The sequence below is a fragment of the Condylostylus longicornis genome, unplaced genomic scaffold, assembly GCF_029603195.1.
Source record: "Condylostylus longicornis isolate FDR11 unplaced genomic scaffold, ASM2960319v2 ptg000028l, whole genome shotgun sequence".
Taxonomy (NCBI): Eukaryota; Metazoa; Arthropoda; class Insecta; order Diptera; family Dolichopodidae; genus Condylostylus; species Condylostylus longicornis.
This window is the reverse complement of record NW_026577997.1, coordinates 1,428,992-1,501,080: the sequence shown is the minus strand read 5'-3', so window position 1 is coordinate 1,501,080 and position 72,089 is coordinate 1,428,992. Positions and strand designations below refer to the sequence as shown.

The following is a 72,089-nucleotide window of genomic DNA, read 5'->3' as shown; positions in this document are numbered from 1 at the left end:
AATTTTTGCCTTATAAAGCAATATCGAGCATGTCAACTACATAGTACAAAAAAAATTAATTTAAGAATTTTTAAGTTTACACGAATTGAACTCAAGTTCATTTTTGAAATAAAAGATCTAATAAATGCGAAAACCAAAATGTGGATTGATTTGAAATAATTTTAAGCATATTTTTGACCATGTTGGTAGACCACTTTTTATCGCCACTTCTAAGTGATTCTATTTCCTCAAATAGAGTAGTTTTCTTCTCAATTTGAAGCTCAAACTAAGAGTTATATTCATCAATGAAATCAACAGTACGTTGGGACTTCTTGCTAAATTTAAATTAAACAATCAAATCAAAAATTTCGTCCTCGAATACCCTTTATCATGAATAAACCAATAACTTTTGCTTTACTACTATTATAATTAATGCATTATTGGAAACCTGTAAAAGATCCAATAAGTGATTGCAATTATAATAACTTAAACTCCGTTTATTTACTCTTTAAAAATGATACAAATTTAAAAATAAACAATATTTGAAGTATAACAAAAAAAAAATTTTTTTTTTTAAGTTTTCTTTAATATTTACAGTAATCAAAAGAAGAAAAATTTTCTTTTTTATACTTCATACATACAATTATGAGAACCAAAACATCTGGTTTAAAATTATATACATATAGAATAATAATAACATGCACACACCCCACTTAGTATTCATTGACATAATTCTGGAAAATCTACTTATACGTACATATTTAAAACGAGAAGTACATTCAACATACTCTCACATAATTTTTATATTATATATTGTACAGGTTCTCTCATAACTTGTCATTTTTTTCAGTACTTAATTTTTAGTTGGAATATTCCGCATATAATGATTTGTATCATCTTTCATACTTTACTATATATTATTATTATCATATATTAATATATGTATTAATATTTTATATATATTACCTATTTATATACTCGTTTCATACATTGAGCTTAGCAAAAATGCATATTATGTGATAGAGGAACGTGTATTATATTATAGCAAATATTAAGTAAAACATACAGAAATTAAAAGAGAATATAAAAAAAGAAAAAAATTAAAATTTAAAAAATTTTTCTCATGTTATAAGTGGAACGTGATATATTTTTTAACTACATAATATACTGTTGAACAAATAAAAACAAAAATCCCTTCAAGAGAATATTGACATGAAAGCATTATTAGTATAAGTGCATATTAAAAATTTTCAGTTCCGAAACAATTATGTACATATATGTATTTGAGGAATTTAAGAAGTTGTTATCAAATTCTTATTACAAGTATACTGTTAAAAATTACAAATAAAACTTTGAAAGTAGTGTGAAAATAAATACAGTTTATAGTTCTTCCGTCAAAAGCAACTCCGTAAATTCTTTAAATCACAAATTTTATACTATGATCTCTGTAGGATTTGCTATAACGAAGAGGAGGAGACAACGGTGGTCATTTGCTTCGCTCATGTCCGGTTTTGGTAAAGAAGAGGCGCAGACGCCTTGAGTCATTTTCCTTTTTGTGGGCTACGGACTACGAACCTGATAAATGCAAATTCTTAGCCGGCTTTTGAAAAGCTCGAGCTGGTTCTTGTGAGGCGGGGGATTTTGTGCATCTAGTGGTATCACAGCACTAGATTTTGTGCATCTAGTGGACTATCTGACCTATGTGCAAAAATAAATTAAACTCTATTTTTTATATTATATTATAAAGAAATTTAAATGCAAATCTTATGAAAAATATTTTTAAGACAAAGGAAAAAAATATAAAACAAAAATAAACATTTTTCGGCCAAATCAAAAATTTTTGCCACACGTGTGAACAATTAATAAGTCAATGACGTTAATCAGTTAAAATTGTTCTTTCTTGTATTACAAAAAAACAAAAAAACAATCTTTTAGAAGTTATAATAAACTAAAGTACAAAAGAAGAGTTTGGAAGAGTTTTGAACGACTTTTGATACAGAATTATATTTCTATGTTAACCGAAAGATGCACTAAATTATAAAAATTTCACAGTGAAATTTTAAACCAAGAACATTAGTACCCCTTTTTTTTAGCTTGCAGTTTTGAAAATTTTTTTAGAAGTGCCTAGTTTAACTAAAAACGAAAACATTTTAAAAATGTTACCCCTTATAAACTGCACCATTATTTCGAATTGCATGTGGTCTATCAATTAAGGCAAGATTGCTTTTTTAAGCATCTTAAATCTAGAAATTCAATTTTGTTATCAGAATGTAAAACATTATACTCGTACTTAATAGTACATAAGCTTTGTGAAATTGACAAATAATAAACCATAAATTTATTACAAAATTATACAATTTATAAATTTAGTTAAAATATAATTTTTACCTCCCCTATATTTGATAAAGAATGCTAAATTTTATATTTATTGAAATATTTCTTATATTTTCTACAATTTCTACATAATAAATCAAATGTATAAAAGTCACGAAATATACTTAAAATAGTACACATATATGTACATATATTTCCATTAAAATAAGTGTCCTTTCCACATTATTTTATCAAAAATTCCCATTTGATCTAATCTTACAATATTTTTTAATATTATATCCAACTTGAATGATTTGAACTCGACCTCAAAAAGCATTTAAAAACTACTCTGTATACATTTATGCACCATATATAAAATATTTATAACAATAAGTTTTTCTTTTAATTTTCTTTACCCTTATAAATGCTAATATACACTCACATACATAAAATTTCTATATTTAATAAAAAGCAATTTATAATAGCATGCAAACAGGAAAATATTATTTTATAAGAAAATCTCCCAAAGCTGTCGTTCTAAATTCACAAACATTTAACATAAAAATTTTAAAGCAGTTAAAATTTATAAGTTATGCAAAAATGTTCATTTTACATCATTTTTAATTGAAAATTGCAGTAGTTATATATGTAAAATGTTAAAATTTAAAATCTTTTGTTGAAATATTATAAATGATGAGTTGATCTTGTTAATTATAAGACAAAATTTACTTTCACTTTTTAAATAAAAAATTATTTATTATTGTACCATAGACTTAAAAGTATTAAAACATGAAAAATGTGTGCCATTCAGAAAAGATTTGACGGCGGTCTCTCTAAAAGCATACAACCATCAAATTACAGTGCAGGTAAGAATATTAAAAAACTAATCAGACGACTTGAGTATTGCTGAAAATGAAATTCTTAAATATAGAACATTGCTGTTCTGTGACCTTTAAAAGCTCTAGATTTAATTTCTACATAAAGCTTTTCTAATCATAAGAACAGCATTTTCAGAAATGCCAATTGTTACACATATTTATTTCGGTAGACGGTTTCATATTTATTCATTTACATATTAAATTTTAATTAAAACTAATTTTTTAATCAGTTTTTACTACCCCATACAAAAAAATGTCCGCACAAGGACGCAAAATAAAGTTCGGCGTACGAACCCCTCCAAGGTACTTAATGAGTGGTTCAGAATGAAAAGAGAACGCTCACTTAAACAGATTTCTTAAAATATATATTGATAATGTTATTCGCGATATTAAACGAAATTGTGCAATATCATGATCCTACTTAAATGAAATAATAAAAATAGTTATAATAAATAAAAAAACAAAAAATCTCTAAAATAACCTAATATGTATAGTGCAATAACCACGGACTTTAATCACGTTCATTTCTAATGTATTCAGTCATTTTTCTTTTATCAATGACACAATCACCCGAAGGAAAATCATTTTAAAAGGGAATAATAATATTGTGTACATCAAAATCAGTAAAAAGATTACCTGCACGTACACGAACTATTATACAATATTTTATAATATACAATCTTATATCTGATAATTCATGGTTAATATAGCAATTCTGCTTTTGGAAATGGAACAAAAAATTTCCTTAAATCCTTTTTAACTCGAAACGTACATACACATTACAATGTACAACTGCTCTTATTATTAGTTTTTATCTTACATGTACATATATAAACTAAATAGTATACTTAAATATGGTTCAAAAATATATTTAATCTAAAATATTTTGCGATATTCTTGTAAAATCTTGAATAGAAAATTAGTAATATGTTTTCTACATTTAAAAAGAAATACACAAAATGAAAATGTAAAGTCTTATGTCTATACAATCATAACAAATTGTAAAAATAACATGTTTTATAGAGTTTTATAGACGGTACTATAAAGGCTCAGGCAGACATGCAATTTTTAATTTTGGAACTGTTTAATGGCTTATTTGTATGGTCGCATGCATTTAATCATCAAAACAGTTTGTAATTTTTTACAAACTGATTGCAATGTTTAATTAACCCAATCGATTTGAATTTATGGAATAGTTTAGTTGCTTAGATGTGTGCGTAACTATTAAACAATCAAGCAGAAATTGCAAAACTAAAATTGCACATCTGTCTGAGCTCTCATATAACAGTTGTGTTATAAAAAGATGTTATTTGGAGGTATGACTTGTAGTGAGGGGAAACGAAAGCATCTTCTAGTTCCAATTAAATAATTGTTTCGCATCAATGCTTACTCTTCCGCATAAATTATTGGATCAAGATAAACTTATTTGGAATTCTAACTCTTCAAATCCTCGAACGATAACTAAAATAAATTTGAAAATTAGTAAAAATGTAACAGAGAAACAAACTAAAAGATAACAGTGAAATTTGAATACAAAATTTATAGAATTTTTAATAATGTACTCATGTTTCAAATGGACAACTTTAAAAATTTTATGTCTCCTATACCATTAATTCTACTGAACGACCTTATACTTTTATTCTATGTTGTTTATTAAGAAGAAAATTGAAGAAGAAAATGATCTTAAATTTAAATCCTTGTATTTCTTTTACAAACATAATATAAATATACGTCTCTGTTTGTACACATTTATACCACCAATATCCTTTTCAAATGTAAAAGAGAATAAAAAAAAAATGAAGAGATTGCGTTGATAAATCTCGCATGAATAAAGAATAAGAAAACAAAAATCAAAAAAAGTATAATGGATATTTAATATTACATTTTCTTGCACATTAAGAACTCTTTAACAATCACATAATGGCGTGTATGTATTTATTTTTCTACATATTATATAACATACATATATAAAATGTGCATTGTGCTTAAATTTACAATGAACATAAAAATAAATATTGTAAATATAATGCACATTTCGTATTCTTGTTTATTTACAATATAAATATTTTATGAAAAAATACAGGTTGTTCCAATACATACACATATATCACTATATTTAAGGAGTAAATAATGTATAATGAAAAAATGAAAAAGAAAATAAAAATTCGAAAGGATTTTATTACATGCCCTTTAATTATGAAATGGGACAAATGTAAAAAGGATAAAAAAAAAAGAAAGAAAGTGGAAATCACATCACAGAATTCAAAGTTCTTTTTGCGTATATTCGAGTATTGCAATAATTCTGTTTTCAATAGAATTGTTAATTTTATTAAAAATTTCTCGTAACAACCACACGTGTTGTTACGAGAAAAATAATGAATATCTCAATAATAAGTGAAAACAAAAAAACACAAAATGTTCCATAACCTTGTTTTCTTGTTTTAAAGGCAGACGATGTGAATTACAAAAAAGAAAAAATACGTTTAATTTATATCAGGCTATGAGAGTAATTTAAATTTTAAAGCATATTTAATTCTACATTTCTTACCAATAGGTTTACTTCATATAAGTTTAAAAATTCTTTCAAAAAAATTTTCAGCACAGTTCTGCTCATACATCAACTTCAACTGCAAATATTCTCGGTAAAATAATTTACTTTCCTCTATCTTACATTAAACGCTAAAAATCAAGTTGTATTTCTGTTTCTCTCCAAGATTGCTAAACATAGAATTAAATTTCGTATGCTGAGTTCTGGATTATTGTTGGTAGAAGATTTGCGATAAATACTGTTTTAGTGATTCAATTTCTGGTTCCCAAGGTATACGGTTTCGTACATGCCATCTCTATGTAACAACCAATAAGACATTAAAATGGAACACTCAGTTAATTTTGTCGTCAGCGATCTCTTTTAATAGGAAGAACCACAAAAAATTAACTTGATTTGTCGAATTGATCTGTTATTTCTGACATCATTTTATACATTTATCCACATATGCCACTTAACTTCTTTGGATGTTTATAAATTTATCTAAAAAAAAATAAGATTGATGCTAATTATAAATGGTATACAAATTTTTCTTTTACAGATAAATGAATAAAAAATCAAACTAATTTCAAGAATTATTGCCATTCTCACTTGAGATCAGTCACTTGCCATTATTAAAATTATACGACACAATATAAATTCAAATAAATTATGTTTTAAATCAACTTTGCCCAATATTATTAGAATTACTTCTTCAAATAATAAATTGATAAACTTCGGTAGTTATAATTTTTTACAGTCATAAATTTTATAGCTCCTAGTAAACTAAACGAATAACAAAGCTTTGCAAATTCGTAATTACAATTTGCTTATATTTTTGCAATATCTTTTACAAAAATTTAACTCATTTCTTCAGATTGTGGTACATGTATATAAAATATTTCCGTGTACTTTGAATAAATCTGAAAAGAAAAGAAAATTGGATTATAAAATTTTATTTTGTAAACATTTCAAATTTTACACTTATAACGTTTTAGCTTCAATATATACAATAACATTACGATATAATGAAAGGAGCATACATTCATGTATTGTTTTTAACGACACTAGTTTTTAACACTCATGGAAAAATACAGGTATAATTAACACATAATTTTTATATTTTTTTTTTTTTAATTTTTGTAGAAATGGTAATAATAAACCTTGTTCTAATAATATGATTTACATAATATGTACATATAACATATACCTACACATTTCTTTTAGTTTTATTGTGTTGTTAACACTCTTGACCTAAAGCATATTCACATTTTCTGTTACATATATGAACCTACATATTTTAGTATATATTATAAAACTTTACCATCTCAGTACAATTATATTCCCAACATATTTATAAAATTTTCACCTATCGTTATTCTGTTATAGTTTTAATTATGGCATAAATTTTGTAAGTACCTCTGTCCTACCTAAATATAATTGTAGCTGTGTTATTGTTGTTGTTCTTATAATATGTTCATATATATAATGTTCATCCCAGTGGCTGACCTATGTTTTTTAATAACAATTATTATAGTAATATAGTGTTGTAAGTAATAATTGTTATTATAGAACCAAAATAAAGTTGAATACATTTTTTTCTTTTTTTTTTCATTATATTACGTGATATCCTTTTAAACACAGCATAAAATATTCATATAATATTTGTACATAAGTAATTAATTTTCGTTATAGTTCAGTCACACGTCACAGTTACCATTATATGAAGAGCATGATCAAAAGATATGAGCCCGAAAAAAATAGTAACAATATTTTGCTCTCTTGTAAGTTTTTTTTAATCAAGTTGGAATATTGAAATATGGTGATATTTTTGTGATAAATTAAGTGGTGAGAAAATGTAATTGTTTGCATGGCGTCATCACCAAAGTGTGTCTCGCTACCAGTTCCGCTTTCAGTAGATCTAAGAACTGCGCTGGAATACTGCTTCAGCCCTAAAATTGTTCTAATCATAACATATTTTTCATTAAGAGTTCACACAATTAAATGTTCTATAACTCCCTCATCAAAATTAAAATAACGCACGTATATCAACACAATTTTTAATCGGCCCTTTTAAACTAATTTTTATAAATTTTTCAATATACTTCTACTTTGACGAAATTTTTCAACGTACCACATGAAATTTTAAATCTTTTAAAATCTAGGGAGTATGTAAAATAATAAAAAAAAAAAAAAACAAAAAATCAGAAACTCTTAAACCCTCTTGTAACATTGAGGTGGTACTAAAATGTAAAATAATTATAAAATTTGTTCATCATAATTTTTTAATGACTTAATTGCTCACATAATGTCCTTGGAATGACTGTATAATCCTTACACATAAAATCTGTTCATAACTAAGCGTATTATGATTAAGTATATAAGTAAATATACAACCATAAAGTTAAAAGTGCAATGTTATTGCAATCTAATTCATTAAAATAAAAATAAAATTGTATAAGGTGAATCTGGAATGAATGGTTGTAGAGGTGCAGTTCTAAACATATAACTGATTAACTTTCTTTTTTGTTGCTTATTGTTTTGATTATTTTGGGAATATTAAAAAAACTTTAAAGACTTGTTATATAAAACTTAAAGTTTCACTTAATTTTAATCTCCTGAATTAATAAGTAACTGCTATAGATTATTTTAATTAAAGGATACTAATTTATTTTATAAAATATGAATTATGCAAATTAAAATATTTTTATATTTATTAAATGTATTTAGTATTTTGTACTATATAGTATAATATAAGCAAAAGCAAGTTGAAATCAGTTTGCAAGAACTGCAGCACCGTCCCTCACAATAGTGGGTAATGCATATTGTTTCATTAGATATGATAATGAAAACAACTGGCTGCTAATTTTAGAAAAAATTTTCTGCTTTGCTTAAGTTACAGAACCACTAAAGTACAAAAATCGGTTTAAATTTTTCCTGTACGTTCTGTTTAATTTAGTTAAAATCAGTAAACTTATTCCAAACTTCGAAAAAACCAATTTCATTTCAACATAAACGCCGCGAAGAAAGTCACAGAAAATGACTCGGGCTTATTTTTACAATTAATTATGTAGCCAATAAAGTCCTCTGAAAAAAATTCACAACTTTTGCCGAAAGATATTTTTGGAAATCCCTCCATGGTAATCTGATTTGAATTCAAAATTTTTTCCCACATATGACACACTTGGAAACCCTAAAATTGAATAAAATTTTAATGTATAAAATATAGTGTTATAGCCAAGGCTATGTATACAATATCAACTTAGTTTTAGAGTTCTAAAATCCCTTAAACTATTTTACTACCTCAGGTATACAATATTTCAACGGTTGTGATGTTATAAATAATCACGCAAAATTAATGAACATGCATTAGTTTAAATTCCAATAATTACCATAAAATACCACAGTGCCAACGAAGACATTCGTTGACGAATTTTAAATTTACTTATGGCTAAAAAAACAAAAATGATTATTTAATTTGCAAAAATTTTTAATTTAGACATTAAAATTTTTAAACCTTAAAATGTGTAGGTTATTCAATTTTTAATTCAAGCAGCTATCATATCAGATTAGTTTTTTAAAAGGAGAAAAGGTTAAAGCTCAAATTAGCTAAAATTAGTTTTGTAATTGTGACAATTTTTTATGAAAGTGTTTTTTTTTGGTATAGTGAATTATTCATTTTATGATTTCTCATATTATTTGAAATGACTACGAGTAGATTTTTGAATATGATTTAATTATTAAAAGGATTTAAATTTACAAAGTGTTTAATTTGAATATTAAGAGTATCTTGACACAAAGATTGAGTGTTTTAAATATTTGTAACAAATAAATATAATATCAAAGTAGGTCTTTACTAGCTTTTAAAATTTAAATGAAAATATTTTCTATATCAAAATTGATATAGTTAATTTTTATTAAATTATTTAAATCAAAATTCAATTATGTGTTTAGAAAGTAGTTATTATGTAACTATCATTCAATTCATATACATAGATACATACAATTTTAAAAATTTAATAAAATTTTAAATAATATTTAGGTTTACAATATATTTATTCGTTTAACCATATGAAATATTATTTAGTATTATAGAATATTTTTGAAAAATTATTGATTTTTTAAAACACTCATGAATTTATTTTTAAAATTATCATGAATTTGACCTTTTTTTTTAATAATATTAACCAAGAACATAATATTTCAAATATTTCATTTTAAAATTAAAATGATGTGAGCAGCAAAAAAAAAAAAACTCATTTAGAAAATTGTCACACGTCTATTTTCTAGCCGTAAATTTATTAATGTGCATATTATCTATTATTCAGTATTCCTACTAAAATAAATCATTAATTTTGCAAAAAAAATATACATCTATAAAATTTTGTTTTGAACCTTTTAAAATTTATTATGTTTGGTGGTAAACCGTGGAACAAAACACAAAACACTCTCTGAAATTTTAATATGCCTGCGCCTATGAACATTCGAATAGTGATTGTCAGTTAATTTAGTCCCGATAATAATGTAATATGTTAAACATTATATTTTTCATGTAATCGAACTTTAATAAATTCTATTGTACTATATATTACATAATTAAAGCTATAAGTAAAAGCCTAGAAATTTTTTAAGTTCTTATTACTTTGGAAAACATATTAAAATTTCCAGTACCTATAATCTCATAAATTTATAATCCCCAAATAAAATCTGGTTTTACTTTAAATTGGTGGGTACTAAAATTTGGTAAAAACAAATTTGTTAAAAACGGTAAACTTTTCAATTACATTTATATTTGTTTTTGGAACTAACAATTTATTATTATAAAATATTTGTGATGCTTTAAAATGTTTTAAAAATTTATTTATTCATTTACATAATATATTGAATAAATAAATAATAAAAATCTTTGTATATGTATACCTATTATTAGCCGATAAGTCCATTAGGAGCTAATTTTTCACAAATATCTACATATACTTGGGTAGGTAGGTAGGTATCTATATAAAATAAATAATAAAAGTGTAAAATTTAATTGCGATTATATCTTTAACCGCGCAAATTATTTGATAAACACCTTTCCAGGGAAAATAAATGTGAATAATTTATAAAAACAGAAATTTATAAATTCAACATCAGATCAAAATTTATTTTATTTGAATACCTACCTACTAAAACTTTATCATTATAATATTTATGTATGTACAATAATTTTCCACATCATTCATTCACAAAATGGGTGTAAATACAACCAAAATTTTCTATAAATGCAGAAAAAATTTAACAAAACTAATAAAAAATCGTGGATGTTCTATTTTAATTATAATTCCATTTTTTTTCAAATCAAATAATATTTATTTAGTACGATCAAGTGAATTGACCGATAATTATAAATAATTTTTCGTCTCTTGACAATATTACCCAAACAAAAAAACGGAAAGTTAAATTTTTCTTTAAAATTTTAATTATTGTTGAAATGTTATTATAGTAGGAAGTGTTCCACGAAATTTAATATAAAATTAAATATATGTACGTAGAATTGTAAATCTACCAAATATGTAGGATACATCTAGGCATACGATACACCTAGCACATACCTACTTATATATGTACGTAGAATTGTAAATCTACCAAATATGTGGGATACATCTAGGCATACAATACACCTAGCACATACCTACTTATATATGCATGCATGAATCTAGGTATCCTGGACTTACGATACCTAAATGCATATGTATATATGAAATTCGATTTTTAAATGTTATTGTTTAATAAGAAACTATGTACAAAATATTGTTGGCCAATATTTTTTAATATCGTAAAAATACTAATACCTCTTCAAGCCGGGTCAGAATTTAATATTATCTTAAAAACTACAATATCGGATTATCTTGCTTATTACTTCATAAATTACGATTTTTCAAAGATTTGGTAAGCTTTTCTTGTGAAAAAGAAGATCAAAATCTTTATGAAACTAATCACTAAAATCTTAATTATTAAATACCAGTAGGTACAAGCTTTCTTTTATGATCTTTTATAAGTGATTTTAGAAACTAGGTAAGTAGGTATACATACTCACCAGTTGGAGCATACATATTTAATTTTTTTGAGTTCAAATGCATGTAAGCACTAATTTTCAATCCACTGACACCTTCATTTTACTCGTATACAATTTGAAAATCTAAAATACAATTGAATTGTTGGTTAATATGTTTAATACGCTGTACATATGTATTACATACGTTCTTACCGTTTAACTATTAATGGGTGGCTTATACTATGCGGTCATTGATTTTCAAATCTCCAATTTGTTTAGACTACGTATGCCAGTTACATATTCAGTTATACAACCGAATAAAGTTGTAATTCTACCCGTTACTTCCACTTAATTTAAACAAACAATTTTTTTCCTTTTAAAATATTTTTTTTATTCTTTCTACTAAATTAAATTCAAATTCTAAAATAAATAATCACATCAGCATTTTTACCTGTTATACTTTTGCGCGTGTAAAAATCATGCTATGTAAAAATGCTTAATTAACAAATTTCATTTAAACTACCTTACTATGTGATGTTTCTTATAATTATTAAGCTTTAATCAGTCGTTAGCCGTAAAAGTAAAAACATCAGTTATTTTATATATTATAGTAATTGTCATATATTACCTGTAAAAGAAAGAAAAGTTATCTTTGTAAGAAAATTAAATCGAATTAAATTGCCATATAAATTTTAAAATTAAAAATAATAAATCATAAGAAAATCAAATTGAATAAAATTGTCATATAAGAAAATTGTGAATTATAAATAATAAATAATAAATTTAAATTGTGAGAATTTAATTGTGAGAATTTTAAATAAAAAAAGATAAGAATAAAAATTCAAATAAATAAAATAAAGTTGTTTTAAATTCATAAACAAAATATAACTCTTTATTTATTTTTCCTTTAAAAAAAAAGAAAATATAAAACACAAAACTGGCGCAGTCGGTAGGATTGCCCAGCTAGTGTAAATTAATATTAATTATTAAAATAAAAAGAAAAATAACTAGTTTCAAGACTGTAACAGTTATCAAGGAATTTTAGTGCAAATTAGTGCTTAACACAAATTTCAAAACAGTGACAGTTATCAAGAAAACATTTTTCTGAAACATTAGCTTTCTTTTTAAAGAATTAATGGGTGAACCTAGAATAAAATAAATAAAAAAAAAAAAAAAAATTTTTTTTTATATAAAATAAAGGAAAAATATATTTTGTGCGAATAACAAAATAACAAAAAATTTTAACAACAAATTTCAATTTTATTTTTAACAATATCACATAAAATCCTTAACAATAAATTATAAGTAAAATAAAAACAAAAAACAAAAAAAGAAAGGTAATTATGGCAAATACAATTACTATTCGCGATCTCATAACCGAAGCTAGATCGTTACCCAACTTCAAAGGTAACAGGGACTACGATCTCAGCTCATTTATAAGAGATGCAGAAACGTTTATAAACCTAGCACCGGATCAAGGATCAAAAGAATACATCATATCAATCATCACCAACAAGTTACAAGGACCGGCGGCTGATTCAATCAGAAAAATTAATACCACCACGGATTGGGATAGCATAAAACAGCAACTAAAAAGGACGTTTGGAGTCCAGGAAAGTTATTTAAAGCTTAAAGAAATGGCAGATTTAATCAAATATAACAATGTAAGTCAATTTTATATAGATCTAAATGAAATATTAAATAAACTAAATTTTAAATATAACCTTGATGATAATAAACCAATAGAATTTAGCCCGAGTAACAATGAGGCTAGTATTTTAGAAAAATTTTTAAATAAGTTACCACGTTCAGATAGTATGTTTTTGCGAGCGAAAAACGTCACCACTTTAGATGACGCTTTTCATGAAATTTTACAAACTTTAGGTCCCAATCATTCCGGCTATTACAGCCAAAATAACAATAACTCTAAAAGACAAAATAATCCTTCGAATAATAACCGTAACAATAACTATAACAACAATAACAACAACAGATCACATAATTTTAATAATAACAACAACTCGCGTAATTTTAATAATAATAACAACCCGCGTAATTTTAATAATAATAATAACAATCCGCGTAATTTTTATAATAATAATAATAATAATAACAGAAATTTTTCAAATTTTAACAGAAATAGTGGAAATTTTAGAAATTATAATGATAATTATAGTGCAAGGAATAGAAATTATAATAACAATAATACATCAAATAATCGTCCTTCCGAACCAATGGAAGTTGACGTAAACCACGGCGAGGATAACCAAGAAAATTTTCGGTTAGAGCCTCGCAATCAAATAATTTACCAATAGTAGAATTTACTATTGATAACACTAAAATTAATTGCTTAATAGATACGGGATCTACTACCTCTATAATTAATAAAAATATATTGCCTCATATTAAACCTAATAAATTAGAAAAACCAATTAAAATTAACACCTTATTTGGAAACAATAATATTTTGTTTGAAAAACTCACGAATGTTCCAATAGAATTTAACCATAGTGCGAAAATTCTTTGGAAAATTGTAAACATTAATAATAGGAACTTCGACGCTATCTTAGGGCAAAACATATTAAATGCGGTTGGTGCAAAAATAGACTTAGAGAATCAGGAAATAGAGATTAGGGGCAAAGTTACAAAATTTAAAAATGCTTGCCCATTTAGAGAAACACACGAACTATATTCAATAAATTTGAGTCCGAGTGAAATCTATAATCATATCAAGGACGAAAATTTGAATATAGAAGAGTGTAAAAACTTAAAAAATATTATATATGAAAATAGGGATTTGTTTTATCAGGAAGGTCAACAATTAACCTGTGTTGACTCTGTGAAGCATTCAATAATAACTAAACACTCCCAGCCGATATATTCCAAAATATATCGATTTCCAAAAATTCATGAATTTGAAGTAGAAAAACAAATAGCAGAAATGTTAGACCAAAATATTATAAAACATAGTAATTCACCTTATAACTCCCCAATTTGGGTAGTTCCCAAAAAAATTGATAGTTCAGGTAAAAGAAAATGGCGAATAGTCGTAGATTATAGAAAACTTAACGAAATCACTATCGACGATAAGTTCCCAATCCCTAACATCGATTCTCTTTTTGATAAACTTGGTCGAGCCCAATATTTTAGCACAATAGATCTTGCAAAGGGATTTCATCAAATACTCGTTGATGAAAATGACCAAGCAAAAACCGCGTTTTCGACCCCACAAGGTCACTACGAATTCATCAGGATGCCATTCGGGTTAAAGAATGCTCCTGCAACTTTTCAACGCATGATGAATCATGTGTTACGCGAATTCATTAATATATGTTGTGTCGTATATCTAGACGACATATTAATCTTTAGCACGTCCTTGCAGGAACATGTTGAAGCTATTTCAAAAATTTTCAATAAATTACGGGAACATAATTTAAAAATTCAAATCGATAAGTGTAAATTTTTTTCAAAAGAATCAGAATATCTTGGCCATTTGCTAACCGATAAAGGCATTAAACCGAATCCTTCCAAAATTAATGTAATAAAAAATTTGAAACTTCCAACCACGCGAAAAGCAATAAAAAGTTTCCTGGGAATTACGGGATATTACCGTAAATTCATTAAAGACTATGCCAAAATAGCACAACCGTTAACCCATTGCCTTAAGAAAAATAATAAAATAGATACCAATAATTTAAAATATATAGAAGCGTTTAACAAACTTAAGGACATAATTAGTAAGGACCCAATTTTAAAATATCCAAATTTCAACCAAAAATTTGTACTAACTACTGACGCAAGCCAATATGCAATTGGAGCTGTTTTATCACAAAATGGCCACCCAATTTCTTATGCCAGTAGAACGCTCAACGAACATGAGATAAGATATAGTACAATTGAAAAGGAATTGTTGGCAATAATTTGGTCAACTAAATATTTTCGACCATATCTTTATGGCATAAAATTTACTATTAGAACAGACCACAAACCTTTAGTCTGGTTACACTCTTTAAAGGAGCCTAATTCCAAACTTCAGCGTTGGAAAATTAAACTCAACGAATTCGATTTTGACATCGAATATGTTAAAGGTAGAGATAATAAGGTAGCAGATTTTTTAAGTAGATTAGATAATGAAAAAAATGAAATAAATGCTATGGAAATCGATAATAATAAAAGTTTGGATAGAGAAAGTGAAATGGCTACAATTCATAGTGGCATCGAAAATTTGGATGACCACATTCCGATTGTAGACAACATTATTAATAAATATCTAACACAAATACATTTAGTAAAAAATAAAACAAAAGAAATTGAGATTAAATATAATAGATATAGGAAAATTTTCATAAGTGAAAAAGATTTATCAGATCAAAATTATTTAAATAATGTATTAAGACGTTATATCAAAACAGGCGTTACAGCCATATTTTCGGAATTAGAAGAAAGTAAATATGCAAAATTGCAAGAAAAATTGATAGAATTATTTAGTAACTGTAGAAAAATTAAATTTGTTAAATGCACCAAATTTGCCAAGGAAATTGATAGCGAAGAAGAAATCATTGAAATTATTAAGCAAAACCACGAAGATACAAACCATCGTGGCATATTAGAAAATTTTAACGAATTAAAAGATAAATACTATATTCCGAAACTTAAAGATTTTATATACAAATATATAAATAACTGTGATGCTTGCAATTTAGCCAAGTATGACAGAAATCCAATTCAGTATAAATTCGAAATATCCGAAAGTCCGTCTGAACCTAACGAGATCGTCCATGTTGATACCTTTTATATAAAAAAGGAAGTATTTCTAACAGCTATAGACAAAATGTCAAAACACCTTTCTATAATAAAGTTACCTGATCGAAACAGCGTAACAATAGTTCAAACACTAAAATTACGGAACTCACTATTCGGTAAACCCAAAAAATTCGTATTTGATAACGAATTTAACAGTATCAATTTAAAAGATTTCTGTAGAGTTGAAAATATCGCAATTCACTTCACTTCTCCAAGAAGTCATACCGGGAACTCAGATATCGAACGGGCTCACGGTACCATAACCGAACATATTAGAATTCTAAATTTAACGGAACCTGATCTCGACACAGAAAGTAAAGTTCTTAAAGCCGTAGAAGCTTATAATAAAACAATCCATTCTGCAACTCAAAGAAAACCCATCGATTTTGTTAACGGGAAAGTAACCGATTTCGAAAAAATAAAAAATAAGATTCAAAATAATAAAGAAAAAATAATTAATAAAGTAAACAAAAATAAAAGACATTTTAAACCTCCCGAAACCGGAGAAATTTTAATAAATAATCCCGCGATAGTGCGATATAAGGAATTACCTAAATATAAAAAAATTAAAATTACTAATAAAAATAATAAAATCTTTGATAATAAAAATTATAACATTCATCCGACCCGCATTAAAAGAAAATTTAAATTTACAGGAAAAAATAATAATAACGCTAATAATAATACTAACATCAATGATAATCCCGTGTAACTCAACTATAATAGACGTAAATAAAATTGATACCGAAGCTGGATTTACTATAACGCAACATCAAAACATCGATATAATTGTAAGCTATGATAAAATAATTCATATAATTAACTTAACAGAAATCCAAACATTAATAAATATAATAGAAAACCAAATAAATACTTTACCTTTCGTTAATAATTCTAATAAAAACCTATATAATATGCTGAAAAATAAAATTAACAAGACTAACCATTCCTTCAAAACAATCTTACCATTAAGATTTAAAAGGGCTTTAATTAATGTTGGAGGATCCTTTCTCAAATGGATCTTTGGAACATTAGAACAAGAAGATAAAATTGAGTTAGAAAACCATTTAAAAACTGTAGAGCAAAATAATAATAATATAGCTGGCAACGTTAATAATCAGATAAAAATCAATTCGATATTTCAAGAAAATATCAATTCTCTTAAAACCAATATCGAACAAAATCAAATAATAATAGATAGAATTTCAAACTATGTTTCAGTCGACCACAAAAACGTTGTCAATCAATTACAATATCTTCAAATTTTAACCAATATAAATTTTCTAAACGAAGAAATCGAAAAGATTCAGGAAAATATAATGTTTGCAAAATACCAAACAATGGCAAGATCACTACTTAGTCCTGAAGAAATCGATGAATACGAAATTGATTTATCTAAAATTCAAAATCTAAAAAATGCAGTTGCCATTCGTAATAATTCATTAATTTTCATTCTTCAAATTCCCAAAATTAGTAAACAAAAAGCAAACCATTTTAAAATAATTCCAATACCTAACTCAAAGTTTGAAAAAGTTTCAATAGATATAACTGACGTCATAGTCTTTCGTAATAAAACATATTATCTGAATGAAGAAAAATACATTAATAAATTAAAACCAACATCAAATTGTTTAGCAAATCTTATTCATAATTCATATAAAAATTGTTTTAAAATTCAGGAAAGTAAACTAAAAATAATAGAAATTGAAGTTGGTATGGTACTAGTTACTAATGCAAATAATATAAAGTTGACTCATGATTGTAATAAAATAAATTATTTTCTAAATAAAAATCATATTATATTTTTTAATAATTGTACTATCGAAATTAATAATTCAAAATTTTCAAATAAAATCAGTGAATATAACCAAAACATTATAATACCCAATTATTCAATATTAAATAATTTAAATTTTTCCATTAATTTAGAAGCTATTCACTTGAAACAAATAGAAAACATAGAAAAAATTGAACAAATTTCCTATGAAAAAAATAAAAACAAAGTAATAGTTTATTTCAATACAACTTTTATTTCAATCTTTTTAATAATTACGATAAGCATATTTTTGTATATCAAGAAAGATCACATAGAATGTTTTAAAAAGAGTAAAGATAAATATGTTGTCCAGGAGAACAACAATCTTAAGGAGGGGGAAGTTACATATTCAGTTATACAACCGAATAAAGTTGTAATTCTACCCGTTACTTCCACTTAATTTAAACAAACAATTTTTTTCCTTTTAAAATATTTTTTTTATTCTTTCTACTAAATTAAATTCAAATTCTAAAATAAATAATCACATCAGCATTTTTACCTGTTATACTTTTGCGCGTGTAAAAATCATGCTATGTAAAAATGCTTAATTAACAAATTTCATTTAAACTACCTTACTATGTGATGTTTCTTATAATTATTAAGCTTTAATCAGTCGTTAGCCGTAAAAGTAAAAACATCAGTTATTTTATATATTATAGTAATTGTCATATATTACCTGTAAAAGAAAGAAAAGTTATCTTTGTAAGAAAATTAAATCGAATTAAATTGCCATATAAATTTTAAAATTAAAAATAATAAATCATAAGAAAATCAAATTGAATAAAATTGTCATATAAGAAAATTGTGAATTATAAATAATAAATAATAAATTTAAATTGTGAGAATTTAATTGTGAGAATTTTAAATAAAAAAAGATAAGAATAAAAATTCAAATAAATAAAATAAAGTTGTTTTAAATTCATAAACAAAATATAACTCTTTATTTATTTTTCCTTTAAAAAAAAAGAAAATATAAAACACAAAACTTGCCCAGTTGAAAATGCTACATACATATTATCATGCAGCTCATGAAGAATTTTTGTCCGAAAAAAATTATTTTATAAGATTTTACCTGCAATTTTACCACATAACAGTCTGTTTTTTAATGGGATGCATTTTTTTTGCGCGCAATCAAATTTTATAAATTAATCAGCACAAATTGTTCAAGTAATCAAAATAATGATAAACAATTAGACTTTTTCAACCACAACTAGATTATTTCACAAAATATAAATTTAATACACCATTATACTTAATTGGAATAAATATGTTAAAAAAATATTCTGAATTTCCTAAATTCTTACAGTACCAAAGCTTTCATTTTTTTTGAATTCAAATTAAATGTTTGTCAAAAAAAGACAGATTCCCAAACTTAAAGAAGAATTTTAAAATCTGAACCATGACATTACAAAAATATTGAAGTATTTCAGTTAGCCGTGATATAAACCATGAGAGTTAGCTATCAAACTTTTTTAAAATTTTAGCATTCAGCGACAATTTTAAAGTGTTGCGTTAACTGTCAAATATTACGTTTACATAATATTTTCATATACGTAAAATGTCAAAATTGGCATTATTGAATAAATAATATGTACGAAATTCGAAACGCAGGTAGTTTTTCAAATAATTTTTGTTTTAAAAACAATACAAAGGATTTACTAAATCCTCTTAAATAAGAGAAGCTTAAAAGCAACAAATGGACAAACTGAATTTCAATTTAAAAATTAAACCAAAAACAGTTGCCTTCCATAGCAACTTTGAAAATATGAAAAAGAAAATTTTTCTTGTTAAAAAGTAACAAAATTCTTTTTAATTTCATAGTAATCTTAATTAATGATTAACGATCTTTACTCCACTTAATTTAAGTTGACATCAAATATTTAAAAGCAAATATAAGCTTTAATAAATAATGAACACTTTAGAATGAAAAAATCAAGTTTGAGGTCATTCAAACTGAATTAAAAGAATGTTAATGCGAAAAAAAAACAAAAATGAAGAAATAAAAAATATTGTATGAATGAGCTACTCAAAGATGTTAAATTGAATCAATAAGTTACAGAATTAAAAAAGAATATGATAAAATAATTATTATGTTCTGTTCGTTACATAGAAATTCTTATGCAAAAATAAATCGTAGACTCTAAATTTAAATTCAAAAATTTTTCAGTTTTCCCGCATCTCAATTAGTGGAAACGTGCCGTTTGCAAATCTTTTGTAATTAAAAGAAATGTATGCACGAAGTAAAGTTAAGCTGAGAGGACTGTAAATTTTTTCTGATAGATGGCCTTGATTATCTTAGGTGGAAAGAAATACCAAATTGTTAATTTTCAAAACAATATTATGTTAATTTTCATTTCTACTTATCCTTTAACAAAATAGTATCAAAATTTTGCAATTGTACCGCGTAACTGGAGAGGAAAAATATTATACCATGTAAGTACTACCGTAATTTTTAATTTATTATTTGACACGGACTGAAGCGACTCTTTCAACTTAAATCTTTGCAAATAATAATAATATTAATGTCGTTTGTAAAATAAAATTCCAAAAAATTTATAAAATGCTTAATATTAATAATAATAAATTTAATGGTTCATCGTTATTTTGTCATTTATTTTATTTGCTTTTCTTTTTTACTTTTATTTCTCCTCACTACATCATAATAACGTTAAAAAACTGAAAAATTAAGGTGTTTCCCAAACCTTGACAGTTTAATCAGCATAAACAGCAACGCAACAACAACAATGAGATGCCGGCAACAAAGAGAAAAACAAACACAAAAAATATGAAACAAACTTGAAATGAAAACTTTTAAACGATAAGCAACGAAACGACAACAAGATTTAAAGAAAACAGAAAGAAAGACGAAAAAGAAAAAAAAGACGCAAAAAATTAAAGTTGTAAAAAGAAGTAATCAAGTTGAAAGTTGTATTAATAAACTAGTCCGAGAAATTCCTAGTCTATCAGGGACGTGTTTCAGTGAAGAGTTAAAATTCTAATTGGATGAAGATAGAAATTGAAACATTTGCTTCATTCTAAAAAAGTGGAATTGTTAAACCAAAATTATTTAATTATTGAAAACATATATTAAATTCTAGAACAAAACTTTTATTTATACCAATAATACAATACCCTCGGCGTCATCCTACCGATGTTATAAGGATAGTCAAGCTAAAAGTTGCATAAAAGCACCATCGAACGTCAATAAAAGTATTGAAAAATAAAATGATAAAATTAATTATCCACGTTTGTCATTAAAATATTTAATAAAACTTGAATTATATTTTTTTCCTGTTCAAATAATATTTAAATAAGTTACACAACCGCACGTATTTATACATAAACGTACACAAACAAAATACAATACGTCAAAAAAAATTTTCATTGACGCATAAAACCGATATAATGTTATGCAAAATTAATATTTCATTCAATAACAAAATATAAACGGAAATCATTAAAAAAGTGAATAAAATGAAATTTTGATTAATATAAATTTAAAATATAAAAGTTAAATTCATTTTAAATAATGTTAAATAGTAAAATATTAATATATAAAATTATTAATTCAACTTTTAATTTTATTTTTTATCCTTTAAGTGTGTGTATACATACATCTACATATTATATTTTTTTTGTTTAACCAACAAAGCAAAACTTTTCAATTTAATTTCGTAAATCAAAAATTCTATTTAATTTATAAAAGCAAATAATGTTAATATTTTGCTACCATTTTGCATTTTATTAATTAATATATTTTTTTGAAATTAATTAGTTAATAAAATAACAAGTTATCCCAATTGTCATATTAAATAACTATTTCTATAAAAAAAAATAATTTAAAAACAAAGACAAAAATATTGGAAAAATTTAAAAGTTGATTATATAATGTATATATTACGAGCATACTACATACTAAATATGTATATGAGAAAAATATATGCACACGGAGTATAGTAATTGTATATAGTAATTGTACAGTATGTGTAACTGTATATAAATAAACATAAACTATGAAAATAAACCGAACAGAAAGATTGATTTTCAATTAGTGATCTGGCTCAATGGCAGTGTAAGATACATAGATAGGCATACACGCATAAGGTAAACGAATTTAACACACCGCGTAGTTTGACATCATTGTTGTCAAAAATTTGTTATATTATGAAATTTTTTACTTTTCTAAAATTCAAAATTATTTTCTAAAAGAAATTTATATTGTTAAATTTTAAGCTCGCACTTTGACAATAAGCAAGAAATATAAGAAAAAAAAGCAAAGAAAGAAAAACAGAAAATTATTTCAGTTCACAATCTTAATCCATTCCTGTTGAAGTTGTAAAAATATTTTAAAAATTTGGTGGCGGCATCTAACCAAAAACCAAAAAAAAATATATTTGTCATCTGCTTTAAATTTTATTACATTTTCAGGTCTTTATTTTAACTTTTTTACCAATACAAATTTCTTTTAAGAATATTTAAAACAAAATTTGTATGTTTTTTTTTTTAAACTTAAATTTTTAGAAGAAAAAACAAAAATTTACAAGAAAAAAGAAATTTTAATTTTATTCCTTTTTTGTTTTTTGCCTTTTTCATTTTGCGCCATCTTTTTATACGATAGTGAAGTCAAAAGATTTTTTGACATTTTAAATAAAATTTTTTTTTAGTTCATTGCCAGTTATCGATCTATCAGCACACAATCGGTCGCCAGGTGCATGTACTAATTTCATTTCAATATTAAAGTAAAAATTAAAGGTTGAAAATCCATTTAATACACAAACAAACATACACATGTATAAAGCAAATAACGTTAATCGAATTATAAACGTACACAAAAAACAAAACCATCGTGCGATTCCAACGTTTTTCTAACGTGTTACCGTGATTTTTGCGCGTTTATAGAATTTTTTGCTTTAATTTTTATTTTATGCTTTGATAATAAAAAAAAATATTTAAGAAGAGTGTGCGATTTTAATAGTTTTTTTTTTTGAATTAAATATTTAAATTATTCAAAAGTATTACTAAGTATAAAAAGAAAAAGATGAAAAGATAAGAAAGTGCTGTGAATTTTTTTGTTATTTCTTTGCTTCTCTTTTCTGTGCTCTCAAAAATTACATTGCTTAGCTACTACATTTTACTTTTACAGTTTAAATTTTATCTCATCTATTTAAAATAGCTGGTGGAGCGCTTTGGATATACACGAAATTGCGTTGATAACTAACTAAATTGTGTGGCATATGAGAGTTGAAAAACTTGCTCAAACATAAAAAAAAGAAACAGTAAAATAAAAAACAAAATTCTTGTTGTTATCATCTCAGTTAATTTACCAGAAAGGTGAAAAACTAAAAATCATTATCATCATTTTTCTTTTCTTTTTCTTTTGGTTTTTTTTGTGTTATTAAATATTAGCATTATTAGTAATATACTCTTTAAGTAAATTAGTTATCACAAAAAAAAAAATAATAAAAGAAGATGAGCGCATACAGAAAAACCAGTAATGAATAGTAGCACGGTAGTAGCAATAAGTTACGATAGTAACACTTTTTTTTTCATCATGCTATTTTCTGTTAACATTAAATATAATAGTTAGTATAATGTTTTTTTTATGAAACCACAATGAGTTTATAATATTAATGGTATAGTGTAATTCAAGTAGGAATTATAATAGTTTTACTATTCGATTAACAGTTTCACTATTATAATAGGAATTATAGTAGGGTTTTTATTATGGCAATTCCTTTACATTTAGTTTTTTACATCTTGAGAAATCGTTCGTAGGCAAACGTTTACTCTATACCAGGGATGGGGAACCTTTTCTCTATATAAGGCCAAATTTTAGTCAATGCAAAGTCAATCAGGCCGCAAAGTTTAAAAAAAGTCCAAAGGTTATAAATTTTTGCTTTGTGTAGGTTGATGAAAACAAAATTATGTCAGAATATAAAAAATAACAAATAACAGTATGTACATTATTAATAAAATAATATGGTTCATTACAATTTTATCGGCTCGATAACAATTTTATATTTGGTTCCAGCCTCGTTGTCTTCAATCTTAGTTGGTCTTCCAAAAATATCAACATGTGTTTGTTTTCAAACAATAAATAAATTTTGAACTCAAACAAATGTGTGAAAGCATTTTTTTAAAATTATTGAAAAAGTTTACTAGCGTGGCATACAATTATTCTGAAAGAAACCCGGACATAGGATTCAAATATTAATATGGGTTTGTTTTCAAACAAATATGTATGTAAATTTTGAATTCAAACGTTGTTAGAAATTTCATGGCTTTGAATTTTCCAATTTTTAGTTTTCAAATTTGAAAGTTTATGTGCACGGTTTATTTTTCTAAATGTTTGATTTGTTTTCGAAAATTTGGCAGCAAAATTTTAATTTTTAGGAAATATAAGAAATAAATTTTTTTAAGGACAAAGGCCACTAAAAAACAGTTAAAAGGCCGCAGGTTCCCCATGCCTGCTCTATACTATATTATTAGTTATAATATTTTCCGATGAAAGCTAATATTTGTGTATCAAAAAATATAAGTAAAATTTTCAGAATTCTTCAATACAGCTATCAATTTGAATGAACATTAATAGCTCATGCCAAAGCTATCTTAAACTTTTCTTATCAACTATGATGTCCTCTTTTCTCTTACTTTGTAGACTCACTAATATCGTTTTCCTTATAGCACGCTGTTTTACTTGTACTTATAACTGTGAGTATATTAAATTAAATGATGATGATTTTGATAATGTTTTACCCACTTATTTCGAATAGAAACTTTTTTCTTACAAGCTGTTAGTTTTATACTACGTACAAACATGCGTACCTATGTACATGTATATATAATAACTTGCATATTATGTGCATATAAATACAAATTTTAAATATTTAACATACCTATATATAAAATACATTGCTTGAATAATAATTAGACGCATCACAACACCATATGAAGAAAGTAACGAGATGCTATAGTTATATAGGGAACTATATACTTTCTGAAATAATCTAAAAAATAAATTAAAAATGTTGAAAAGTGAACTAAATTTTTAAGTGAAATACAAGTGAAAGACAAAAAAAAAATATCAATAAATAAAAATTTTAAAGTTAAAAAATAAAAATCTTTGGAATTGCACTAAATGCAACGCGATGGCAAAGCTAGAAAAGCGAAACGGTTAAAAATTAATGTAAGAAAAATTTTTTTTTCGAATAGGAATTCCAGTTTAAGTGAAAATTTTTTTATGCAACTTTTTCTTTAAGCTCTTAAATAAATTAAGTAAACATCATAAATTTTAGCGACTTTAAAACGAGATTCGATTTTAAGGCAAAAGATATGATAATAACACTTAGTTTTCACTTTATGCTTTTGGGTTTTCTAATTTTGATTTGATAAGAGAGGGATACTTAATTACAATTTTCACAAAGTTAAGATTTTTAAAGATAGATTTTGAGCAACAATCAAAATGTAATATATGTATATTTTAGTAATAACATGTCATTTAGTAATGCTCTCCACTAATCAAAATATATCAGATTATGCCACATGTTACTTATTCCACTTCAGAGCATTAGAATCGTGCACTTGACTTTGAAGTTAAGCATCAGATTCACAAGTCCATTGAGTTAACTGCCGAAATTTTTTCTTTGTATTAAATACTTAAGGTTATTAATATTTATTGTTTATTTTTGTTGGCATTCAATGTCGAATATTATGGGCATATTGGCAATTACCTTTATATTATTATTTTATTTTGTAATATTGTATATTATTACAGGGTTTGAACCTGAGGCCCTTTGGTAAAAAGACCGGTACCATAATCATTGTACCATTGGTCAGACTGCTATAAAAAATTTGTTGGTGGTGTCGTTCAAATATAAGTCTATACAAGACACGGTTTACCAGAGCGAACTGACCTTCCGGTATCTAAAAATAAACGTAGTATACTTAATGGCGTATTTTCAAATTAATTTAAGTAACAAAATTTTAAATTCTTATTAATTGTGATTTTTGTGGTATCTATATGAATTTTCTTCAATTCTATAATATACATTAAATTTTTCATTTTTTTAAATTTAAAGTGATTAAAAAAATATTTACAATTCATGTCCATCAATTATTCTAAAACGTGTTTAAAATATTTTGACAATTCAATATGAATATAAAAACGCATTTTATATTTTAAATTTTGTAATACTTATTAATAAAAATAATGTAATGATTAGAAAATTTCATATAATCTAGAATACTCTAAAAATTTCTGAGAAATCATTAATTTTCCTATATAAGTATAATAATAACTTTTGATTTTATATTATTTTCAATATTCCAGGAAATATGTTAAAAGTTATAAATTATTTACTATTTATATATAACACAAATGGAAAATTTCCACTGTAATTGTGGAAATTGTGTGTGATAGTCCAAATGATTATTATTTTGTGAAGAGATGATTTTTTTCAGTAGAATATATTAAACACTATTTTAATCAAGTTGCATATATACAAATTTAAAAATTCTAAAAATTATATACTTAATGGAAATTCTACTGGTTTATATACATATACATTATATTTGTATAACAGTATAATAAATACAAAGATAGCGGGTAATTTAAAACTGATTTAAGTCGAAAAACAAAACAAGGATAATGAAGTTTTATTGATGGACTTTTAATCCTTTTAATGCAGCTTGAGTTTACCATATAATTTTCAAAATCTTTAATTCACAATTATACTATAGCAAACCATATTCAAATGGCAACTACCGCAACATCACATTGTCTCTTTCGCATAGAGCTATCTGTGTATATAAAACCACAGCATATTTTTAATTCATTTCTCCGTCCGAAAATTATTTATTCATTAATAACAAATTAATATTACTGAACACAAAGAAATTATAATTTTTTTTAAATTAAAAATACTTTAAGGGATTAGTACATATACACAAAATTAATAAATATAATTGGATATACAACAAAATATAACAAGTAAATATAACATACATTTATTTATAGCTAACAAATATTATAATTTGTATGTTTTTCTAAAGAATTATAAATCCTTGTATATATTATATACAATAAATTTAATTAATGCATACTCACAGTCACAATTATACTTAAAAAATAATATTAATTTTTCAAAAAAATTTATTTTCCTTTCATTTTATTTATTGAACATTATAAGAACTATACACAATAGTAATATACGTAACAACTATACACACAAAATCTTATTATGTTTCAATTCCATACGAAAAAAAAAATTTCAACATTCATTCAAAAATTAGTACAAAAATATTTTAATACATTAATTTTGTTCATTGTAATGTTTCGTATGCATAATATACTAGTACTCACACTACCCCCATATGTCACATATATGCATATATATACTCAAAATTCATATAGTAATAATGCCTATGGTACTTACTTACATTGTTTTATCAAAAACCATGAAATTCTATATAAAATGATTTTGAAAACAAAAAAAAACTTTAATACAATTCATCATATTACATTATTTTGTGGTATAGTTATAACAATTATTATGTGCTATTGTGAATTATGTTAAAAATCTGGTAGTTTAATAAGATTCAGAATATTGTTTGCAATTTCAAAAATTTATTTGATAATTTTATGTGTAATGTAAGTATAGGATCATAACCATGATTGTACAAGTGAATTGCAAAAATGTTATTTGTTGAAATTTTTTCATTATCATTTCAATAGGCTTAAAATCGGAATAATACTAAAATTTTAAATAATTTATAATATTTAATAATGATATTCTGGAATATACAAAACTGTTTATGTGTCTAGACATCCCTATCTTCTAAAATTTGGATATCTAAATTATTAATGATTATTGGACATGTTCATACTATTTCATATTTACATATAAATGGTTCAGTATGAAAAGAATGTATGATCATGTATGAAGGAGTATATTTGAATGACATTTAAGATAAATGTTCTTGCGCATTTAAATAGTAATAAGAAGAGCTTATGGGAAATTTAATTATATTACTTTCGTTGATAAGATTATTTTTAAATGCTTTCATTTATATATTTTTTACTACACAATATCACTCGGCATAAAATATTAATATTTCTGTATCAATGCATTAAATTTTACAAGTAAACTCTTGTTACTAGATTTACTATAGTTACAAGAATCTTCACCATACCGTTTTCCCAAACTTCGGAGTAATATAAAAGAAGTTGCATTCAAACTTATTCAAACATGTGTGTATTTTAAAGAAAATTTACAATAAATCAAAAAAAAAATTATCATGGTATGAGCTGATTATCAAATAAAACATATTATATACTACTACTTAATTTAAAAAAAAATATATAAATCGCTCTACATATTATAGTAGAACACACATTATACTACAGTTTGTTAACTTTCGCTCGAATTGAAAAGAAAAATCATTTAATATTATTTATTTGCAGAACAGCATATCCTTTTTTATATATATATATATAGACACAAACGATAATAAGTAATTATGATTGTAAATATTTCATAGAATTTTCATCATTTATAATCCTTCTTAAATTCCAACTCCATTTAAATAATTAACTCTTATAATATAATTATGCAATTATTATGGTCATTGTTATTATGTGAGGATAATAGAGCTCACATATTACATCTACATATTCATATACTTAATATGTATACATATTTATGCATATTTATGTATTTATATGCAGAAAGAAATTTCAATTAATATTTTTGACCGTAATAATGCGATTACAACAAATTTATAATTGAATATATGATGATATAAACACACTTCATACTCTACATACTAAAAAATTTTGCTTTTAACAAAAAAAAGAACTTTTTTCCCCAAAAATTTCTAAAAGAAAAGTTTGAATTTTCTCTTTTATTACCCTAATTTTGATATTACCCTATATGAAACTTCAGAAAAACGTTATTTGTGTGTATATGTTTTCGTATGTTTGTAAATATTTCACTCATTTCTATTTTAAATTATTGTTGCTACTTTTTTTGGTTTCCCTTTTTCTTTTTCGGTTTTTATATGTTTTCCAAGCGCAATTTAGAATATTGTCCTCTTTTATTTGACAATTAAATTGTGAATTTTCATTATTGTGGTCATTCATATTATACAGCCCTGTTTTACTGTTATTATTATTGTTGGTTTTTCGTTTTTTTTTGTTTTTATTATTATTAGTCTATTACATATATGTAGGTTTATACAAAAATATATTATGAAATTTCGTCAAATAAAAATCATCAATGCTCATTATAAAAGCAGAAAAATAAAAACAGAAGAAGGCAATATTTGTTTAGCCACTGTCATAAATTATTAAAATTATAGCAACATGGGTTATTTTATAGAAATTTTGTAATAGAAAAAATCTGTTGAAATAAAATAGAATAGTAATTAACAGAAAGAAATCATTATTAATGAAATATAGTTCTCCTGAGGGTCCACAAATAGATAAGAATTGTGTCACAGAGCGTATATCAGAAGAAACTTCAAGAGCAATAGGATCTTGATTACAACGGTCCTGCGCATCCTGAATGATTAGGAAGGATGGACCATTAGAACACGTTGCCTTGGTTTCCTCTTAACCGGTGATTCCTAACTACTTGCGGTATAGTGAACATTTTGTTTTAAAACTTAAAAAGTAAGTGCCCATTTTTTAATTCCAGAATTTATTATATGTATGTACATATTTTTTTAAATTGATCCTCTTTGGTGTTGCATTAAAAAAAATCCGTACAAATCCTAAATTTTATAATTTTCAACTTGCACTATAGTCTTTGCGTTGCGGTATAATAACAGAATGCTTACTCAATTTTTTAACAATAAACCACAAATAAAATTTTTATTAAAAAAAAATTATTGTTGTTGAATAAAAATTTATTTTATTTTCAGAGGTTATAAATCTTTAATTGATGATGATAATAATCACATTAAAAATGATATTGATTATCATTTGTTATTATTATTGTTGTTACGATTTTAAGATGATGCCAGAGATCAATGATCTATTCAAGCGGAAAACAAAAGGTTCATTCATTTTGACTTTTTATTTTTGGTTAAAAAAATTGCCGATTGCTTGCTCATTCTTTTAATTTTTGTGTGTTCTTCAATTTTTTTTTTTTTTTGGTTTTGTATTTCTGAAAGCTTTCTTATGTTGTCATCACTGAAATTTTTATGTGTTTTTATTTTTTTTTTCATTTTTGTGTTTTAATTGTCTGCTCCGCTTTGTTGAATATTTCAAGATTCATTTTGTGTTGATTTAGATACTTATGTTTTTGGTTTTTATTTTTGTTCTTTTATGATAAAATTAAAATGTTTCATTTTATACCCTCATATTATCGTATTTTTACCACAAAAATTATAAAGAACAAAATGATGTCTATATACATATATATGTATGTATTTATTGTGCTTGTTTTGATTTTGAAAAATTTATTTGTCTTCTTAAAGTTTTAATATCTTAATCTCATTTAACATGTAAGAACGATATGGAAGAACAATATAATTGTTGAAGATATTGTAGAATTGTTTAAAATATTATTTATTGCAGATAATTTTGATAAATAATGTTGAAATTAATCAACAAAGTTGGTAATAACTAGAGTAAAAGAGATTACAATTGCAATGGAAAAACAAAAAATTAAAAAGGAGATATAACGCAAGTAAAGAGGATTTCAACCATTCCTGATATACTATTGATCGCTAGAACAAAAACTAACTTTCAACTCTGAATTGATTCAATAAAAATGCTAGAACAAAAGAAAAAACTTAAATGAAAATGTGCTCTTTATTGACAATAATTTTAATACTAACTTGAATTTTTCATTTTTGTCTTGAAATTTTTTAACACTGCCTAATTATTTGAATTTTTTCTGGTTTTTTAATTTATGCATTTATATCATTTTTTTATTTCCAAAAAAGACAGAATATTTTATTTACATGATATAATTTGATTTTCTTCAGAAATTAAAATACAAGAAAAAAATTTTAATATTAACTGGAAAATAAGGGGGGTATTAAAGGAGGTGTGTAAATATCAGAAAATATAATAAGAAGAAGCGCATAAATCGAAAATGGTAATAAAGTAAGGTGTGCCTTACTTAATTAATTTAAAAGATTCTTTAAAAGCTCATTCTCTCTTCGTTTTCATTCTTTTCATTAATTAAATTGCTGATTATTGTAAACTTAGAATTTGTAAAACGCGAATAAACAACATTTATTTGTTCAATGACCCAGAAAATTACAATATCTTGAATTTGATAATATTTGCATCGATTTTATACACAAATTGAATCACTTGTATAGTATGATACTTAAGAATTTTGGCATATAATGAGATGTAAACATTAAAATATTATGATGGTAGAAGCAATGAATAAAAGTGTTGTTAACAAATAATTTCTATACCTTAAATGATAGTTAGATCACTTATTTCCTTTTTAACTTTAACAGCGGAATATTTCAGGTGTGTGGCATTATATTGAAAATATTAAATTTACAAAATAATCATTAACCCTTAATTTTGACTCCTACCCTAAAAAATCACCTAAACTCCGAACAGATAAAACTGGTCCTACCGACCAACTATTACCTCCGCGCTAACTTGGTTTCTAATACCTTCCATACCTAAATACCTTCCATAAGCAAATTGGTATTTCATGTTAAATCGAATGGTCTTGTTCGTTTAAGTCTTTCTGTCATAACGTCATTGTCTAGCAGCCGAGCTGCTTTACGTGCTGTTCTAGACGAGCCTTTGCTTTGTAGCACAATTCCTAATTTCATCCACAACCAAAGGAATTCCTAAGTGGAAGGTTTGAATTTTGTTAATGTGAGTCTTCTTCGCACAACCCCACACTTAAATGCTATATAGCCATATTGGTTTAATGATTTGTCTATAACTTAATATCTTATTATCAATTGCCAAATTGGACTTACAACCTAGGAGCCAATAATTTTCTCTATATTTATTTTCTCCATTTTTAATCTCAGTGTAATTTAATAATAAGTAGAATACAACGTTATATTATAAAGTTTATTACATACTGTCAAACTAACTTTAGATTGTCATTATTGGTGGTGTTAAATTACAACGTGCGCCGCACATAAGATAATTAAAACACTTCATTTTGAATATAAAATTGTTTTCATAATTCAAGGTTTCTCTCTTTCACTTATTTTCACCCTTATTAGAAATAAACAAAGGTATATTTGTTAAAACTGTCATCCTTTTTCAGAAAAATTTTCATTTCAATTAATGAAAATTATCTTACATATTGCACTTGTTCTAATTGAAATATATTAACCGCATGCTTTAAAGAAAATGTTCTATATTCTATAAATTTATCCAGCTGCACATATTTTGAACACATAACACACATATTATTTTTCATATTTTGAAACAAAAATTTAATACTATAAAATATAATATTATTATTAATATATCCTTTATTTGATATTAATTTATTATTTCTTTAATAATGAATTTTTAATTGCATTTATATTTGTGTAATTAAATCCTTCTTATAAATTCAAGTATCAAAAAATATAATATTAATAACTTGTAATATATGTACTCGTAGGTATAATAAATCCCCATATGTAAGTACACATTTTAATAAAATCCTACCAGAATTTTATATTATAACAAAATATAACATTATTTATGCTTATATTTATATTTGTTATACAGTGAAATATTAAAGGACATGTTTTAAATGTTAACAGTGTTTTAGAATTTTTTACATTAAATTTCTAAAAGAGAAAACTCTAAATACAGTAGTTAAGAATATTTGTATATGAAGTATATAAGAAAATTATTGTAGTGACCAATATTTCAAGGATTCAATATAATAAATTAGTTTGTGTATAGTTTGCAAACATTGTAAAGTTTTGATTTTAATTCTAGAATTTTAATTATTTTGAATTTGTAATTTAGACTTAATGGTTTTTAATATATTATAAAAATTTTTAAATTAAACTTTTAAATTTCATTTTGATTTGATTACCAGTATATATACATGCAAGGTTTTCCTTGTAGTTTAATATTTTGAATATTAAAAACTAATTTTTCGTTTGGTACATAAAGAAATTTTTCAACTTATTTTAATTCTGTAAAAAATGAACATCTTTAGTTATTTTCAAAGCCCCCCATTTAAAATGTAGTGTTTAAAATTAATAAGTTGTAATAAAAACTATCTACTAACTAATGTAAAAATCTGTTGCTCCATATTTCAACACAAAATGTGCCTATATAACTATAGTCCTTTAAAATAGTGAAATCCAGTTTCCTTAGGCTACCATAATCGTATGTTCATCAATCACTAGCAAATCAATCGAAAATATTACAACAGCTTTAAATATATGTGTAATTAAAGCTTTGAAAAACTTAAAATAAAGGAATTCTTACACACTATATTTACAAGTTTTCTATCTGCATATATATATAATATTTGTAAATTTGCAAAATAAATATATAATTTGGTAAAAAACAAAATCTTTCTAGTTTATATTATTGTTGTTGTTCTGCCCTTACAAAATCATTAAAACCATCAGTGTTAATGTTTTGAATTCTCATATTAAGTGCTATAATATGTTCTATATGTACTTATATACAGATGAGCTTATATTTATCATTTTTGTAATCATTTTGTGGTACATGATTTCACTTTGGTATTAAAATTTATAATGTAAGCATAATACACATACCATTATACATATTTAAATAATAATTTTCAGCTATTGACTGATCAGACGTACTTATGTTAAATATTTCTTAAAACATTTATTAAAATGTAAACCTATATATATATATATGAATATCTCCATACATGTACATTAAATAATAACAACGTTTATGTGCTAAATTAAAAATTCCAAAAAATTTTAAATATAAAATGTAACATAAGACCAAAAGTGTTTATAACCATGTAGAATTATTTCGATAATCTGTGAATGTGTGATAAAAATAATGTATATAAAGAATATGTATAATTAAAATTATATATGAAAATAGAATCAATATGCGTCATATTTATATAGGTAGGCAAAATATATTACATATTAAGAGAAACTATAACTGTTTATAAACTAAAGATAACTTAATAATTTTGTTGAAATCAATATGAAATCTAGCCGCTGTGAGTTTAATAATTTTGTTCATTAATTTGTTATAAAATAACTTATTGTTTTATATTTTATTTAAGTAATACATTTTTATTCTCTTGCTTGGCAGTCACTCCCGTCTTTTTTGGCAATAATTATCTACTCTCTAGCGCGGAAAACATTCCTTTTAAAAGCTGTTTTCATTTCCACGCTCGGCCATCACTTGTTTTAAATACTTTTTTTAAGTTCTTCAGCTCGGGAGCCACTTTCAACTCAAAACTAAAATATTTTTTTTTATTTTTCCAGCACTGTATTTCATAAATAAATAAAACAATATATTTGAGTCTAACATTATACTTTTTCACAATTCAAACTCTTAATATATTGATATACATATTTATATACATATATGCAATTACATATATTATATAATTTGTTATAAAATGAATAGTCGAGTAACTTTTGAAAATCATCAAGGGAAAACTGCTTTATTACTTTATGTTTAAAATTTAATATAATTACAAACATATACCATTTATGTATACATATTGTGTATTTATGTACAAGTGTAATATGTAAATATTTTTTTCACAATATACGTACTTTACTTATTTTATAGATTTACAAGTGTTAGTTTAAGAAAAAGGATAATATATGACGTGTGCGTACAAAAATATCTTTATTTAAATAAGTATTACAAAATATTTATTACATTTAATTTAGTAATATTGTACCCATGTATACATTCATCTTTAATGATTAAACTCAATGCGTTTAAAAGTGATATGTTAATGAAAGAAAGACATTAATGAAAAAATTATTAAATATTATATAATATTTTAATAAAACAACCAACATTTTTCAACTAAATTTAAAAAAAATAATTCAATTTTGATATAAAATTTGGAAGAATTCAATATGGAAAAAGTGAAAATGAAAATTTTTACAATCTTATTAGTAATGGCGTTATTAAGGACTGATATTAGGGTAAGTAAAATAAAAATTTTTATAATATTTTATTCCTTTATATTTAAATTGAAATTTTGTAGGAAATGCAGCCAAAACATTTTATTTATTGAAACACAAACTTTATAAATTATAGTGATTTAATTTTAAAGAATGAAATAGTTAATCACATGAATTGTATTTTTAAAAATGACAAAAGTATTGACAACTCTAAAAGTGTTGGCACTTATTGGCATTTTGATACAAAATTGACATTTAATGATTAACGGTTTCGATTTAAGCATAAACTTATTTAAGAAATTTTAAATTGTTGCTGTAGAAATATTAAATTTTATAATTAAATTTAAAAAATCTTCTTAATTTATTAATTATAACAATAATGCCTTATAATCATTATTATGAAATATATTTTAAAAATATTTTCTCTGCCAAAAACATGTCATAGCAAAATCAAGCTTCTAAAGAGTAATTTTAAATGAAATTCAATTTCGAAATTTTCCGCAAATCAATAAAACATTTTAATATTAAATAAAAATATGAAAAAAGGAGTTAAACTAAATTTTAATATTTCCTTTAAAAAATTTAATATTATTAAAAAGGACACAAAAAGAAAGTCTCTTTTATTCAATTAACTCGACAGATAATTAATTATCTTTTTTCTTTCATACATACACCTACGTGCAAAACCAAAAACTTATATGTCCACTTGATATATGAGTACATAAAGTGTTATAATCCAATTTATTTGATTTTAAATTTGGTGAAAAAGGAAATATATAAGAGAAATATTATCAAAGTTACTATGAATAAGCCGATAAGTTCACTTAAATAGAGAAATAAAGGTATAAAAAAAAGAAATACAAAAATGTATCCTGAAAATCCTTATGTCAATTATTTTTCAAAAAGGATTTCCGTTCATTTTAATTTTAATAAAAAATATAAAAATAAAACACCACTAAATACGCATCCATATACGCATACACTATAACGATGCACAACATATAAGTGCCGTTATAATGATAATTTGTAATACTACTTATGTAACAGATGACGAGCCTGCATGTTCTTCTCTTATTTATGGTTTTTGTTTCATTCATTTAAAATCTACTTTTCTTTCAATCCTGAAACATCATTTCGTTTTATTAAATCCAAAATAGTTCAGTGATTTAAATATTTAATGAATAAAACACAAGAATATTTATATAGTATGTAATTTTGTAGACTGGCCGTTAATATAATAAAAATTCAACTCGCTGGAGATTCACTTTATTTAATTTTTTAATTTTTCAATTAATTTTGTGAAATTTTTTTATTGATCTCATAATAAACTAGCTAAGCTAGATTCATTGGTTTGTCAGTTTATAAGTGACCTTTTTTTAGTCGAGGTAATTTTTCTCTTAACGTTCATTGGTTCGCTTGAAACGAGCTGAGCTGTTTTCCTTTTATATATAACTTTATTTGACATTTTTTTGCATGTAATTTTACCGTCCAAATTTAAGTTGAACTGGATTCATTGGCCTCTCTTTGACTCTCATTATATCAAGGTCCTTGTATTTGTTACGTGCTGACTCATATATAAATGTCTGCATAAATTTATAGTATATACGCTATAGTACGTAGTTTTTTTATTTTATGAAGAATATAAAAATAAGTAGCTAATTATTATTATTTATCCTATATACATATATATTGTAATATGTTGATTTTAAAAAAAAAGGATAATTTAATATTCAATCCAACATTTTCACATTTAACATATTATAGGGAATAAATTTTTTTTTTTTGTTGAACGGCAGATATTTCTCTGTTTGTTCAATTTTAAATACAAATGGTTAATATGTTTAAAGAAAAAAGTTAACAAATTACATGATTTTGCAAAATAACCTCAATTTATACAATTAATTCTATATTATTTTTCAAAAGATATACACACACAGTATCCACATTTCTATAATTATGTAATATACTTGAATGATATGTGTTGGGTTTTCAAACCGCAATAATCATTATTTTCGACAACATTCAATTGAAATTCTCTGAGCAGAGCAAGCTATATAAGTAATTATACATTCAAATCAAAAGTCAGGTAATAATTATCGCTCTTAATAAGAGCTGATTAAGGAAGTTCTGGGGAAGTGTTCCAACAAAAAAATAATAAATAAAAACAATTATGAAGGTCTTTTGTAATAAAAATAACAACTATGAAAAAAAAAATATTTAAAATTACTTCCGTAAATTGAATAAGTTTTAAATTTTAATTATAAGACTTTCGGTACAAAATCAAAGCCACTACTGTTTAATATAATCGTGTCCAATTTGCATCCGAATCAGATTTTTCATTTTAAATATATAATTGGAGGAAATGTCTTAAAGAAAATCGTCTACGACATCATATACGCATTTGATACGATGCGAAACATTTAAGCACAATTTAATTATAAAAAAGTGTTATATTCAATCTGGGTTGTACAGTGTACTAATGTCAGTGAAATCACTTAAACAGATTGCACCTAAATAATTATTTTAATATCAGACAAAATCGATTTTTTTTGTGAACATTTTTTCTTGTTTTTATTATTAAAATTTAAAAGACAATTTTATGTTCTCATTTTATTAAATTAATTTAATTCCTTTAATGCATTTTATTTATTTTTTCAATTAATCGAAAATATATTCAATTATAAAAATATGAAATCGATAATGTACAAGGTATTTACATTATTATCGAATATGAAGTGTTTTTTTACACCCGTGCGAATGACGCGGTTGAAAAAAACAAAGCGTCTAAGGAACATATTTTTTTTTTCCCATCACGGAGACTGAGACCCTTAGGCCCTCCTCACGTCAACCAATAGGATATTTTGTGATTCCCATCCCCACTTACTTTTGCTCTATATCTAGGCTCCTGGAGAGCCTAGGGGAGAGGAGATCCTCTCTGGCATCCTCCCCCGAAGCATCTCAGTCGCAGGCGAGCAACCGCCTCGCACTCACACAGTAAGTGCTCCATGGTTTCGTCCTCCTCCAGGCATAAACGGCAGACTTCATCCGCCAACCTGCCCATCCTTTTCAGATGGTCCCTCGAGAGGCAGTGTCCAGTGAGAACCCCCACTAATGTCCTCAAATTTTGAGCTTGATCAACAACATATGGCCTTACTATGTTTCTCTCCCTCAGACCAAAGTCCAAGGGCATCCCCATGTCATGTAAGCTAACGATTTCCGCAATGATGTTTAGATGACCCCTAAGATTACCCGGTTTTGGCTCTCTGTATTCCCTTGTCCGAAGTGCCCCCTTCATAGCCTTCCCCTTTAGGTGAATATGAAGCGAGGCCAAGCCCAAGAGAGCCTCCATTGGGCACGTCTTTAGGGCACCCTCATATAGCCTCGTCGAAGCCCATGGATCCCGGGTGGTCCTTATGACTGTACCAAGATAAGGCCCCCAGTTTAGCCGTTGATCTAGGATTACTCCCAGATATTTGACCTCCTTGGAAGGCTCAATGTTTGTGTCTCTCAGGAGCAACGGGTGCAAACTAAATTTTCGCCGCCCAGTAAATGGTACAATAACTGCCTTTCCCGGATTAATGCCAAGGTCCTCAACCTGTGTCCAGTCCTGTACGATGTTCAGGGCAATCTGCATTCGGTCAGCCACATCATCATCATGCCGGCCCCTTATAACAACGACTAGATCATCAGCATAGCCCTGCACATTATACCCGTTGTTAGACAGCTTGTACAGCAACTCGTCCATCACCATGCACCAAAGCAAAGGAGACAGGATTTCCCCTGCGAGCAACCACACATTGCTCGGACTGCAATGTTGGCACCCCCCACACTGGCCGTAATATTTCGGGAGCTCAGCATGACCTCGATCCATTTCAGGTTGGGTGTCTCAATTACCTTGCTTGCAGCCGCCATCATTATTGATCCAAAACTGAGGTATATATACTTATGTTTTTAATATGCGCTGAATTCTGAGTCGATTTGGGCTTACCGTAGTAAATCAGTTTGCTCAATGTGCCACACTTTTTAAAACTTAATCTAACCTGGAGTGTTCTCCTCTTAATTTGTCGATCAAAGTTTGTTGTGTTCGTTCGATCAAAGCAGTTTTCAAGCAGATGAAAAACAATTTGTAAAAATGAATAGAACCACAGGGCAACTATTACATTTAAATTTGTATAAGTAGGTTTGTTGGTTCTTCATCGGTCACTGTTCGATGAAATATCATTTGTTCCAACCGAACAAATCGGACTTTCTTTTGTGTAGATTCTGCCGAGATGATGAGGAGATTGCCGTTTATATTCAGTGTGACTGTTCTACTTTGGCTGCCATCAGGAGGTATAGATAAGGATTACCTCTGGGTATTTACTTGTGATTGTAATAGTATAAGTGGGATATGGCAGGCTTACAATAAGCCACGGCTGGCTTCGCTAGGTGGAAGGGAGGTGCCTCTTTGCCCAGTAATTTATAATCTACAATCAATAATTTATGTGGTTGTATAAGTTCTTTAAATAGCGGGCAATCTGTATTTAAAATTTGCATAAACCAGTGCATTAATCGCGGACATGGTTACCTATATTTTTCTTTCTTTAAAATTTCATCTATATTTTCTATAACCTATATTATTCTTTCTTTAAAATTTTTTAGTTTGCAATCAGTACATTTAGTTGCAAATTGGCATTTACTTATTAAAAAAATTAAAGTTCTTCCCTATCGGAGATGTCAATATATTGCGGAGTTGAGGACGTAGAACAAGTTCTTTAAGCACATATGGAGACCTGTTGGGAAAGTCTTTGGTATGGCTCTTGGTTGCGGTATATGGTTTTTGAGTTTGTATTACATGGAAGTTGTCGAGTGTTAATTTAAGGGTTGCCGATAGACATTTTTGTTGGACTCGTACGTGGGCTTCGCGTGAGTGGCCTGACGGTGTCTCCCCCTCTTAATATTACTACTATAAATAAACTGCTCTTGTCACTAAATATTAAAGTAGATGCATTAATTTCAGGGTCTATTTTTTTTTTTATAGTAAATTCATTTGAAAATCATCTGCATCCTTCCCTCCTTCATACTATATTCTCTTTCTACACATATACGAATATATATAATTTCAGTAAAAATCCATTAAAATTTATTATATAAAACTTTTGTATCACTTTTAATACTTACAAATTATTTTAAAAAATATATACTTACATACACATTAAACGGCACATATACGTGTATGCATACAATATTTGAAATAAATTACATTTTCATAAAAAAATACTAAAGGACACGTTGATATAAAGAGTTGAACAGAAATACAAACTGATTTTTTCGCCCTATACGCGTATAACATTCAATTTTCGATTTAATTTTCTTTGTCAGAAAACATTAAAAAATAAAACAAATATTATGTAAGTGTACTTACATTTAAGTATATAATATCCTTACACTTGAATGTCCTTTTCACATATTCGGCGAAAGTATACGTACGCAAATTATGTGCATATACCCACAATATTGCATGCCTATAAGTGATATACTCGTACTGGCATCGGTTTGTTAAACAATTATTTTAAAAAAAAATTTCTGCTTTACTCAATTAATGTAAAAAAAATCATTATGAAATTAAAAAAATTTTAATTATAAATTTTTTCCATTTTAAATTGAAATACAAGATTTTTAATAAAATTACTTAGAATTTTTAATGTTTAAAGAAAATGTTTTGAAAATTTTATCCTTGGAAATTTCATTTCCTTTCCCTAATTTACTTGATGAAATTTTTAAAAAATTTTTAATTCATATTTCATTTCTCAAATATGATTTTTCCTCGAATTACTTTTTTTTTAATGTAAGCATCATAAATTTCGTATTTATTCAATTATTTCGATAATTTATTACAAGGATTTGAAAATATTTGAATATTGCGAGAGAATTTAGGTAAAGGTCTGCTTTTTCAATTTGATTTCATCCAAGGCAAAAGCACAAATATTTAAAAGATTCAAGGCAAAACAATATAATGAATTAAAGTATAACATCTTTGAATATTTGATTTTATCACTCGAGTTTTGACGCCTGAACAATTCATATTTGTGTATTAAAGTATCTAAATTTTAAATCAAATTAATTTACAAAATTCAAGATGACATTCAGAAAACGAAGATAATTTTAAGAATTTGGATATCTGTAGAAAATTATTGTTTGATATATGAGGGTACGTTTCAAGCATTTGCAAAAAATAAATTTGTAAGAAGCCACCAATAGCTTTAAAGATTTTAAAATTATTGAATTTTATTTCAAATATTTTGGTTAATTAGTAGGTGTTCTCACTACTGGGTTGTATTATATTTTGAAAAATTTTAAACATATCTCATATACGAGATACCACTTATTTAAATGCGCTGCTGTATGCAACTATTTAAAATTTTATGAGTAGAAAAAACTTTTATATGAAGAGGATGTTCACAGCTCAACAAGTTCGGAGTTACAGGGCTAATCTCGACAGAATTTTTTAGTTTTTGCAATTTTAGGTATAAATCTGTACTTGTGTCAGACAAACGCATTATTAAATATGATTTAAAAACCAGAGAACAAGAACTTTCTTATAAATATTTGCATTAAAGTTAACAGACTGTTCAGATTTCGAAATCGGATGACTTTAAAGTTTAAAAACCTTCATTTTTAAAAAACAAAAATTCATTTTAAAAAACGTTAATTTTTTATGTGACGTGACATTATAACTATCTCCAATTTTAGCCTAGGTGTCAACCCTGTCAACTAAGTTTTAATTTGGCATATGAATCATCTTCTTATCTGGTCTATGGTTTAGGAGTTATTGAGAAAACTAATGGACTGCAAATGGACTTCAAACAATATACAGCAACAATTTAAAATGGTTTCTCTCTGCTGTTATGAAAATGTCCAACTACATTTATAAATCAAATATGATGATACTCACAAACCATGTAATTGCTTACGATTTCATATGAATTTGTCTAACAATTTTCCAAAGTCTTCTTAATAACGGAAAATTTGTGATAGTAAAAAAAATAAATTTAAATTTAATAAATTGCATATTATCCTTAAATTTATGTTATCCTTTATCATATATATATATACATATTGGTCTTTCAAAAATTAAAAAAAAAATTTTTGTATTAAAATATGATTAAAATAATGGTTGAATAAATTTTCTTTAATTTTGTATACTCAAAAATTAAAATATTACGCATACATATGTAATAATAAAGGATAATAGATAAGGTATATATATATGCATGTTGATATATTGCAATAATAATATAAGTATATACAATAATATAGATAAATATATGTGCTGTTCTTAAAGCTGGCAACAAAAATCTATTCTATCAAATTGGATATAATATTTTTTTTTTAAAATCTTCCAAAAATATTTCTGTATCGCTCTATCCATACATACACGTATAACATTGTGTGAGAAATATTCAATTATTCTTTTGTATAATGGTACAAATGAAAGGATAAATAACTCATTGTAGGATATAATAAATTCGTGACATCATTTGGAATGATCGTCATTGTGTAAATTTAGATATTTTCTGATATACTGATTGAGTTAACGCTACTTTAGAATAATAAAAGACTTCAGTACACCTTTCTGTGTACTGAGTAAAGTGTAATACTGTTGCTCGTAGGGAAATACTGGAGCTTTTCTCCAACGGCGGCGGAGTTGCGGGGTACACAATAGATCCTTATACGCGGTCGCCGTGAACTGTTACCCCCGTTGTGCAAATCTACAAATCTATACAATCTACAAAAGCTTTACTTAAAATTAAATTCTCTAATATTTTGGTTCCTTTAAGTTTTTGTGAACCTTATTGTTATTTGTAACGACCAAATGATTTCCTGCAGAATGCTACTTGCTCTTTGCTTTACGCAGATCACTTGTTTTTTTAAAAAGTACAACCGAATTTCGAGGTTTCAATACCCACTGAGTACCTCATACACATGACTTCATATATCCTATGAATATCAAATCAAACTCCAAATCTTTTCTACATTTTATTTTAGCTTTAATATATTTTTTTTTTGATTTTCTGTGGGAAATAAGTTATGATTTTCCATATTATATCAGGAAAACTTCCTAGCGACTTTAAAAATAAGTACAAAAATTTAACTTGGGAAAAAGTTTCTTATTATTATTACTTTTTATTTCTGAATTTTCATTGTTTTTCTCTCTTTTTTTTATTATTATTCTATTTTATTTCTGTAGCTTCACTTTAAGAGATAAAATTTGATTAATTTTATTATAGAAACAACAAAACACAAAAAGAAAATAAGTAGCAACTAAAATAACAATTATTCTCTTAAGGATATGCTTTACTATGCTATGTATATATACAAAGTTTCTATGTATATTTAGATAACATTATATGATCCCGTTTGTATCCACCACGGGTGGCAAAGTAAAAAACACAAACAGAACAATGAGAAATTTGGAAAAGTTTATATTTTTGCCAACAATGAATTATTGACGGAAAACATATGCAATCATAATTCACATACAAGCTTGCTGTATAATTCACTCATTTTACACAGTTAAATCTATTAAAAGTTTTTTTAAATGTACAATAAATTTAAAAGTTCGTATATAAGTTCATATGAGGAACGATGTGTTTTAATTGAAAAAAAATCAAATTGATCACGATAATAAAAAATTGAAAAACATACAGTCTTCTAAACTTACAAATTTTTACGGGAAGTCACTCGAAGGGGTATACAATGTACTTTAACAAGCTGCCTTTAGGATTTGAAATACACAGATGACATCGCTCTGCTAGCCCATATGCATTTAGACACGCAAGAACAGCTAAATAGGTTGCATAATAAGAATGGCAGAAGTCACACTGAAAATTAACAGAAGAAAAACCAAATCACTCCGAATAAACACAGTAGACCCTTCCCACTTCGTTATAAATACCCGCATAATACAAGATGTTGAACAATTCAAAATCATATGATGAGTATTCTGGCCCAGACAAATAACTAGCACTGACCTTTAGGTTTTTAATACATCGCAAGAATAATTAGAAAGAAGAAATAAGGAATGAAAGTGCACCTGGAAAAATTGCAAGACAGGTATTGGACTGCAACCCGCAAAGAAGAAGAAGCGTTAAACGACCCAAGACTACATGGTAAAGAACAATGAACAAACAAATCTCCACGGCCAACATGACATGGGCGGAAGTAAAACTAATGGCCCCTAAAAAATTGCTTTGGAAAAGCTTTGTGAAAGCCCTATGCTCCCAAGGGAAGTAAAGCAAGAACAAAAAAAAAAATAAATTTTTACCAAATGGATAGGATTTCCGATTGGACTCCGTGGAAAATGTTCCTCAACAAAAATTTGAAAGAAATATGTTGGCACACTATGGCCTTTTCATATGAAAGTGTAATTTTTCTACCAAGGTACGAATACACGAAAGCACTTCTTCCAAGATTTTTATCAGAAATATTCGATGAAATTTGTTTGGTACACCTTGTATTATTAGAAAACTGCTTGCTATTCCTTAAATATAGTGCGAAAAATTTTAAATTTCGTCATTTTGGCACAACTTTCAATATTTATGCTGGGTACCTTATAATTTTCAGACATAAACTTGTTTTTTTGTTCGTTTTGCTTTCGTCTTACAATAATCTAGAATAAAATAACCTTTTGAGAATACGAAAGCTGTACATTTTTTGTGATAAATACTTGAAGTACATTCGTTCATACATTAATTGTTATACATAGTAAATTTACACATTTACACACACACACATAACATACATATATATAAGTTTTCCTCTTAAAATGTTATACAATTTAAGAAAAAATTTTCTCAGGATGGACTTGTCTAGTCTTGACGTCAAATTAAGTAAAAACAACTAAAAAGTAAAAAATACAAAAATAACATATGATTTATTTATTTATCACATGTTTACATACTCTCATATAAATTTACAAGGATATTTATTATATAATTTTTGTAATTTATTTATGATTAATTTCTTACATATGAAACTTTTTTATAATAAATAGAAAAATTTTTAAGTAAATAAAAATTAAAAAATTATTTCATATAAATCTAAAATACTCTCATTTTTAGTGTTGGTAATCGTGCTCCTGAAAGTTATTTAATACAGGAAGTTTCCATAACAATTATTTCACCTTTCAATAAATCAACGAAATCGAACATTGTTACACATAACATTTATAATACACTGCACGAAACTTCGCGCACTTTTAAAAATATTGCATATTTTGGTGCAATTTAAAATATCTTTTTAATTTTTCTGCAATTAAATCAAATCCATTAAATGTTAAATTAATTAAAATAAATTTTATTTCATTTTTAGTTTTCCAAAAATTTCAATACAATTTTTGATCAGCTAGGATAATTACTATTTGTTTATGCCTGTTTATGGGGTGGCTAGTAGTACGAGTGCAATTACGAGAAATATTCTACGTTTAGAAACATTAAAACGAAAAAAAAGGACAATAGAATTTCATCATCCTTCATTTTCTACCACACAAAATTGAATTAATAAAATTTTTTTAAATAATATAAAAATATTAGCATAATGAGAAGGGAACATTAGAATTAAATTTATGAGTACATAAAATTGATAAGGATCCTTTATTACTCGGTCATAGAAAAATTTATTAAACAAAGAATAGAAATATATTAAAATTTCATAGTTTAAGCTTTCCTATTGAATGCAATGGTAATGCAGTGAAAATTTTATTGTACTATTTGAAACCCTTGTCGTGTATAAAAGTAGAAGGCTGTATTACAACAGCTATTGAGATATAAAACATTATGAAAATAAAAAAAAATCCTTCACTTTTTTTTCAATTTCCTTTAAATACGAGTATAATTATAAAATTCTTTTATTTTTATCGCCCCATTGCACCATTGCAATCTGTCGTGTAATACATGAAAAATTATATACTGGAACAAGTCAAAGGCGTCTACAAGAATGTTAAAATTTTGTGAATTATGTGTGCATATCATATGAAGTTTTGACTTTTATCACTCATTGTCACTCTATGTGGCGTGAAGTGCATGAAGTAAGAAATGAAAGAATTTTTTAAATAAAAAGCTTTGTTTTAGCATTTGATATTCTCAAATTTATACTGGTGACATAAATGTTCCTATTGTAAAATTTTATGATGTGATTTGTCCTAGAAAAGAGTCTTAAATCATATTTGATTTATATCGAAAATTTTTCTAGAGCATATTTGACCAACATGTGCGTCATAATGTTGCCTAATATTCTACCTTTTTTTCCAAATTTCTCAGTAAAATTAGTGGAAAGATTTACATGCTTACTTCATTCTTGATGAGTTACCTCAAGTTATCCTTAAATTGCTTCGTATGTGCGGTTGTTGCATACACGAGTAATACACCATGATCCTACTTAGTATAGTTTTTTATACTAAACTAAAAAATTCATCTGCAACACGGTCGATTTATTAGACTACTGTTGCAAATGAGTTTAATTGCTTTCTTATTTTTCTATACCTCTTTGTAGTCCAAGAATGTGAAACGAAAAAAGAAAACTTTTAATTTAATTTCATTTTTTACATGGATTTTGCGTGTACTTTTTTGCGGCCTCCTTATATACTGCCTCATAAATTATTGTAAAGTATTTTTATTCTACTTTTATTATAAATTAAATGCATATACTACAACCCCGATTAAGGTAATAAAGAATGTTCTGAATTTTAAATCTGATCTGATTTTAACATTAATTTTGTTTTCTATAGAACTCATAAATAATGGTAATTTTTAATTTATTTTTAATTGTATTACATGCAAGCCTCTTTGAGAGTCCTTTTATTTAAACAAACTTTCAGTAGAAAATTATTTTTAAATCATTTAATTTTAAATATAAATTAAATTATAATAGGTGGAACAATTGCCGGTTTCATTTACACAAAAGAAAAATGGGTGACAGAATACATTGTAATCTACTAATCTCATCTGCTGATCTCGTTATATTATAATTAAATTTATATATATATCTATGTAAACTCTTGAACACGTTCTCTGTCTCAATACAAAAATGCAAAATTCACCGACAAGTGCAACAGGGGTTTTTGAATAATTTGCTTTTTTGTAGTCATAGGATAGCACGTCCAGTGCAGAAACTGTACAGTTCCGTTACGTCCACTTGAATAATTTGCTTTAGAAGTTTCATATAGCCCCTGACGCACATATGGCTCAGGAACGTATCAGTGGTTATCAAGCGCACGTTTCCTGAACCATATGTGACTCAGCGGATATGGAACGTGTTAATCTAAAAAAAAAGTATTTATAGAAAGCATTTGTTTCATAATGCAATATTATTATATGTTCCAAATCGTTTTAAAACTCCAAATTTTATTTATTTCAATTCCAGATAGCAGCCAATCATGCTATATTAAATAAGGATTTCGAAACAGCTAATACAAATGCAAGGATACCAACATTAACAACAGAAAAAACAACAAATTCGAGCGTAATTCCTGAAACAAAGAATTGCACAGATAATGTACAAACTGGACCATTATTTATAGATTCATATTTAGCACCATGTATGCAAGCATTAGCTTACTATATCGAATTATTACAATATGAACCAGCATCAATGACAACATTGGAACCACCATTTGAAGGTTGGGAGGCAGAAGGTGGTACAACATATAAACCACCACCGACACCACCAAGACCGTCAACAACTACAACAACAAAAACATCAACAGTATGGTGGAAACCACCTTCAACACAATCAACCATTTGGTGGGTACCACCATCAACAACAAAACGTACAACAACGTCATATCCAACAACTACAAAATACACTACAACAACAAGAAAACCAACCTATATAACAACAACGCCAAACTATGATTCAACGGAAATGACAACACAATGGTGGCAAAAAACTACAACCGGAAAACCAATAACAACAACAACATTAAAACCAATATCAACAATAGCTAGTACAACACAAACATGGTGGCAACCACCATCATGGTGGACGACATATAAACCAACAACTACAACAACTAAAAAACCTACAACAACTTATAGACCTGTAACAACAACATATCCACCTGAAACAACACCATTCCATCGTCCTGGTTTATTTGCACCATCAAAATTACCGATATCATCACCAAGACCTCCACCATTATCAGTAGCACCAGTAATGTCATTTGCAGCCAATTATAGACCACAATTTACATCATTAAATAATAGACCAAATCGTTATGATTCAAATAGAAATCAAAAATATTTAACACAATTAAGCTCAAGATATCAAAAAGCTATTGATATTGATGCTGATATTGTTGGAAGGAGCTCTTTAAACTTAAATGGTGATAATAGAGGAACATCATCATTAGTGGCATCATCGTCATTGGAATCATTAGAAAATGGATCAACATTTTCACATCCATTTGACAAGGATTTCTTTTCATGGTTTACTCAAAAGAAAGCAAAAATTTATAAGCCTGATTATGGTAAGCTCTCCTTTATAATCTTTTTCTCTTGTATAAATAATTCTTACATAATATATAAATCAAGTACACACTAAATTCTTATAAACAACCATTGTGTGATGGTTAATTATGGTGGTGAGTAGGTATAAAGTGTGCTTGAAAAAGCATTATTAAAATTATTTTTACTTAATAGATCTTTAATTCTTTGTAATTTTTATGTTAAACTATATATGGGTAAGAGAATCTAGCGAAAATCCTTCGTATATGTAATATCATGGTTTTGAAATAGTGTTAAAATCTAAGAGATTTATAAAAAAAAACAAATGTGTTAAGGACTTTTTACTTTAAAACAATAAAAATGTAAGGATATATGAAAGAAATTTTCTTATTATTTTTTTTTTATGTATTACAGAATATGATTTTCAATTGTTGGATCCATTGCCAGGGGCATTAATACGCGATATATTACAAGAGAAATCTGAATTACCAGCACTTACAGATAGTGATAATATAAATGAATTTTTAAAAATTTATGATGATAATTTTGGTAGATTAAATTCAATTACTGGTAAAAAACGTATACCAATAACAAAACCTTATGTTGAATTTTTAATGTTATATGATATGCTGAAACGTGATGCAAAAGCAATGAATTTATCAATGTATGAGGTAAGTTTCTCTTTCTTAATTTTACGTTATGTTCACGGAATATTGCAATTATATAATTATTTTTTTTGTCATGTTTTGAATGAAACAGTTTGGCAATACCTTATACTGGTAAGCGCAATTGTGAGTATTTTGTCTGGGAATAAGAACAAGAGCTATTCTATAAAGCATAAATTCTAATAAAAACTATTTAACTTTAGTTCTTTATTTTTAGATTTTTACCGGTTTTTCAGAATTTTTTCCGTTTGCATTTTTTCAATATTTTTACAAAATGTAAAAAAATTTCACTTTTGATCTTTCAAAAATTTTTGCAATATAAGTTGAATTTTCTTCTTCTTGTTCTAAAAAAAATAACAAAAAAATTTTACTATTAATAATTTTTTTTTTTTTTTAAAAATTAGCGAAAATTTGTTCTTTAAAAGGAAAAACTAATTCATTGTTAAAGAGAAAAAATTGCGCTACTAGCCATTACGCTATGATTTCTGAATTAAAATGAATTTTATGATGAAAAAAAAACTATTTTTGTTCTAAAATAAAAAAAAATTGTTTTAATAAAAATAAAATATCTTATACTTGACCTAAATTTCCTCTCCACCTTATTTAATGAACACAAAAAAACACTATAATAAAATTTTTAATAAAGAATAAAAGAGAAAAACCTTCTATTACTGTACTCTTTTTTTCTCAAAACAAAACGTACATACATACATATATAATAAAATAAAAATATTATCCTTGTTGAGGTTGCTGTGTATCCTTGTTACAAATATAAAATTTCATTATCGCTATCAACTTACAATACCACCTTTATAACTGCATTATTTTTATATTTTACATATACATATACATAGAGAAATTCAAATGGTTTTTAACCTCACAATTCAACTTAAAAATTTCACAATTAGAATACAAAAATAAATTCATTTTGTCTTATATACTTTACTTTTTATATGACATTTTCCGAAAAAAATTATTTAAAAAAAATGATATTTGTATTAATTCAGATATGTATGTTCAGATGTATGTTCAGATATGATGAGTACACAAATAAAATTTGTGAAATTGTGAAAATTTTTCGCCCCTCTACTGATTTTTTGACAGATGACATAATTTAAATAATAAACTTATTGACATTTTTAGAATGTGCCATAAGCAAACTGATTGGGCCATGTTCGGGCGCCAGCGCTAATATTAATTTAAAAATTTAGATTTAAATAAATCAGTAACAGAAGTAATGATGTCAATTGGTCCTGGGAAAAAACTATTTTCAATAGTGAATAAATTAATATTATTAATAAAGATTTAATGTAAATGAGTAAATGAATGGACACTCTTATGATTCAATAAGTATGTAGATGCATGAGTATACTGAATATATGAATAATGAATATGAATTAATTACTGAATGAGTATTTTAATGAAATATAGGTGACGAGGTAGAATAATTAATTGAATAATAATGGAGTTACAATGAGAGTGATGAGTGAATAAGTTTTGGGGTAAAGACAGGGAGCGTGTGATGAGTGAATGAACTTTGTAATAAAGACGGGGAGCGTTGAATCTAGTGTTTACGGGTCAAATCGAGGACGATGAGTGAATGAACTCTGAGATAAAAACGAGGAGTTTTGAACCTAGTAGAAGCCGCAACACGTCGCCAAATTTTTGATTTAATGAGTATGACGCAGATTATTGATGAAAAATGTTAGTTTTAATAAATATCCAACTAAAGCAATTAGTTGTTTTAAAAAATCACACAACACAACCTAATGACAAAATTTACTTCATTATGTTAGAACACCTTGTACAACAAAATCACAATTTTTGCATTGTTTTAATATTAATTTTTATGTATTGTCGTTTTTCTTATTCTACTTTTTATATTTTAATGAATATATATAGGGCTATAGCGAAGAAATGTTGCATGAATTAGCGGAATTATCACAACGTTCAGCGGAAAGACAATTGCATGCACTATTAACAAGAATGCTATTAAGAAATGACATTGATAGAACTGATACGATATCACGTGTTAAGGGGATCATTAAAGGTAAGTTTTTTTCTTTTTTTATTTTACTGTTATTTTTTATAAAGTTTAAGGTGAAATATTTTTTTTTTAGTTTTTCTGTTATTAAATTTTTAGTTTTAACCATTTTATATGTAAATACGATTATTATAGTAAACGGAAGGTACTTATATTCATCTAGACATTCTGTTTTCATAACCACTATGGTGAACAATTTAAGTGCAAAAAAAAAAGAAAAAGCTAAAGGAAAAAAAAACTTTTATGTTCCTCTTGGTTTGTTGTTTCTTCTTTTTCTCTGTTTCTTTTTTTACTTTTAAAACATTAAAAGATAAGACTTTTATGTTCCGTCTAGGAATACAATAACAACAAAAAAATATCCTCTTTGTTGTTTTTTAATTCAAACGGATTGCATAATTAAGTTTGTGACAGATGTTCTGTATAATATTTAAATATTTTAAAAAATATTTTTTTAAAATTTAATGAAAGGCAACTTGACACATTAGACAAATTTCAAATTTGAATAATTTCGTTAACTAAGACTTTTGTTTCTTAAATTATAATCTGGGAATTATTTAACTGCCATCAACGTTGATAGCGTAATTTTTATACCCAGGAATTGTCCTAGTTATTTGGTACGATTCTTCCAAATTATTTACACCATTTCTTGAACAATGTTAATAATGCAAATAGTTACAAAAATTAACAGTGTGTAATTCGTTTAAGGAAAATTTTTTTTACAATGAGAGAAGGAATTTAAAGTTAAGAAAAATAATTTTTTATATCATATTATACCTTATAAATTTTTAAAGCTTACTGTTTTGTACAAAAATTGTAGAGTAATTTTTTTTATTATCTGCTTTTTCATTTAGAGGACCCTGCTGAGGCGCCAAATAATTTTTTATTTGCTCATTTAATTACATTTATTTTACAGTGGATTCGCTTGGGCACCAAATGATATTTTCATATAGTAGATTCTGCCTGAGCGCCAGATAATTTATTTATCCGCTCATTTAGTTGCATATTTCATATGACGAACTCTGGTTGGGCGCCATATAATCTTTTCAAGTTTATTAAATTGCATTTTTGGTACAGTGGATGATCGGATGCCAGTGGATGCCAGATACTTTTTGCATATGCTCACTGTATAGTGGACTCCGCTCGGGCGCCACATGATTTTTCATATAGTGGACTCTGCTCAGGCGCCAGATGATATTTCATATAGTGGATCCAGTTCGGGCGCCATAAAATTTGTTCATGTTTATTTATTTGCATTTTTCAGATGGTGAACCCTGCTCGGGCGCCATATAATTTTTCCATAGGCATATTTAATTGCATTTTTTGTATAATAGAATCTGCTCAGGCGCCAATTGTATTTTTCGAAAAGTGGATGCTCGGGCGCCATATAATTTATCATGGTCATATTTAGTTGCATTTTTTGTACAGTGGACTCCACTCGGGCGCCAGATGATTTTTTCATATAGTGAATCCTGCTCGGGCGCCATAGATTTTTTTAATGTTTATGAAATTGCATTTGTCGTAGAGTGGATGCTCGGTTGCCAGATAATTTTAGCATTAATGCGGTGAACCCTGCTTGGGTGCCATATAATTTTTTCGTATGCATATTTAATAGTATTTTTCCTATAGTGGACTTTGCTCGGGCGTTTGATATTTTCATATAGTAGACCCTCCTTGGGTGCCAGATAATTGTCTAGTTCTAAACAGCTCCAAATCCAGCATAATTCTAAAAATATTTTAATATTCTACCTGTAATTAAAAATATAATATTTAATTAGAAAGCAGTAGAAAAAACGACCGTTGATAACTACAACGAGGAAACAACAAAAATCAAAATAAATTCTTTTGTCGGAATTCGAAATCGGATCCTTCATATTTCATTGTAATGTGTACTTTGTATTATGTAACTTTTACATACCTGCAACATTTTAAAACAAAAAAAAAACAAAATCCTTTGTAAAGTAACTATGGTCACTATACTTTGTAACTTTCCAACAATAATAAGAAATCCTTAATTTATTCAATACTTAAAACTACAACAGAAATAACAAAAACCTTTTTACCTAAACCAATAGTTTTTTTTTGCAAGCTGTACAACTGCAAAATTTCGTTTAAAATTTAACTTCTAAGGAGATTTTTAAATTAAAAAAGTAAACAATTACAATACGGACAATTATAAGAAAAAGAGAAAGAAAGTTAAACTGGAAACAATAGAACAAATTATTTAGTATAAAAAATTTTTATAATGCAAAATGAATCCTTAAAAGTTATGTCCTTAATTTTTTCATTCGTTAAAATTTTCTTTAATTTCTTGAAAGAAATTTTATATTCTGTATGCATGTATATGTTTTCATAATTATTGCTATATAATATATAAGAAACTAATTACTGGGTACAATAAAAAGAGTTTAAAAAAATATGAAAAGCTTCAAAATAGTGTAGTTAGGAAAGTAGTTCATAAACTTAACTGCAGTCAATTATGAAAAAAAAAATACTACTTTTTTTTTATATATTTATTTTTTTTTAACTCCAATTTTAATAAATTGAGTGGAAGATTTAAAGAAAATCACATTTCATTTAAAAAATTTAAAAATATAAAAAATATATATTATTTTAGAAGGGTGTATATTGGAATAAGGAAGTGAAATTAAGAAGAATGAGAAAGTGATATTATAAAAACCAGAAATTATTTGCAAATGACGCAAAGTTTTACAGAAAATAAGGTTGTGCTTACACAACTCTTCACCATACTTTTGGAATAAAGGGAGTTTACATGATTTCAGACAACAATGCTGTTGATAGACGACAATTCAAGTTGCATGCAGTTTCAAGATGCTTAGATTCCTGGTAGTTTTTGTGATTGAAGGAATAAGTCGATAGAATGAATGGTTTTTGAGCTTTAGTGAAACGTATTACTTTTTGGAGAAGTTAATTATGTACTAAATTTATTTACATCAAAAAATACTTAGAAAGGCGTACGGACGGCAAAATCTTATAATGTCTCTCATATTTTTTAGAAAATATTTAGCAAATATTTTACAATTAAAAAAAATGTATAAAATTAACTTGATATTGTTCTTACACTTACAATATTATTCTATACACAATATAAAAGTTAAGTTTTTCATAATTAAAAACTTAACAGACTATATAAAAGAATAGAAAAGCAACCCTTGTATTAATAGGACGAAAGGGAAAAAAATTCTCTTCATTATTTTTTTGAAGTAAACTCTCAGTTTTTTCTCTTTTTTTTTAGGTTTTGTTGTTTTTTTAAACTATAGAAAAATAGTAATTGAGAAAAATGACCATTGCTATGCAAAATTTCATGAAAATTAAAAAAATGTAAACATAATAAAATAATTTTTTTTAAGAAAAATATTTAATTTTTCCCAAAACTAACATATATATATAGGAAAAGAATTTTCTCGCAATTATTCAGAAAAAGTAAGAACTCTTTCCACTTGTTATACTAACATTATAAATACAGTTTATCGAATTTTAAATGTACAACATTCAGTTATGGTCAATAATTCAAGAATTTTCAATCACTTTAAAATTTATTCTTCTCCTCTATGTAAATTTCAATATTATTCTTTAATTTTTTTAAATTATTCATTAATTTAAACCAAAAATATTTTTTTTTTGCATATAATTTTCATTTTTAAATAAAAACGAGAATAAGTATGGTAGAGTTGACCATGTCAATTTTATGATATCCGTACGAATGAATGATTTTAGGAGTTGTATTGTTATTACCATCCTGTTTTACACGACCTTAGTTTTTTATATATATGCATTATTTTATTCACATAGAAAAGGCAGTTACCACATAAATTCGTACCATCCCCAAAATTTTAACTGAAATATTGGCGGTATTAAAATATTGTTTATGCGAGATTTCAGCATTGTGATTTCGGTATATCTTCTATAATATACGGCCAAATACCATTTGAAGTTGTACGGCTGTTGCCTGAGCGACCACTTCGATCACATCCAATTTAAATAGGGTTCCGCCGAATTTTGTATTAAAATTTTTGGCAACTTGCTGCGCTTAGCGCAATCTGTTTTAGAGCTATCGTTCGAAGGAGTGGGCAGACGCGGTTAAATCAACTCAGATTTAGATACTTATGTCTGTATCTTAGATCGTTATTTCTTAGCCTTAAAAACGATAATTCAAATTTACAATATCCTTCTACCACACGTTCGTACGATATCAATAAATTAATACGAGTACAGTAGAATTTATTTTTATTTTAGAATAACTAAAGAAAATATTTTTTTTTCACATTGTGCTTGAAAATTTTGAAATTGCATAAGCATAGGAGTATAAAATTTTTATATTAAAATTTTTCATTTGATTTACTTTTAAATTATTAATGAAAATTTATTATATCGTGCATTTATTTTACAATAGGCAAAAAAAAAATCTTGAGCTCAAGAGTTTTATAAATTTTTTTTAATTATAATTGTAGACTGAATCATTCAATAATTTATTATGGTATATAGTAGCATTTACGAATTAAGCATAAGTGCAATAGTTGGTGGGATGTTACAATAAGTCTTTGTTGTTTGTGTACGGACTCCGGATACCAGACGCTCCCCGTTTTTAATCAGACTTTCTGTAATACTAGAGGCCTCTACCATGGGTAACTTTTTTTCCGACGAAAATCTCTCGGTTTGGGCTGGCTGCAATACTACAATTTGTTAGGGACCTTGATATATTGCTAATATAGATAGAGATGGCAATCACAAAAGATCCTACGGCTAGACATGAGAAAGGCCAAAGGGCCGTTCTCGCCTACGTGAAAAAAAATCTTAATTTACTTAAACGAATTTCCAATTCAAAACTTCAAAGTAATCTTATCCTCCAAGTTTCGAGTTATGTCTAAGAACTGTTTCCATTTTTCGGTCATGTTTTTTGTGTTTTTTTTTCGATTTTTTCCTACAAATTATTTATTTATGTGCAATATTACACTTTTTTCTCAAATCATTCGCATACTAAAGATGTTAGAATAAGTTTTTAACTGTAATATTACTTTACAAAAAAGCAAGTAAAAATTATAGGGAAAATTTCATTAAAAAGTTTGAAAATTGAAAATTTTCCTCTTACTAATAAAAACTAAAAAATAAAAAAACTTTCAAAGGATAATTTTTACTTTAGTAGAACTTTCCTTTATGAAATATCGTGAATAGCTTTACTAAAATAACTGTTTTTTTTAATTTGTTGCTCGTTTTTTACGACTTTTTGTAGTTATTGCAAAAAAAAACTGCGAGTGCTACTAAAACAATTCGGAAAAAATTTTGTTTTCCTTGTAATTTTACGGCATCTTATTCGATTACTTCTCTCCTCCCACCTCTTCACCAAACTCCTTCTTTTCCAATGTTTTTTTCTGCTCTATTTACAAAGAAAATGTGTTTTTTATTAAAAAGTTTCAGTTTCTTAAAAAAGAATGCACAAAATTATAAGTCTGTGCAGTTTTCATAAAAAAGAGGATTTGTTTTTTTTTTATTTTGCAAAAAAAAACACCACAAACTTTTGGATCCTCCGTTATTATTTATAATTTATAAATTTTTCATACACCACCACAAAACACTGCAATCTTCGTAGTTATCATTATTTCGTTATCATATTTTTTCCCCCTTGTTTTTTGGTTTCTGACTTTTTATACTTGTTGTTTTTCGCCTTCATTCTCCTTGTGTAATATTTCGGGATATCAGCGGAGCAGCTCTCTACTTTATCAAATGCAATATTGTTTGTTAAAGACAATTTGTTACTCCTGCTTTTTTTTGTTCCATAATGTTGATTTGTTTTGGGGTTTTTTATTTTTTTTCATTGGTTTCTTATTTTAATGTTTTAGTCTGTTTTATACTTAACAATATTGTTTGGTATTGTTTTTTTTGTATTTTTAATAATAATGGTGGAATTCTTTACATTTTTACAATTTTATATATAATATAAGAATAACTGTATGCTTTCAACTGCGTTATTAAAACGAAATAATAGCATAAAAATTTTAAGTAAAAATATGGAGCGGGCCTGGTTCTCATTTACAATCTCTCATGTTCGTTAACTTGTTACCTGTTAGTAAAAAATTAATTCTATAAAATACTTTAACGGTCAATTTATACAGTAAGTTTTTTGGTAACACCAATACTTTCTGGTTTTAAACAGTTCCTCCCGAAAACCAAATTGCCCGCTGATGCTTTAGTTCTAGGTTCAGTAAAGGAACATAAATTATTTTCCTCCAGTACAAGATTTCTAAATTTAATGCATGCTACCGATCGTTCAATAAAATCTTGCTAAATTAAACTCAGTGTTTTTGTTTTCCTCGTACCATTTAATAAATGTGTCTTGAGTTTCTGGCGTCTTTGTGTTAGGGCTGTATTACTGTATAGCTAGTAATGGTTCCACGAAGCCTGCTTTTTTGGTGCTATTGAAAAAATGCGGAAAATTTTCAATGTTGATTGATAAATCAAAAACCTTGAGATGTTGTTCAATTTATGAAAAAAAAAATAAAGTTTAATTTCTCAAACTGTCAAATAACCGAACTGTTATTTCAGAAGTAAACAATGCGATTTGAAAAATATCTGTCACAAATCAAAAATATATTAATTTTAACAAGAATTCAAGCAAAAAACAAAACTAAACAAAGAATTTTCGGAAAATATTTGTTACACATTATCAGTTTGCAATGAATGGGTTAATACACATACAACAAAAAAAACATCTGTCAAAAAAAATTTTCAACTATTTAACGAGTTGAGCGAAAAATTAAAAATAAGAAGAAAAAACAAAAACAAATGAGGAAAAGCAGATTTTCGTTGGTTCGTTAAAGTTATACCAATAGTATACAGCAACACAATATTGTTTTGTACTTAATAACCAATTAACCCTGACTTTTCGTGTTATTTTTCGGTTTATTTTTTTTTCAATTGTTTTTAGTTGTTTTGTTTTCTCTCACAAAATTTTTGTTCTCTGTTATTCTTATACATATATAATTTAATTTTCTGATATGAAAGTTTGTTCTGTTGTCCTTTAATTTTCTCAATTTAATATCGTACAGACGAAGTGGTATAATAGCATATTATTATTATTATTATTTTGTGTATCTCTGAGAGAAAAAAAAGAGAAAAAGACTTGAGTCTGAGAACTTTTATTTTTATAAAACAGCATTGTTTGTTATACACAAATGATAGTACTTTTTATTTGTATAAGTATAATACTTGGATTATTGAAAAGCAGAATATAATAATAAAATTGTGTGAGTTTTTTTTTACACACGTATTTAAAGTTAATGGTGGAACCATCATTTATAATTACATTATTGTGCAAGAAAAAGATAGTTTTAGTTTTACTAATTATTTCTTATAACATTAATTTTGATAAAGTTTTCATTATTTTTTTTTAATACTTGTAAAAAGTAGGAGTTTTGTTATATTTACAATAACCATGTTAATCGTCAATTTATATTTATTTATTTAATTCGAAAAATACTCAAATGAGCTCAGTTGCTCGAAGAATTCAATACAATACAATTCAAATAATTCTATAGATTAAGCATCCCCGAGTTGTAGACTATGGTTTGAATCCATTCATGTTGAAAGTTGGAAGAGACTGCTTATAATTCGCATATCTAGTGTTGTAGCTGTTCAGTATAGATCTAAAATACACGCTACTCTCCTTGCTATTAGCCGATATTCTTCTTGCTAAGATATTTGTAGGTTGAAGTCTTTTCAATTTTGTAATAAATATAGAGATTGCGTTGTAAATTTAGATTTGATTAGCATATAATATTTAGTTTTATTTTCATTTACTGCTAATTTATGTATGATCATCCAATTTTTGATTTTATCTAAATCTTGAGTAATCGCATATGTACAGGCACATTATACTTTGATACATTGTTATTCCGATCACCAGATGGTTTTAAAAATTTCTTGAAATTTAGACTTGAAATACTTACATAGAATTTACTTGTGGAGGTTCAAATAAATTTTTAACGAGCACAACATAAATTTACAGTCCAATTTTTTTTTCAATTAATTTTAGTGTTTTGCAACCTTTCAAATAATATTATTAAAATTATTTCCCAATCAAATGTTACATTTCTTCTTAGAAAACAATATTTATGCAATTTTTTTTTGTTCCAAATTTTTTTTTCAAGTATCAATTTCAGGATACTCAAAAATATTTCCTAATTTTAACACCATCTTGCAAAATTTTACAAATAAGACACTTCGTATATATAGTGTTTGCAGTGCAAGTGCTGAAAGAATAAAATAAATTCTTAAAATTCTAATATTGTCGCATGTTTTCCATCATTTTTCCTTCGTTTTTGTATATTATCCTTGTTGTATAGGAAACATCAGTCATTTTCTAGGACAAATAATGCATGTAAACTGAGGGATAGATAAGAACTTTTGCATATACATATTGAAAGAAAAAACAAGTAGTTTATAGAAAATGTTGCAACAACTGGATAAAGGAAAACAAGTACTGAAAAAAAAAAATAAAAAAAAAACAAATGAAAAGCGACAACGAAAGGAATCAAGAAAATTTGCATAACATGTCCTGAATGTTATTACAAAAATATCAGAAAATAAAATACATATATAAAAATAATCAAGTCAAATGTATTCCATTTACATCAGCTCTTATAATGCCTTCTTTTTCTTGGTATTCACAGTCACATTTATGGTTACAGTTTTGTGTGTTTATGTTAAAAGTTAAATAGCAATTTTTGAAATTTATTCCGCACAATTATAAGTAAATTTTGCATTACTTTCTATTAAAGTTGTAGATTAATTCTAAAACTAAAGTTAATCAGCCCCAACAGCTTTCTAATATTTAACATTACTGAAGAGCTGTCGAACTGCATGCACCTCTTTATTGAACTTATTGAAGTGTTATCTCTTTGGTAACATAAATGGAAAAGACTGATGCTCTTGCAAAGTAGGGTGTCTTTAACAAAGTCCGCATTTCTGTGTGAGATCCACCATTGCAAAACATAAAAAAATCTCCGGGCGAGGAAACAAATACAAGATGATCTTACCGACTTGGAAGGGTTTGAAAATTTACGTAGGCTCCTGTACTGAAAGTACGACAAATTCGTTATTGCCTATTTAAAACAACTCCCAAATAAATTCCAAGAATGGCTGTGCACACACTGATCAGATAATAAACCTGTTGGAAAACAAGGTCTACAGGAATTGCGCTCCAGAAAACAGGGAGACTATTTCTGAGAAACTCGGTCTAGTTTTATTTAGTACAAAAATGAATTTAGTGCAAATGTAAATCTTGTAGGGAAGATACGGCAGTTGCTTGAAAAAAGTCACAGCATAATTCTATATGACGTTCCCACTGCATTCGTCGTGTAAAACAGCATTGGCCTAAATTTGATATAAGTGTGGCTGCCCACGTCCACTCTGCGAAATTTAACCTATTCAATTTCTAGATTGTAGATTGTAGATTTCAAGAGAACCGAGTGGGACAGGGGTAATCCCCCAAGCCACCGCAGTCATTCTTGACTTACATTCGAGCCTCCCCACGCTCGACTTCCCCAGCCTACGCAGATAGTACTTCACTGGGTCTTGCCCGTGAAGAAATTCGCAATAGTGCGAACCCGGCTCCTGCTTATCCCCAGCAACTCTGCGGTGAATCCGCTGGAGTACGTCGAAAGAAATGCCTTCGCATGACGGCACCCTTTCGTGTCCCACCAGTGACGGCCGCATTCCGCCGCGAGCAGGCAGCCAAGCCTGACCCCCACGGCGGAAGAAGGCAGACCGCAGAAAGGCAGCAGCTGCGCAAAGTCAGCCCCAGATCCCCTCCGCGAAAGCCCATCGGCAACTTCGTCGTCCGCATGGCCACTGTGGCCCGGCACCCAAATGAGCGTGACTCTGCTCTCCGATTCCAATTCCACAAGTGCAGCAAGGCAGCCCCAGACCAGATTGGATGTAACCTGAGCTGAACGAAGCACCCCAGCAGTGCTCTGCTGTCCGAGAACGCATAGATGGTGCGATTTCTACACCCCCTTTCTAAATTGACTTCAGACAGATCTCTATTGCATGTATTTCGGCTTGGAACACCGTGCAATACGGGACAAGGTTGCATATATACGTGTGTCCGGGTGGACACCGTATACACCCGAACCCACACCCGACTCCGTCTTGGACCCGTCCGCATACCACACGCTCGAACCCGACTCAAGTATCGCGCCACCCCGATCCCACGTCCATCGGTCGGGAAACAGAACCCTGCACTTGCGGTCGAAGTTGTACCGCTGCAGACAGGCATCCGACATGATTATTCTTAGAATCGGATCGCTCTCAATGAAGTCTCTGAGTCCTGTGGGCCAACTTTAGCCCCGCCCTGTCCATGCCAGAGAGAGGTCGGTAAGTCACTAGCTTACTTCAATATATGGAGGTGCAGTGGCGGCAACCCGATCATCACCTCTAATGCAGCGGTAGGTGCCGTCCGCATTGCCCCCGGTCACTCCCAGGCAGGCCAGCCTCTGTAGCTTTTCCAGCACCATACAATCGACGCGTAGGTGACGATGGGCCTAGTAAGGGCCGTATATAGACACAGTGCTATCCTGGGGCTGATCCACCAGGCCCCACCGATGAAGCTCCTACACGTCCGCAAGGTCGCCGTAGCCCTCTCGATAACTCTGTCAATATGGGTATTCCAGGAGAGACGATCATCCAGGGTTACCCTCAGATACTTCAACTCCCTCGAGTAACTAACACGCTCACCAAACAGAATTGGGCTCGTTAATCTATCCCTGCTTCTGCGTCTGGTGAAGGCGACCAAAGTTCTCTTGCTTGGATTTATATTTAACCCAACGCCTTCGCACCACCTTTCTACAACACATACATTTTGCTGTAGAAGATCAGAAATAGTGCTTTCAAATTTTCCCCGAAGGCCACATCGTCGGCGTATCCCCAGACACGCGCCCCGGAGCCCCCGAAAGCAGCGATTAGATCATCCACTACAATGGACCATAGGAGGGGCGAAAGAACTCCGCCCTGCGGACACCCTTTTGCAGCGGAGATGAAGAGTGTATCGTCAGCTATGGTGGACTTAATAATCCTGTAACATCCGATTAACCCATCTGTTCGTCGTCGCATCAATCCCTCGTTTGTGCAACGACTCACAGATGACATGATATGGGGTGTTGTCAAAAGTTCCCTCTATATCAAGGAAGCAGCCAACTGCCACCTGCCACACTTCCAGTGAGTTTTCAAGGACCCCCACCAGACGTTCCCGAATGATAGGCATACTGTGACTCAAGCAAGGGATTGCTTCCCAGTGCATCGTCCCGTATAAATCTATCAATAAATTTTTAAATTGCTTTCAATAGAAAAGAAGTAAGGCTGATTGGACGGAAAGACCTTGGGTGGTTGCTTGGTCGCTTACCCGCCTTCGGAATATACGTCACTTTAGCTACCCTCCATGCCTGAGGGATGTAACCCCACGCATAGCTGGCACGAAAAATTTCCAAGGCGTTCTAGCGATATGTTGGAAACCTCTCTGCAAAAACGTAGGATATATCCCGTCATCACGTGGAGATTTGAAGGGCTTGAAAGAGAAAACAGCCCATCTAATCCTGCACATAGTGAAGACCAAACGGGATCGTTGCCAGTCATCCCTCCTAAGCCAGCATGCCCTCGGTTCAATGACCGCATTTGAGTGATCCGAAGAATCCCCGAGTCGGGAAAGTGCGTTGACGCCATAAGCTCCAACGTCTTCTTTCCGTTCTCAGTCAAGGAGCCATCAGGACGTTCCATTAGGCCCAACCCGCTAACATACTTTTTGGACAGCATCCTCTGAAGACGCGCATTGCTGGAGAATTCATCAATTCCCTTGCAGAACACCCTCCACGAAATTCTCTTCACTTTTCTAATTTACTTATTGTATTTCGTGAGTGAGTTTTTATAATCTTCCCACGAACCCGACGTCTTGGCCTTATTGAATAGCTTTCTGAGCTTTAGTCTAAGCCTTGAAAGCTTTCTGGTCTTTAGTCTAAGCCTTCATTCCACCACGGGCACTTCTTATTGCTCCGTCTCGGCTTAGCGCGGCAGCTCCCATGGTAGGCATTTCTTCTGCCAGGCCCCCGGAGACCATGATATCAAACCTAATCTGCCTATGATCGGACATGGATCTGCCTATGATCGGAGACATGCTATCCAATAACCTTACTGACGATAAACTCAGTGCAAAGGGTGATGTCAAAGACCTCTTCCCTAATTGCATTTATGAATGTGGGCCTATTGCCCTCATTCATAACCATTAATTTATTGCTATATGTAAATTCAAGTAGGCACTCACCTCTTTTGTTTATATTATTGCTTCCGCAGACGGTGTGGTGGGCATTAGCATCACTTCCTATTATCAGTTGGAAGTTCCTCCTTCCACAAAAGTCCACTAGATCTTTCAGTTGTTCGTCTGGGTGGGCACAGTCCCCCGGGAGGTAGGATGAGCACACAATAAACTCTGTCCAACCCCCGAAAGAATCCACCTTCACCAACGCAGCTACCTCATCCTTAGAACAGTAATCTGGAATGGGAAAATACGTTAGCATTGGTTCTTTATTGGCCCTGCCGCCGGCACCTTGAGAGGATTTCCTTCCTTTAACCCGAACGGTAACGCGGAAGAAGTTCAGGAAAAGTCGGAACTCCGCTTTCCGTAGATCCGGAATCATCCACGGAAAAGGTGATGCCGTCCTTTTTCTTATCCATCCTCAGCACCCTCCAGGAACTCATCCTGAGGTTGGGATTTTGCTTGTCTAAATTTGTCCCTGGAGAGACTGACGGTTGCCTCGTCCTTTGGTACGCATATGACGCAGACATGCTGTTTGGGCATGTCGTCGCCATCCAATACCACGACGTTTGCAGCCGTCCCAAGGCTTTATCTTCCTGCAGACACTGGTTATCCACTCCCTGGTGTTTTGATTATTGCATGTTACGGATATCCGTCCATCCCTTTGCAACGCTGCAGTGAATGAGAATCCACAACTTTATCCATTTCATCCATGATGGCTACTTTGATTTTCCCCATCTGGACTTCGGGTAGCCTTTCCTCTGGCTGCAGCCCATGAGTGATGGTCACCTTGACTTGTGCTACTGCATCCCGATAAGAAATCATTTTCAGGTTTTGTTAAGGAATGTTCCCAGGGACCTTTTCCTCAACATTGCCCTACATCGACTTCTTTTTTGAGGGCCCTGCATCAGGGGCGTTTCTTTCTGACCTCTCCCTATTCTGGGGATGGTTGGCCTAGTTCTGAATGGTTAACATCTTTCCAGCCTTTCCTTCTCATATCTGTGAGCTTCCTCTGGGGACATGCCATCCCTGATATATGCTGCGATACGCCGCTTGGATGCACCAGAGAAATATTGTTTTTTTCCCCTGATGTCGAATCTTTTCAGGTCCTCCTCAGTTTGTTGGATAATAGGTCCAAGAGAATTCTGATTATCCGTCTCCATCGGAGGCGCCGCCTTTTCCTCTACTGGCGTGAGAAGGAGTTCTTCCTCTGCGTCAGTCGAGAGAAGCTCTGGTTCCGCCGACCCTTGAGCACTAACTGTGTTTGTATTAATGTTGTCCTTAGTATTGTTGTTGTTGTTGTAATTGTCACTGTTGTTATTGTTGTTGTTGTTGTAATTGTCACTGTTGTTATTGTTGCTGTTGTTGTTGCAGTTGTTATGTTTGTTACAGTTGTTGTTCTTGTTGTTGCTGTTGTTGCTGTTCTTGTTGTTATTGTTTTCGTTCTCCATATTGTTCCCACGAGAAGCGTGTGAAAGTATAGTCACCCATGGCAGAGCCCGGCATACCATGGGAAGGCTTGTTTAAACTCGAGGGCGCCTGGTATACAGAGTCCGCATATTAACGACTAAGCTCCTCCTTAGCCATGCAGTCCATGCATATGCTGTTCCAATTTTACTTGGGACGCCTGTCGTCAGCTGACGTATAGATATAGGGCTGAAAGTCACTAAGCAAGAGGTTTGCCGCGAGGCATGACCACGACACCAACGTAACTTTGATCGTTTCAATCACCCCTTTATCCTCCGCCATTACCGGGGCTCACCACTAGGAGGTGACAGTACGATTTTGGGCCCCCGTTATGCGACCTGCCGTGAAGTGAATCGGTTTCACAGCCCGCTAATTGTGAAAACAAAATAAATCAACAAAAACACTACTATAACCTATTTCTAAAAATATTAAGTTTCTAATTCGCAGGTTTTTGAATACTAGAACTTCAAATGACTTTTGGAATGGAAGAAACTCTTGCATCATGATTCGAATTACAATATTTGCATAGGAAACCTGCAAGAAAAAATTTAAGGTTCAGCAAACTGGTATAGATAAATTGTAATCATTTCAAGCAAAAATCAATGGCAACAAAAAAATTCAATCCTAAATCTATGTACATATTTGGTTCAAAGAATATACCAAAATTTGCATTTTTTTGAACCCTCGTGTATAACAATAGAAAACGTCACACAAACAATATGAATTGAATTTAAGTATTGCCAAAGTATTGAAAAAAAAAGACAAGAAATTTTATTTTATATTAACAATTTTTTTTTTATAAAATTCAAAAAATACCCGAAGAAGTTGAAATAATGTAATTTCCATAATTCTCTCGGCATTATGTATAGACAACATGCTGCAGTTCGAAAACTATAGTTGTTTTAAAATAGTATATAATTCTAATTAAATACGAGCTATTGCAATATTTATTCGGTTATTGATTCTCTACGCTCACATTGAAATCGGGCCAATTTCTTTAGAAAAAAGTTAAAGTAATTAAATGAACTGCAAATTTTATAACAACTAACAAATTATCATTATATACAATCACCTAGACCTTGTAAATTTTTTGAAATAGTGCAGTCACTTATTAAGCAAATCCCTGAATTATTTAATAGTTTTCATTAGAAACGCATTTGCCATCATTCACTAGGGGAGCTCTGCATATCATTCTATTACAAAATTTACACTTATCCCAATATTAGTCGTTATTTTGTCAGAATGCAATTTCGTGTCATACAATTTTGGTATTTTTCATTTCCAATTCTTATTTTCTTATTTGTTATTATTTTGCACAAGAATCCTATTATTCTTATATTTTATGTAAGTTTTGTTAAAATTCTACTTCATCTAAATTCGAAACGCTGACATTTTTTTACTGTACTTCTTTTTTTTATTCATAAAAGTATCAAAAAATAAATAAAAAAAATAAAATTGCATACACTTCGGTATTTACAATTGTTCCCATTTGAAATGCATTACACCATATATGAAATTGCCTGAAGGTATGCAAAATAGACAATAACAACAGTAGAGAAAAGAAAAGAACATTTTTATAATGTTGGGGTGGGGAAGAAGAGCTGTAATAGAGAGGAGACGGTATTTATTTAAAAAATAAAAAAAATTTTTTTTGTTTTATACGAAAATAAAATTTATTGTCGAAAAAAATTTTTTTTTAAAAAATTTCGTTTATTTAAAAAAAAAATTTCTTTTCAGCAAAAATTCTCCCCACTCTAAAGGGGAGGATTTTCCGACTTTCTTCTTCCCACACTTCTTAAAAAAAATTGTGTAAATTTGTTTTCTAATTTTTATATTTTAAATTTATGGTACCTTCAAAATTAGGTTAATAGTTTAGAATCCTCTAAATGCTCTGACTACTTCCTCGCTTTTTCCCAAGATATCCAAGAGCACAATTCTACTGTGGTACAATTTCAGTATATGGCCGTAGAAGCTCTCTAAACCGAGAAAGAGTGCGGTAAAGCCTTTCCGTGCCATCAATGGCTGCTTCATTTTACGATGTATCCCGGTTTCGCTCACCCAATTCGTGGAAATTCTCTGAACAACCACATATAGCCATAAAAGATACTGAAGCTGAATTCAGCACTCCGACAACGGCCTGGTTGTCCGACATAATCAAAATTTGTTTTTCCATCCGTTCCAATAGGTTCATATTTGGAAAAAAATTTGGTTCTTGGCCCGAACACCCACGCACCCATCCCTCAATAGCGACATTCAATGGGGTTAAATTAAAAATTGCTCTTATGACTTTACTTAAAATACACTCAATGAAAATACGACTTTTTCAAAATTTCCCAAAATATCTTATAATTAGAAGGAAATTAAAAAAAAAATCATTTTCATGTAAGAAGGAATTTATCAGTGCTATTTTGCATTTCATGAAAATATTTAAAGTTAAAAAAAAGAAAGTTAATAACAAGAAAAGAAAACATTTAAGTCATTTTTATTAAAGAATGCAAAATAATTATAAAGAAAAAAAATATTTGCATGCATAAATGCCAATTTAAATAAAAATTATAGTTAAAATAGCAACAAAAACAAAAAAAGAAACTTATTAGAACTGAAAACTTTAATATACTAAAAAAAAAATTCTCCAAAATGATAACCCCTATTTATATGCAGATACGCAAATAATTCTATTATTCAAAAGCAGATGACAAAAAAAAGGGATTTTTACTGCAAATTTAGTAAAGATCAAAAATTCAAATTCCCAAATTTTTAAATGGAAAAAGGACAATCAACTCCGTAAGCCATTGTGACACATGTTACATAAAAATTTTCAAATAAAAGTTTAATCAACCGAGACCATCCAACAATATTTTCATTTGCAGTAAATGTTAAAATATACACTTTTTGAAAAAAATTTGATTTTTGATTAAATTTGTTCAATCTTATAAGGCGTAATGCAAGACTGTGTTTAATCCAAACTTTTCCCCAGTACACCAGAACTTAACGGGCGGATGAGTTGGATAAATGTGTCATTAACATTATCGGACGGAATGGGTTTTTGTTAGCAACAACAACACTTTGAAAACTAATATATATATATAAAATATCAATTGTGTGCTGACCGCAGGTGGAAGGTTCCATCAACATGAGCAAGAAAAATGTTGCCAAAATACAACCTTAGGAAATCGTATTTGCCCCTCTTCTCGCGACAAATCCTGGCGATGTCTCGATTGGGAGACATTGCCGGCCTAACTGCAGTTTACACGGGATATTAACCCGTGCAAGTCTTTTTCGATATCTCTGCGACTGTCCGGTATTGGGCGAGGCCAGAACCGTCACGTGAAGCAAGTGTGACGGGCTGGATGAACATCAAAAATTAACATTGGGGATTTAGAAAGATTCAATTGCAAGAACAATAAAAGTTCCGATTTCGATCTTTTAACAGGGTAAATTAAATGAAAGTATCAAGACAATAACTTTACTTTACGTTACAAATCTATTAAATTTTTTGCAAATTTTAATTCAATTCCAATTGTGTGTAAATTATTAGTAACTACATTTTTTTCTCACTTTTTATATACATACTGATTTTCTCCTATCAAAGTATTACATGCAACTTAAATCTACCTGAAAACCGCATCCAAATACGGTAAATTAAATTTGATTAATTATTTTTACATCTTTTTACGTAAAAATTGTGTAAAAAAATGTACATACTTAAAAAACCGGAATAATAAAAAATTGTTGAAATAGAAAAAAAACATTGTTTTTTTACATTAAATAATTAAAATTGTAAAAACATGATAACCAAGGTGTCCAATAACAAATGACTACGACATACTATACATAACAATTAACAACGCTATACTATAAAATAATCATCATTTATTTTATAAAATTTAAATTTATTTTTGAACTTCAAATTTAAAAAAAAACCTAGAACATCAGAGTGAAATAGGATAAAAAAATTAAAAGGATATTTTAAACAAATTATTGTCAAAGATAATTGATGTGTAAAAGTAAACCATTTATTTGTGATTCTGTAAAAATACAGAATTCTAGATAAACATACATACAAACAAAAATGAGGTATTAATTACAATTGTGAAATATAGTGAAGCACTTTGATTAACCGGTTCAATTCTATATAGAACAAAAAATTTTATGAAGCAGAAAATCAGAGGAATCAAATGACCAAGCTTCCTTTCCAAAGCTAAGCGTTTCTTGCTTTTGACTTTAGAATCCACACCTAATTTACGAGGATTTGGGAAAGTTGAGAGAAAGTCCAAAATAAAGTGTAAAAAAATTTAAATGTAAAAATTATTTTGAAAATCATAGATTTTACTCTTTCATCGAGCAATAGTACTCTCATATAGAGTAATTTTATTTGACAAACATCTAAATTAATCTAAAAAGGAGTAACTGAACAAAAACGTTTCAGTCGATCTATACCGACTGAATTACATCCTGTATCTGATTAATCTGTGTAAAAAAAGTTATTTTGAAATATTTAGAACCTGTCAAATCATTTTATAAGAACTTCATGGATATGTCTGATCTATGGCAGAAAAGAAACAATTTATGAAAGTTTGGTGGTGTTTGCTTAAATTGTTTTTGAGTTATATTCGTATTCCGAGGGACGGACTGTCCTGTTTAAGTAAACGCTGAATTTTACGCTGAGCAAGAACATATATATATGTTCAAACCACAAACTCCATATTCACGAAGGTGCAGGACAGGGTACAAAAATCCATTCTAATATTTTGACTATTCAAATTATGCAAAACTCGTCACTCTCATCAATTTTCATGTGTATATGTTTATTTCTCTTCAACTATATTAAAACAATTTTACACAAACATTTTTCACAGTGTATATCGAATTATTTTATTGTTTGGCTGCATAAGAAAGAGATTTACTCAAAAGCTCCAAGTACTCGACTACAGTTCAAATTAATAAAAAAATTTATATTTTGTGTCAAAAAAAATTATAAGAGCTGGTAGAATTTAAATGGTATTAGCCTAAAATTATGCAATTACTTTTTTTATTTATGATGTTTTCATATTTAAATTATTTAAACAGTTCCACTTTAAAAATCATAACAGCCTGTTTTATTTGTTAATTGTAACTAATTAATAAAATTTTAAAGATAATTAACACAAAATTACTGAGAATTTACATGATTATTAAAAATTGAAGTGGGAAAAAATTAAATATTTAAAAATAAAAATAATACTCGTATGTGTTATTAATTAAAAAATAAATATTATTTAATTATTAAACACTTACGGTCAAAGACCATGGTTTTATAGTACATCACTACCTACCTAATTTTATATTAAATAATGTTTAACAAATCACAAAATATAAATAACAAATGTAAGTAAGTACTCTAGCATGTAATTGAATACTTTACAGTCATAATGTCATTTTATTGTTCTTTTCATTAAATTCTACGAATTCAAATAATTACTTTTAAATTCTATTTATCAATATTTCTCAGAATTATTATAGAAAGCAAAATTTCTAAGAATAAAAACTTACAAATCTTGTATATATGTATTTAGAAAATGTAACTTGAAATCAATAAAATTCTAATAAATATCAAACGTTGTCAATGACAACAGGAATTCATAGAATTACAAAAGTTTTGTGTATTTTAATGAGGTCATTAAAAGGTCAATATAATAATAACACTGAGTAGGAATTCAATTTCAAATATTTATTTAGAAAATATTATTTAATTCTGCAATACTTTCATATACGTAAATTTGAAAATTTTCACTAAGGTGTAATAAATAATAAAATAGGATAAGATTACTTGCTTTGTCTTTAATTATTAAAACCTTTTAATATTATATTTTTGTAGTTACTTAATTAATTTTAAAATTTTCCATTTTATTTTACAGATTTAGAAACACCAACTAGTGTTACAGCAAAAGCAATGAGATTTTTCCCGCCATTAAAATTTGTGCCATAATTTTATTATTTATTATCATGGAATATGATAAAAAAAAACAAAAACAAAAATGATAAATTTTCCATTGTATACGGAAAATAAAATCTAATTAATAATTAGAATAAAATTATTATTTTTTATATTAAACAATAAAATATAAATTTAGTTATGTAAAAATAATATTATATAATAATAAACTTTTAATAAATACAAAACAAAAACTCTAAAATTTCTCTTAATACGGTTTCCGGAACTCAGGGAACCAGTTTACCTGGGGTCGGCCCTCCGTGATCTGAGGCGCTAAGAACACCTGTCTTGGTTTGTCGTTGCATTCATTCCTACTTTCATCATATTTCTATTGACTGTTCCTAGGCTTGCTGCTGATGATATTCCTAGTCCTCTCTGAGGTATTGGAATATCAAGGGCCTTTCAAACAGCGTAGTCCTCGTTTCGACGCATGACGTGACCCTACAATCTCGGTCGCTTTCCTAATAGTTTTTCTTTAGTGTCTGCCACCTTGAAGGTATCCCTGAGGTGTTCGTTTCGTACCTTGTCTAATTTTGTTACGCCTCCTGACCACCTTAACATTCCTATTTTAGCAACATGTAGCTTTTGATCATGTGTTTTGTTTATCCTTTAGCACTTCATTCCATACATACATAAGGGCTGGTCTGACCGTTGTTTTGTAGATTTTCCCTTTTAGTTTGATTGGAAATTTT

At 27.8% G+C, this 72,089-nt stretch overlaps 1 protein-coding gene across 1 annotated transcript; it reads left to right on the top strand.

Annotated features, from left to right (window-relative positions):
• The first annotated feature begins 47,513 nt into the window (after positions 1-47,513).
• Positions 47,514-71,424, top strand: LOC129607774 (mucin-3A). Its single transcript, XM_055518948.1, has 5 exons — positions 47,514-47,543; positions 47,850-48,954; positions 49,346-49,602; positions 51,499-51,646; positions 71,321-71,424. Exons 1-5 carry the CDS (start codon positions 47,514-47,516, stop codon positions 71,389-71,391), a joined length of 1,611 nt encoding a protein of 536 aa, XP_055374923.1. The 3' UTR covers positions 71,392-71,424.
• Positions 71,425-72,089: the final 665 nt, after the last annotated feature.

Bases quoted from the DNA above. Each gene is read 5' to 3' on its own strand.
- LOC129607774 (XM_055518948.1), top strand. From the start codon at position 47,514: ATGCAAAATTCACCGACAAGTGCAACAGGG. The intron at 47,544-47,849 runs GTTTTTGAATAA...TTTCAATTCCAG, and splicing joins CACCGACAAGTGCAACAGGG to ATAGCAGCCAATCATGCTAT. The intron at 49,603-51,498 runs GTAAGTTTCTCT...GAATATATATAG, and splicing joins TGAATTTATCAATGTATGAG to GGCTATAGCGAAGAAATGTT.